This window comes from Bombus impatiens, unplaced genomic scaffold (assembly GCF_000188095.3).
Source record: "Bombus impatiens unplaced genomic scaffold, BIMP_2.2 scf_0017, whole genome shotgun sequence".
Taxonomy (NCBI): domain Eukaryota; kingdom Metazoa; phylum Arthropoda; class Insecta; order Hymenoptera; family Apidae; genus Bombus; species Bombus impatiens.
The window spans coordinates 428,967-501,055 of record NT_176436.1 but is presented as its reverse complement, the minus strand read 5'-3'; the positions used below and the strand labels follow the sequence as shown (position 1 = coordinate 501,055).

Genomic DNA, 72,089 nt, shown 5'->3' with positions numbered 1-72,089 from the left:
TGAACTTAGTGGTTGGATACTGAACGTAATGGCGGGTTCCATAGAGATTCCACTTCGTGATACAGATGAGGTAAATATTTTTGCTTTAACATTGAATTTTATCATTTGCAAAGTATTGAAAGTAAGCTAAACCATCCCTGTTATACATTATTGACATGTAATTCAAAATTCTTTAAAGACCCGTGATATGTAGACGCGTTTGTGTAGTTAATCTCTGCAAGCGTTGTTTGCGGAATATATACATCGTACAAACAATGGCTCTTAAATATCTTGAAATTTGTCCTCGATATGAAATATAAATTACTATTGTTTCATATTTGTTTTGATCGCATAATTTTGGACTAATTTTTTGATCTTATTTTGTTCATATTGTTTCCAATATGTTTCCCATTTGTGTCATGTACAGTAAAATGTTAAACATTAGACATTTGTTAATTGAAATTGAATCTTTTATCCACTTTTTGTCTACTTAAATCGCTCACCATATCTCTCTGATTAATTTTTTTAATATATTAAATTACATTCTATAGGTAATTGAGCTGTACCTAGATCAATTACCAGAAGGAGACGAGGTTCTTGGTATTTTACGTCAAGAACATGCGCAACTTAATATTTGGGTCAATTTGGCCGTAAGACAACTTATAATTACTTACTTACTTATAATTAAAACTCTGTATAATAGATATAATAGAAAAGCTACAAGACACTAAACATATTGTATTACATTGTAGCTTGAGTATTACAAACAACATAAAATCGAGGATTTCATTAAAATACTGGAATCTTCTCGGATTGATGCTAATATTGATTACCGTGACTATGAAAAAGATCAAATGCGTGCGTTGGATATGTTGGCTGCATATTATGTGCAGGAAGCCAACAGAGAAAAGAATAAAGACAAAAAGAGAGATTTATTTACAAAAGCTACCTTATTATATACAACTGCAGATAAGATTATTATGTATGACCAGGTATATATCATTTCTAGTATTTAATTTCATGCTTGGAAATATTCATGTCTTCTTTGTGTTACAGAATCATTTACTTGGCAGAGCTTATTTCTGCCTCCTGGAAGGGGATAAGATGGATCAGGCTGATGCCCAATTTAATTTTGTACTAAATCAGTCTCCAAATAATATTCCTTCCCTACTAGGAAAGGCATGCATAGCATTTAACAAAAAAGATTATAGAGGTGCGCTTGCCTTTTATAAAAAGGCATTGAGAACAAATCCAAATTGTCCAGCTGCTGTGAGATTGGGAATGGGGCATTGTTTTATGAAATTAAATAACCAGGAAAAAGCACGTTTAGCATTTGAAAGAGCTTTACAGTTAAATGGCCAATGTGTTGGAGCATTAGTTGGACTTTCAGTACTGAAACTGAATCAACAACAGCCTGATAGTATCAGAACTGGTGTTCAAATGTTATCTAAAGCTTATACCATTGATTCGACTAATCCCATGGTGTTGAATCATTTGGCAAATCATTTTTTCTTTAAAAAGGACTATAACAAAGTACAGCACTTAGCCCTCCATGCATTTCACAATACAGAGAACGAGGCTATGCGTGCAGAGAGTTGCTATCAATTAGCCAGAGCATTTCATGTTCAAGTAAGTGTACGATATAAGTAAGTCTACATATATATATACTCAAAATTTTGGAAAATAATTAATAACTATTTCAGGGTGACTATGACCAAGCGTTCCAATATTACTATCAGGCAACACAATTTGCACCTCCAGTTTTTGTATTACCACACTTTGGCTTAGGTCAAATGTATGTTTATCGTGGTGATGCAGAAAATGTAAGCATAACATATTATATATATTATTATATACTATATATGATAGGGTAAAACTAATAAATTTTACATACACTGTTTTTAAATCACAGGCAGCACAATGTTTCGAAAAAGTGTTGAAAGCTCAGCCAGGAAATTATGAAACAATGAAAATTCTTGGATCTCTGTACGCAAACTCAAGTTCTCAATCGAAACGCGATATTGCTAAAAACCATCTTCGTAAAGTAACTGAACAATTTCCGGATGATGTTGAAGCATGGATTGAATTGGCTCAAATATTGGAGCAAAGTGACCTTAATGCAGCCTTAAATGCATATGGTACAGCAACCAGAATTTTAAAAGAGAAAGTCCAGGCAGATATACCACCAGAAATTCTAAATAATGTTGGTGCTCTACATTATAGGTATGTTTCATATTTCCTTATTTTAATTTATTTTATCTGCTATTAAGACTAAAACTTATTCCTTTATCATAGACTTGGAAACTTGGAAGAAGCTAGGAAAAATTTGGAGGAATCTTTAGCGCGTTCTAAAGCTGATGCCTTACACGATTCTGTATACTATAACTCAATTGCAGTTACGACAACATATAATTTGGCTCGCTTGAACGAAGCTTTATGTATATTTGATAAAGCGGAAAAATTATACAAAGCCATTTTAAAGAAACATCCAAACTATGTAGATTGTTATTTACGACTTGGCTGTATGGCTCGAGATAAAGGACAAATTTATGAAGCGTCTGATTGGTTTAAGGATGCTTTAAGCATAAATAACGAGCACCCAGATGCATGGTCTCTTTTGGGTAACTTACATTTGGTTAAAATGCAATGGGGTCCTGGCCAGAAGAAATTCGAAAGAATTTTAAAAAATCCAGCCACAAGTACCGATGCCTATTCTTTGATTGCTTTGGGTAACATTTGGTTGCAAACATTGCATCAAAGTGGAAAAGATAAAGATCGAGAGAAACGACATCAAGACAGAGCATTGGCTATGTATAAACAGGTATGATACTAAAAAATAATAAATCTTATTCGTATATACATATATACATATACATATATACATATTGAAATTCATAGGTTTTGCGAAACGATCCTAAAAATATTTGGGCTGCAAATGGAATAGGAGCTGTACTAGCGCATAAAGGTTGTGTAAATGAAGCTAAAGATATTTTTTCTCAAGTTCGAGAAGCAACAGCAGAATTTTGCGATGTATGGTTGAATATTGCGCACATTTATGTAGAGCAAAAACAATTCGTTAGCGCTATCCAAATGGTAACTTTCCGTTTTGTATGTAATACGATATGATAATGTTTCGGCAACTATTTTATAAAATATATCATTTTACAGTATGAAAACTGCCTTCGAAAGTTCTATAAATATCATCATGTCGAAGTTTTGCAATATCTTGGAAGAGCTTACTTTAAAGCTGGTAAATTAAGAGAAGCAAAATTGACATTATTAAAGGTGAGCCAGAAACATTGTGTTATGCTCTGATATCGTTAATATTGATTAAAGAAGAATAACTAATCAATTTCATTATATCAATTTAGGCAAGAAGAGTAGCTCCACAGGACACTGTTTTGTTATACAATATTGCACTTGTCCTTCAACGTCTAGCGACACAAATTTTGAAGGATGAGAAGTCCACCTTAACGACAGTACTCCAGGCAGTTCACGAATTGGGACTCTCACATAAATACTTCCAATATCTATCAACGCATGGAGATAAAATGGGGCAACTTGCAGAAGCAGAAACAAGGAGGTGTCAAGATCTTTTATCGCAAGCACAATATCATGTTGCCAGAGCTAGACGATTGGACGAAGAAGAAAAAATGCTTAGAAGAAAACAAGAAGAAGAAAGGTAATTATATGAACATAATTGGCATATGGAATACATCAAACACCATAATAATGATCTTGTATTAATGTATAGACAAGCATTTAAAATGCGACAAACGGAAGAACAACGGAAACTTGAAGAAATGCGACGACAAAAAGAAGAGGAAATGTTACAGAAACGTCAAGAGTACGTTGAAAAGACAAAGAACGCTTTGGTATTCGGCGAAATGCCTTCAGAAAAACCTGGAAGGAAAGGAAAAAGAGTACGCACTGATCAATACGTTAGTGACAGTGGTGGTTCTGGAGGAGAGGAAGGTCGGGAGGAAGCACCTAGAGAAAGGAAACGCAGAAAAAAAACAAGTGGTGAACGTAAAGAAAAAAGGGGCAAGGGTAGAGGAAAGCGCAAGAGAGAAATGCGGAGTGGAGAAAGTGGTAAGATAATATTTCATGATCTTCGATTATACGTGTCATTAATCTGCGTTTTTCAAAAAATATATATTTTATTTCGCAATATTCAGGTTCAGAAAGTGATCGACTCAAGCGTGGAAAACGTCGAAGAAAAGGGATTATTAAGAAAGACAGAGCATTTCGGAAAAGTACAGCTGAGACTGCAAAAGGAAAGATGCCTTTATCAAAGGAAACTATATCGACGAGCGAATCTGATAGCGATTCAGGAGGTCTTAAAATTGCAAGCGGGTAAGGATCATTCATTTTATGAGAATGAGGTGGTTTATTATACGTGTTGGTTGGTTTATTATGTGAGTGATAAAATTGTAATAGTTAGTGTATATTAAAATCACCTTAAGTACAAGTACAGAGATAGTGTATGCCGGTCGTTATCGTCGCTCACTCAATGCTACTGTTCAACTCGACGCTCGTTATTCGACTCTGTATGACTCGCTATAATAATTCGCTATACTGATTCGCTATACTGGTTCGTTATACTAACCGTCCTAGAGAGCATGTTCGTCTATTTGTATCGATCGGTAATATTACAAAAAGTTTAAATGTAACTCTGGTTAACGATTACAAATAACGACGATAATATTTTGTCCGGAGTTCATTTACCTTTGAACCTAGCCAATCAAAACAACGTTGACTCATGTGCCGCTACAAAAATATAATATACTGAGGTGTGTAATAAATAAATAAATTAATGGCGTCGTTAATTTGTTTTTCAGGGGTGAAAGCGGCAACGAAGGTCGCGGACGCGGAAATAGACGAATTATGTCTGACTCAGGAGGATCCCGTGCATCGAGTTCTAGGTCTCATTCCACATCGAAATCTAAAAGCCGTTCTAGAAGTAGTTCACGATCGCGATCACGATCACAATCAGGATTTCAATCTCGATCCGTATCTCGTTCACAGTCTAGATCTCGTTCAGGTTCTAAGTCGAGAAGTCAATCGCGGTCGAAAAGTCCGTCGAGATCCGTTTCGGCAAAAAGTGGTTCACGCTCGAGATCAAGATCAGGGTCGCGGAAAAGTCAATCGCGATCAAGATCGCGTAGTGGTTCGAGGAAAAGTGGATCGCAGCCAAGATCAAGGTCGGGTTCTGCAGCTAGTGCACGATCAAGATCGGGTTCTGCAGCTAGCGCACGATCGAGATCAGGCTCTGCACGTAGTGCACGTTCGAGATCGGGATCTGCAGCTAGTGCACGATCGAGATCAAGGTCCCCTAGTGGTTCCAGAAAAGCAGCTTCGCGATCAAGGTCAAGATCAAGATCAGAATCAAGGAGTGGTTCACAGTCGGAGGGACGTGTATCAAGAAGCAGAAGCCGATCAAAATCTAAATCTGTGTCAAGATCTAGATCGCGTTCCGGCTCACGGTCGAAGAGTGGCTCTCGAAGTCGCAGCCCTAGTGGATCGGCAAGGTAAATAAAAAAAACATCAAAATGCACTTACCGAAACGAAATACAGCTTCCATGATACCGTAATGGCCACATATTGCGATTATTTTATTCCAGATCTGCTACTCCAGAGTCGAGAAAATCAGTTTCGGGCAGCGACGTTGGTTCCCGCCATTCGAGTACAGATCGAGGAGGTGGCAGCGAAAGCGAATAAACTCAACACGCATATAATAACATCACTAGCGCGCAGAAAATCCAACCTTGGATTATGTACTTTTTGTAAGAGCCAAATTTATATAAATGAAATATATATAACTTTCGCGATATATTTGTTAACACGCGTTTGAAAGAACCGTTCGAATTGAAACAGAATTGTTACGCTAAGATGGAGCGCGGCAACTGGCAATCGTTCGAGCTTACGAGTAACTTCGATTTATCGTTTATCGAAGCACAGTTTCGAGATAACTAAACGATCTCTAGATGGAGCGACTTCAGTGTTTCGGACGTAATATTTCGGACAATTGAATATTTGTTTTATGTTAGCGGGTTATAAAAACACTCCGTAGTTTCAGTCGAAACCGTGTGTTTATGTTCTTCACATTATATTAACGAAGTATTACTTTACGATGCAAGGTAATTTTATGTAAAATTATTACGATTTCGTATTTCATCTAGTTCAATGTATAAACCGTTTTGCTTTCTGATTAGTTATTTGTTGATACTTTTTATGATAAACAAATAGTTTTAATTGTTATTGTACACTCACATTGTCTAACATAAAAGAAGGTATGTTAGGGTTATGTTAAGAACCAACATATTGTTTTATATAAAAAATTATAAATAAAATATAAAAACAAAGTGACGTTTTCATTATGTTTCTCTGAAATGTATTACACGATTAAAGTATTTTATATATGAACGATTAAAGTTTTGTAGAGGTTAATAACATTGGTGCCACTTCATATGTCATTACGTTGTCATTACATATTATGTTCAACAGTTAATCAACTTAACAACGTATTTATAATGCTTTTTAATTCAATTTTTTCTATTAGACGTTCATTTAGATCGTCTGATAGAGCATTATATGTAATATTTTTTATTCTTAAATGTTTTAGAAAAGAATTTTCTTTCTTTACGAAGTCGCACTTTTTTTTATTCTTTTACACTCTTGGCGCCCTTTTCGTGAAGGTCAATTTTTTCCACTGTAATACAATTTTTCCATCGATTCTTTTCAACTATTTTCATCAAGTATGTATATTGCAACGTTATTGCTTTTTTTCAAACTATATTAAGAGTATGTCATTACACGAGGATGCACACAAATGTTTATCACTCCCACACGAGCGTTATCGATTTGTAATCTATAGCTACAGAACAAGCAAAAAATTACGACAAGGTATAAGTAAACCTTCGGGTGAGAGGATAAGAATAACGTTTAAACATAGATATTACCGCAATGGTTTAAAATTGTTTAGGATTAATACCATTCGCATTCAACGGCGAGATCAAGAAATAAACAAACACCGATCGAATCAATCATCGCAGGTTTGATGCGAATATTCGTACGATTAGTCATCGATCGATTCGTATCACTTTAATGATAAAGTACCATTGAATTGCTCTGTTCTACTGTTTAATTCTTCGAACACTGCCGTACAAGAAACGTTCCGAGAAAACTATCATACTTGAAAAATTGGTATGTTATGAAATACCACCTTCAATATAGTTAGAGCGTATCGTACTAGTATATTTAGTATGCTACTACTATATTTAAGCCTTTAAGTATACATAAATCATAAAATACAGGTTGTACACATATATTATATAAATAAGAAAAATCCTGAGCCAGTTTGCGTAAAAAGCAAAAGAGTAAATAGCAAAGGAAACTACGCTGATAGAAGGATAGAGATATCGGTTTTATCCGAGTTACGAAGATTCTGAGTGCTGGAAGCGTTTACTTTTTCGATTCAACTCCTTAGAGTGTGCATATATCTAACTGCTCTTCCTGTTTGATTATCAAATCCTTCTCTATCGTCGCATTTCTCGATCCACATTTTCATATAAAAGCATAGAAAAGAAGTCCACGTGTAATTTTTATTCTTCGTGAAGTTGTTTCTAATACATTGCAATAAACGTAAGTTTTAATTAGCCTTCGTGAATTTTCACACAGCTACTTAGAAGGTATAGCGGATATTCGAGAATTACTTGCCTCCTTGGCGAGTTGCGAACTTCCGAAATTATTTACAATCCCCCGAGTTCCTCGAAGCTGGTTTAATAGAATAGTTTCGCGACTGAGTTTTGATTAACCTCCTATTTGCATATTCGTCGTTCTACTTGTTAATAGCGTTTTTATGTAAAACTCCTACAAACGCAATATGTTCTCTGACCGACTATTTTCGGCTTAAAATAAATTCCGTTTCTCGAGTTATAAATTGAGCGATCTTTCTAATTTTTATTTATACGAAATAGGACCAAACAATAAAGATAACTATTTTCTGCAACGAGTGCATGGTTTATATATATAACAACAAATTAACCTGACTCTACAGCATCAAATTTTTTCTTCCTCCTTGACGTTTCGAAAGTATACTACCAATTGAACAACAGACGCAAAAAGATAGGGGTTCGTCATCCATCAACAAACAGTATAATATTGTCTGGAAATCAAGAACTAGGTATAATTTTAAAATTAACGATACTAGTTTCTTTTATCCATCAGATACACATGATGGCATCAATGCAAATTTTTCATCGATGGCTAGGTTTAGTCTCGCAACAAATTACCTCCAATCTGGATTGCATAAATCTTTTCCATCAATCACATCCCGACAATTTATCAAATACTTGGGCAGAGATTATCGGTAATTCTTGCCACGTTGTCGCTGCGTCCTTTTAATCCTTTTTTCTCCTTCCGAAAATGTAATTAAATTTTTTTATTTTAAATCTTTCACAGGATAGGAAAAATAACTGAAACATTTTTGTCAGTGCAATTAGTTTCGTCCATTATTCACGAATCACCTCATTATATCCTTATGATAACAATGAATTCACAAAATCTAAGGAACCTTCCGCATGTTTCAAGTCGGCTTTCTCGTCTTAAAAAGATGCAGAGTGCAATATTTCTTCAGTCCGAGAAAAATTGAGTGCTATGGCGGTACCAGTGACCCATTTATAAATCAAAAAATCTTGAAATATGTGCATCTTCCTCGATGATCCACCGTATCAGTATTGCTTCTCGTGTCAGAATAAATCAACATGCACTTTATAACCTTCCCATTCTTTTTTCTTTTTCGCGATAAAATACCTGCAAAAGGATTCGTGGACTAAATATGAACACTCTTGAAAATTTTATGGTGACGTTTATAAGAGCCAAGCGTAGAGGTTTCCAATGCCGTGAGTTTAATTAGTTCCATAAACTAAATCCGTGAGACTAAACACATGCATAGGCGGCTTGAAAGCCTCGTTTGTGTGTCATTGTCTCGAAAGTTGAATAGCCATTTTTTATGTTTGTATCCTGTATTAGCGGTTTCTGGCCTTGAGACAGGAATTAATACGCACAACCATTATTAAATCGTTCTTTGCTATAAATCATAAAGGTTCCGAGAACGCGATTGATGTTTCACGTTACGTACGAATAGAATATGAAAACCCCACTGTGGCAAAATGTATATAATTCTTAGATCGAATTGTGGCAACGTACAGAGGAAACATACGAAGGTCATGGAGCAAACTGATATTCAGCATGTTTCTGTTGAAAAGGAAGATTTCGAAGACTGAGAAGAATTTCTTTCCAGAAGTGGCTGTAGAAAAGTTTGAGATCAAAAGCGGTCGGTGATTTCCTTTCCGCTTGAGAGCCAGGTCGAAGTTGCGCGCAATATGAATTTAATTCAACAAGAATCAAACGTACGTAGAATTGAAAATGAAATCGTGAAAATAATAAGACTTAAATTGCAGCTCCAAGTACACGAACAATTGAGATTCTGTTTATCCGGAAGGCCATAGAACACGTTTTATTGCGACGTTCTCCAACTTTCAGAGACGGACCGAGACACAAGATTCTTTCCTCGCTTCCGACTGTGACAATTCGAAATTAATTATAACGTTATTCTCTCATCGTACTAACTTTGCTAGCTTCTATGCTAACCTTGAATTCATTTTTCGTCGTCGTTCTTCGGTAAACGTCTAATTACTGATATCTACTTATTCCATAACTTTGCTCACTTCGAACCTTGAACTACCGCTCGCCTGATGTTACTTAACGAACTGCGATAAGCGAAACATTTAATTGCCATCTAAGCGAACATCTTATTTGCCATCCTCCACTTCAATTTGTCAAATGAATCCCTCTGTTCAGTTTATATCGCTAAAATGTTTCCTAGAAATTTACACGACTTAAAGCTCACTCTCGTAATCTACCTCTAATAATGTCGAGCTAATTTCCAACTTTTTAAAAACGATCAAATTAACCTGATGAGAGGTATTAACGAATTTCATCAGCTTAAAACGATATAAAAATAATTGTGCCAAATCAAAGGACTGGGTTTATTTCGTAGACGTGTATCCTTGCACTATGTAACGATCACATATTTCGTTCATAAAAGATATAATATTATCCATAAGAGGAATGGATGAATTTGCCAGCTATGTGTCAACCACAAGAATGCTGCTATACTCATCGCATCGTACAAGGCTGCAATTACAAGTTCGTATACAAACCAGTTGGCTGTCTTGTTCGCATAATCCATGCTGTCGAGCGTGTATTCAATGGAGACATATACAGAAATCCCGATGGCGAAACAGTAAGCTTTACGTAATTGGTACCATTTACTTGAAAATGATTCCGATTATAATACATAGCTGTTCATTTACTGGAAATTTGCCTGCTTCTTCCACGAATAAGGTTTCGAATAAGACTTGGAAAGGACAAGATATTTCGAAGTATTTGGAAAATAAAGATTTCCTTTAAAAGATTATAGTTTCCAAAGATGTGAAATAAAAAGCATTATAAGCAGCGAACACATGGTTCTAGGCGTCGCTCACAGTAGCACAGCCCATTATTGATCAGACGGCGTTGAAGAGAAGCTGTAGGACCGCTTAATTCAATTTTAATATTTTACACGAATTGTTTTTTAGCCAATTCGAACCGAGCCAATAACAAACTTAATTTAAATTATTCTGTAGAATAACTGAACATAACATTTTTTAGAATAACTGAAGCACAGCAGTTATGACATTACATGCCCAACATTCTTCCTTTATTATTTCAATTTTTCATTCCTGAACATCGGTGTAAGGTTCCTGGAAAGATTTTCATTGTATTAGCGGAATTCACATTGCTTCCAAGAATATTCTCTTTGAATCCTCGTAATATCAAATACTATTGTAGAACAGCAGCAGCTGCTACGTTATGTCAAACACGATGCATTTGGCTCTGGATAAAAGTTGCAATAAAATGACGTACGAACCGCTATTTTCATTCGTCGATGGCGACATAGGCGTTCACATTGCCACCAGGCTGGTATCAGAGCAAGTGTATTAGAACATAGAATAGCGTTATCGTTCGTAATGATAAAGGCCATTATTCGTCGGACAAAGTGAAACGTTCTATTACATGTCCTACATGGGATACTCGATTGTCGGTGAAATATTATTGGGTCGCTAGATCAATCGTAAGCTATTGACGTTTCTGTATTAATACACGCAAAATACCTTACAGTTCCAGTTGAATACAGGGCAACGTGCAACTATGAATACTAATCTTAATTACTGTTGAATTGTGTCTGGGATCAAACATTGACACGTGTCGTTATTTCAATAGACGAAATTTGGCATTCGACCAATTCTCTTAACTGTTAAGTACATACTGTTTTACATTCTCGTGCATGCAATGCAATTGACAGGTTTCGATCGTTTCCAACGTTAAAAAGTATAACCGTTTCATGTTCGGAAAATTTTTATTTTATTTCGTATAAAATTTTCAACTTCCTTCGAATTCTGCCAAACTCTAATTTTAAGTCATTTGAAATTAATTGCCGCTCCAAATGCAGTGATCCATAAAATACAAGGATCGTCGACAGAAATTCACCACCCGTAAAAACAAGAAAGGTCATAGACCGGAAGTTCTAACCTAATGATCGATGGAGTCGGAGCGGCGATTTCATCTGAAGCTCTTAAGGGTCAGTGACCCTTGTATGTACTCATCGAAAGGTTTAAGGTTACCGCAAATATTCGTTCGATTTAGAAACGAGCGAGAGAAGGAACTGCCTAAATTTCTTCTTCTGCCTCACAACAGCGAACGTATCTGACTATCATTCTGACCCAATTTGATCTTACCATTTTACTGACGGATAGGTAAAAAAGTCATTACTCCAGTTACAATATCGTTGTTAGGTGGATCGAGAAAATAACTGCAGGCATAAGACTTGATGAAAGGACTCAACGGGAATCGCGTTCACTGTTCGATGAATCGTTTTCTCATAAAATACTTCGGTTAAGGCCATACCATATAATGAAGAAATTTTCCTGAAATTCTTTCTACCAACCATTTCAACATTCGTGGTGGTTATTTTAACGAAAGGGAAAGAATATCGACGGTTAAACGGGCTTGATTAAAATTTCGAGTAATACGGTGCCTTCAAGCGCGGAAGGAAGGATTATCCTATCCGGCGCCTAAGTTGCTTTATGAAAGTTTTTCCTTCGGTTAACTAAATTTGTGAAGCTGAAAGACGTATCCAAACTTTCCCTGAAAAAATTACCGCGTAGTAAATTTTCGTAAATCATCTGCTATTTACTTATTGCAGATTTTTTCGTACTTTAAGTATAATAAAGTTGACGTATGAAAAATCAGTATGCTCAGATGTATACCTGCTAGAGTCGATGTAATTTCATCGAACAGAAAATCTATTGGTAGAGCTGTTCCCTCCGAGAAGTAATTGTTCAATTTGAAATAACCCGATTTTGAATTTATATAGCGTTAGTCGTTGAATATTTTGCTTATAACGAAGGTGAAAAATTATCATTAAGTCGCTCGTTTATTTATAAGAATAATGTATGTCGGAGATGAAAGGACACCGGAGCCTTCCCTCTGGAACTTCGGAAAAATCCGTAAAATTGTAATTAAAGCTTACAGTCGTAATTAAACAATTTGCCGTCATCCTGCCCAATTGTATTTGTTTGCGATTTGTGATAATAAACTTAAACTCAAGGCGACCATCAGTCGCCGAACGTAGCCGCGGTCAACGGGGCGGGCGCTTCGCCTAACAAAGGTGTGGAATGACCCTCAAAATAGTATGACCCTCATTAAAAGAAATACCAATAGAGGTATTTGACAGTAAAACATTCCAGCGGTTCCTTCGGACAATGAATACCTGATGTTGAGGCACGTGCACAGCACAAGTCCAGTTAGCCCGAGGACCTGCTATAAAACCTGGGTTCTTCCGGCAATTAAGATTTTCCAAACGGACAGACAGTCTTTGTCCTAAACTGACCAATTGACAGCGACGTCAATTTTCCTTACTTTCGGAACGAGGGCTATACTCGACGGATCCGATGATCTCGTGTCCTTAGATATACCCCATCATAGTTTTCCTCTGTGGCATCATTGGGACGAAAATTCGTTCTTTCTTGAGATTCCACCGACGAAGGGAGCAGCGCCTGACGATCAGTGAGTTTGAGTTAGAGCAAATATATTTTTCATCCCGTTGACCGTGGATTCGTCATCGAACCTAAGACCAACGTCACTAACATCGCAAGTGCCCAACCACCGCTGTTTATTGTCGAATCGATAGTGTCCATACTCGTAGCATCAGGCCGTATCTTCGTTATTACATAACGATGGCCAACTCCAAGGGAGGTCTATCAAACGCCCACAACCCTGTTCCTGACTCTTCTCCGACGTGTATTTTTGAGAGTTAAATTTGACGCAGAAAGTTTAACATCTCGTGGTCCTATTACGAATAAAGTCCTTTCAGGTGGAAAACGTTATCAAGGAATTAACGTTATTCGATCGATGTTTGCAGTTGCCAGTACGTGCGTTTCCAACGCGACGCGCGACGTTTCGAAAGAAATGCTCATTCGCGTTGCAAACAAATAGAACTCGTCGATTTTTATATTTTCGTTTACGGCTAACTGCTGTTACGGATGAACAACGATTAAACGAAAAAGAGAGAGAGAGAGAAATCAACAAGGGAATTGCACATTAATTAACAACCAATACATATCCAGGAAATTGGTATTGCGCAGCTTTAAATTAAGCAAGCCTGTTTAATTTTTTAACTATTTCGGAACGTCTGTTCGTCATTAAACTAACTTCGAGAGTGTACGCTGCACTTTTTCCATTCGATTTGGAACTTAATTCATCCTAAAGTAATACGTTTTTAAGGAGTAAGATAGATAAAATGCTTCTACAGATTCGAAGTGGCGGCTAATCTCTTCTTGGAGCAGTAGAGCGAGGAATAAAGAAACGAATTAAAAGATAGTGCCTACGTCGTCGACTCTGTACGATCGATCAGAATTCTGTCCTTTCGCTTTGGACTGAGAACGGAAGCTGACCGCAGACAGATTGCTGGCTGTACCAAAAGAATAAAAGAAAAAAAATCTGGCTGTCAGTACACGAGAATTCCATTTTCCACTTTATTCTTTTCACTGTTCCTGGTATTAATGAATAATTTAAACACTGCGGTAACACTGATTTTTACGGCCCAATCTTACGACTATCCGGAATCTTGTAACTTTATTTCCGCAGTCGCTCAGCGATTTCATATCACTGCTAAAAATGAAAAATCTTCTCCCTCGGCTTATCTCCGTGTTCTCCAGGATACATATGTATTTATCAGAGCGACGTCGAGGAAACGCGAGCGATATTATGGAAATATTACTTTATACGCTTTATGCGTTTCTGTACCCATCTACAAAGTAAGTATATTCATAAGGTATGCACGTGCAGAGTCAAGGTAGTCATCAAGTTTGAAAACAATTGAAGGGGCAAATTCATTCTGCCTGAAACTATGCTCTCCCCTTTAAATCCAATACACTCGCGTTCTCGTTCTTATCTTCTATACACCATACGATGGTATATGTAAGAATGGGATGTCCCGAAGGTGAGAGCGCTCCTCTATCTCGAAACAGATATTTCTACAATTTTCGTAGCATACATTCCCTACGTGCGAGGGTAATTCGAGCGTATAACGTCGCCTGAATTTCCTGCTCCGACAAACAGCTTAAATGGGATCATGTCCGACATATCCGTCGGAGAACGATCATGTACCGGAAGACAGAAAGAAACTGCATATTTCACATTTCGGTTAAATTAATTCGTGAATCCAGGAACGTGCAAGTAAAAGGTTCTTCTTGGAAAACGAAGTAACGGCGGAAAATTATTCATATAATCGTCGTTAACATTTTTTCGATCAAAATGTTCGAAATAAAGGCACGACGGGTCTGCATAGAATTTTCCATCGATTCCCAAGGGATGACAGCTTGGAATTTTTGAATAAACTTTCCAAATAACATTTGCATCGAAAAGCGAAGTGGAAGCGATCTGCGCGATGTCAGCAGAATCGGTTTCACGACCGACCGAAAGAATGCGTGGAAAATAGGTCGGAGGAATATCTTTTATTCTCTAAGGGGCGTCAAGTGTGTTGGCCCCATGATAAGATGGTCGTCACAGTAGTTCGCGAGTCACCTTCTTTCAAATATTCACGACATTTCGAGATCGGTCCGCTCGTTCTTGACATCTCGTTTCTTAGAAACAATCGTGTTTCCTTGTTGGTTACTCGTGACGGGGTAACGGTCGAAATTTATCAGGTGAATAATTCCGAATCCTTTGTATATTTTTTCGATAATTGCTCAGTTTATTATATCTATCAGTGAGCAAAAATAAATTGAAAAATTATCACGCGACGTATTCGCGCGCGATATTATTCATTTACACGGAATTAGCTTGCTATTGTACGCATTTGCAAGGCAAATAACCGGAACAAATATATTCAAATCTTCATTTTCATAGGTGCTTTTTCAAAAACGTCATCCTTTAATCCTATTGCAGTGTACCGAGACTTAATCAAAGTGAAACAGAAAAGAGTAGATTCGAAGATGGTGACAGACGAATGGACAGCCTTTGCATCAAGGTTGAATGGAAGGTATAACAAAGTGACCGCTAATGGAAGAAGCATTTTAAGAGAATGGAAAAAAACGATACTAATAGTATCCTCGATTCGACATCTATGGAGAAGCGCATACCTTTCAAGGGGTAATAATACAAAGAATGTAGTGTACCACCGAGGAAGTGACTTTTTTTTTATAAAGATAAGCACGGAGCTATTAAAAGGGTTAATGAAGGGCGCAGGAAATTTGATTTATCTGCCGTTAATAGGCTAGATGATATTTATTCTTTAAAAAGGGGAACGATTGACGATAAAAATAACGACAACGACAACTTGTCGAACGGGATCGAATCGATTCTTCTAAGAAGTTCATTAATACAGTTTGTAAGTTGATTGTCTGTCCGTGTTGGGTGGAATTTAATTCCAAAGCTCATTTTCATGGCAAATATCTTGCCGGCAGGCAGTACTGTTTTGATTGAAATCGAAATTCGATTCCGAAGAGAATGAAACTTGTTTAGTGGCGTAATAAACGATTCATTCTTTTACGTCATCCTTCGCACATCCCATTCCATTAACTGCAATATAGTAATTTAAATCTAAAGAGACTTTGACAAACGTGATTGTCAGTCGATCCAAGGGAATATATTTGCAATCTTCGGTAACGGGAAATATTTACAAAAAGGATTCCGATCAAACTCCGTTCGACGTGGTAAATCGTTCAATCACTGATTCCAAACTTCTCACCATCGTTTTACGAATTCTGGAGCGATGATGATAACCTTGAAAAAATTTGAATTTCGTTCCATACATAAAAGAATCATGCGCTATTTATCTAACAATAAAATTATACTTATACGTCTGTTCAAGTATCTTGGGACAGTCTCAAGGTATTTTGTGATTTACACGATAAAGAAAGTACGCGCTACTAACGTCTTAATGATTTCGTTGAAAAATGAATGTATTAGGTTTAGACGAAAAGTGTCTTTCTTTCGCAGACGTGTTTTTTACAACTGTGCACCTTCGTACAAACATAAAACCAAGTCCGTGAAATGTCGCGGTGTTTATCTCAACAGAACAAAATGGATCGTACGTAATTCGATAAAGTAATATAAAACAAAAAACGGTATGCGTCTATTATTTCCTCATAAAACGAAAGAAACTCTTCGGACAACCTAATAATTTAAAATCCACAATCTACGACAAATACCAAAGTATTTATTTAAAAAAACAGCAAATATTCTAAGACTTTCTAGCATAAGTGGATAATCAAAGCAAATTTCCTGCTAATTCGATATTCTCCCAATATGTGCTAGTAAAAGTTTCCTTTAATTTTATGGACACTTGACGACAGAATTTCCCAAGATAAAATTTTAAGTAGACTTTCTTATAAATTCTCGAATTTTATGCGGCAAGTATTATACCTAGTGGGCCAGTAACAGTGCAGCCACTGTTACTTTCTCGTTGAATCCTTAAGAAGTGTTTACAATTATCTCGAACCTAATCTCTATCTCAAACAACGATCGTGTGTTTACAAACGAAGTGGGGGGCGTGCCAAAAGCTAACTGGCGATCCTGCAAACAGCATTATGATACTACAAACAATGTTTCAACCTGCTGGAGCATTTACGATAGTTGGGTCAGCTGGCTTTGTTTCAAAGCCAAACTCCAAAGCTTACATGACAAAGAGAAGAATTAAATTATCAACGAAACGGATATCGGCTCTTACACTTGCAATCCTAAGTCGTAAGTTTAAGCTGACAACTGTACGCGTAGTTTAATTAATTTTACTCTGACGAATTGCACGGTCGTGCTCACCGCGGAAGAGTTTCATCGCGTTCCACGTACTCGGCGCTCGGAAGACGTTCCAAGAACGTACAATAACAATCTCGAGAAAATTACTCCTTGTTTCAACTTCAGGTACATACTCATAGCTATTGGATACGATCCTTGGCGATCGTGCAATTCTGATAGAACTATACATAAGCAGCGTAGTTGAGAAATAAAATCATCTGCTAGCTGTTCCAATATGATTTCCAACGAGTTCATAAATTGGAAGACATACATACGATTCGGTATTATCGTCCAGTTTCCTTTTCTTCGGTGAACAATTCCAGTCTTGTCTATCATTTATTTGCGGGATAGATTTTAACTTAAAGATCAATACAAAATAATGGAATGGAAAGGGAAGACGATAAATTTATGAAATTAGACTATTGAGTTAGTTTGCATGATCTTCAAGGCAGGAGCAAGCTTTAAACGATATTATATAGTCTTAAGGATATCTTAAAATGATCTTGGAATTTTGTGATTTTGCATGTCTTTTAAATGACCTTATATGATCTTGATTGAAACATTCCAATGATATCGAATAATTTTCGAATAATATTCGAAAGCACAATGACAGTCAGTGGGATGTACTTTTGCTACGGGATCTGCAAAGAGAAATTTAGTTTCTCGTTAGCTGGTTATAACCGGATTAACTCATCGCTTTTCAACTCTTCCAGCGCATCTTAACGCTGCTTTTAATTAGCGTAGAGCGAAGCAATCGTTAAATTCTCTACGAAAATAATAAAGGTCGACAAGGTTTTGATTATTTGGACAAGCCGTATGATAAAGTTAAAGTTAGCCGTATGGTCAAGTTAGGATGACGTGTAACATGCTACAGGTATCTACGAAGAGGAATATTCAACGAGTCGTGTTGTGACGCCCCAGTAAAATGTCGCGGATAAGTAAAAAATGTTGCACGACAATGCACGCAACACGACACACGGTGCGTGTACCGCTATCTTGAAATAAATTACTTAATTTAAACATCGCGTTAAGGCGGAATTAAATATTTCAAAAGGGAAATTGATCTAATCTCTAAGCAATTAGACGCACTACTAGATATCTCCATCTGTGCGACTGTACGTTGCACTAAACTTGGCACTTTGAACACGGGCACCATCGACCTTTTTAACAGCATCAAATTACAACTGTCAGGGACAGAATTGATCTAGCTAAAAGCGCGCTTTATTAAGCTGTTCATTATCGGAAATTGTCGAGTCACGCTTGCAAAATTATAGAAGCACGCTCTTTTCTCTGGTTCGTTAATCCTTTGGTCGAAGTTATTGGTGTCAAAAATTACACATAGCCAGCCGCTTTTTATTCCATTTAACGCATCGCTGAAAATCGTTATTTTTATTTCAATCTCAACCCGATGCACCTCGCTGGAAACACTATAAACACTGTAAACGATTCCAACTATTTCGCTCTGTTTCGATTAACAAATCGAAAAATCATTAAGATTACCGTCGAGCAGGAATTGCTACGCCTTTCCTACAAGTGGAATTGGTTTCGTGAAATCCAATGCCGACGACAGAGAGTTGACAACGAACCTTTGCAAACGACAAGTCTAACTTCAAATTAACTTCATGTTTGGAATTGTGCAAGTGCCCTTGTTCGAAATTCGAATAAGGTCAGATAATTTCCACCTTCTATAGCGTGAATAACGATTTAATTGGGCAACGTCGATACTAGACAGATTTTAAAAATAGGCGACCATCGTATGAGATTGCAGGTGTTCCTCGTATTTTAAATCATTTAGTATTCGCGATGAAATCTACTTTCTTGTCGACAACGTCCTTGCTTGTACATCGCAGAGGGAAATAATTGAGGATGCCATACAGGTTACAGGAGATTGACTAGCATCGAAGGAAATAATGCTGAAAGAAATTTGATACGAAACTTTTTTTATCCTATTACCGTCCTATCGCTCCTTCGTTTAAGGTTGAAGTTCATATTACGCGGCTGAAAAATGCTTTCGCAGCACGTAACCAATGATAAACCAAAACATCAGTTTCGAGATGAATTCCTCTGTCAAAAAGTTTGACATTTAGCGGTATTCTTCCTTTATCCTTTTTTCTCGAGAATTCTGTGCAGACGAGTTGAAAAGGTTCACGTTTGTAATGAGAACTGATGGGAAACTGGTGGTGGGGAAGTGCGAAGAGTCAGAAACCAACACGACGCTATAACGATGAAAAACCTGAAAAAATGGCTACGTTTAAATTATAAAATTTCCTCAAGATCGTCTCCTATGAACGATTGCAACAGGCAGATGGATATTTAATCAATTCAATGAAAATGAATTGTAAACAACGTACAGTGAATATTTATGTATGTTTCGCGATACGAAAGAAAGAATTTAAATTTCCAATGTCTGCGAAGTTCAGAGTAACCACGTGTATCCGATTGTTGCCTTCAGGCGGTAAAAATACCGATAGAAATATCTCAGTAAATAAACTCTGTTTATGCCGCATCAACGAAATAAACATTTCTTCTTCGTCTTTGGTATTAAATGAGCCACGCGTGCGTTATGCGTACTTTTTACGATGGGAGAGGATTCGAATGTCACACGAATATCACAATATCCGTGTTAAAGGTATCCTGAAAAATTCGTTGCATTTTAATATTAAACGCTATGGTACACGGAATTTTCTTCCTTTTCTTTTTATTCTGTCTGTCGGAGAATAAACTAAACGTTTCATCTAATTATACGCAATTATACGTAATTATAAGAAGGAAATAAGTACACGAAACAGAAATGTGACAATAATAACCAACGGCATGTACACAAAGTGTACACGGTCGACAACATGTAGAAAGACAAAGAAGAACGCGTTTTTTGTTCGAACCGTTTGATCAGGCTGTAGTCGCGACGTACAAAGAACGTCTGTTCAACTATTTAGTCGTTAAAAGTCCCGCGGGCATCGAGGATTTTCCACCGATAAAATCACGAAACGTGAGAATAATTATATGAAAAATGTACAACAAAAGGACGATTTGATCGCATTATCGAGAAAAAATAGACGATTAACCCTTGCTCCTACGGGATTTCCTGTTTGTCGTGTCGTGTTTTCGTAACATAACGGTATAGCCAGGGTAAAAAAATAACCACGCGTCTAATTTTATCGAAGCATGAAGCGTTCGCCAATAAAAATGCAGCGGGTGTACATACGTTAAAATTTCAACGAGAATTTAGATCCTACTTATTAAGATCGTAACGATCGCTCGATTTCGTTGCTTCCGTTTTTCATGCATAACCGATGCCACGGTAATTTTCTTTCATATATTACAAAAGTCCATCGATCATGCTGGTCAAACTGTATTCCTTTCGAAGCAGAGAAATCGACCTTTGGGTCGCATAAAAATAATCCCTTTATTGCAATACCTACATTAAAATGCTACTTCCCTTCCTGGTTTCCGTTTCTTTGTAACGTGCTGCGATGTATTTTTAACGAAAGATTCGATTCTCTCGTAGGTCCATGCAGACTGAAAATCAATTAGCTAGGGAAAAGATGAGATAAACAAACAACGATCATGTATTTATTTTCGTACGCAATCATTTCGTAAAAATTCAGAGTGCTTACCAGAGAAATTAAAAACTGTGCCAAGTTACGGTGTAGAAGATTCATAATAGATGATAAATTCATGCAGTACGAAAAAATCTGCTCCCTTAAAGACAAAAGAGCTATTAAACATTCCAAAACTCTTTAGGACAGGCGAAGTTTCATTCCGCTGGTGCCTGGAAACTCTAGCGCGGATAAAGCGATCGTCAACCGAGAAGATGCAAAATGAGGATAAATCAATTAACCTACCATCAACTTTGTTTAAGGTGTGAGTCGTGCTGCTGTAACGCTATCGCATTGCTTAAACAAAACGGAAGGAAATTCGCCGCTAGATAACATAACTTTTCAAGACAAATAATTCATCTGGTATGTTTATAATATACATCTGATTAATATCAATACTGTGCTAATATCGTGAATGTTTTGTGATTTTTCAAGATCTTCGTACGACGTTGTTTCGGGAATGCAAAACTCCAAAAACAAAATAAATTATGCACATGGAATGTTCTTAAACAACGTCTGCCGGATATTCCACTCTATACAAATAATACCAATTATATTCCTTTCCTTCGGTAAGTTAGTTCCTTCCACAAATTTAAATAAAACTCACAAGTTCTCATCTTACGGCATAATCAATAGCCACTTCATCCACGATTTTTCTAAAACTTCTACCATACTTCCAAACGATTTTAATAAATTAAGATCAATCACGAAAGGATCGATGAGACGTACAATCGTCGTAGAATCGCGTCTAAGGTTGAGCCCACAATCACGGGGCGTATCAGTGAGAGCGTCTCCGTTCTGCGCGTCATGCTATTCGCTGGACTGAGCTGCGGGGCGCGTTCAGTCTGCTCCAAGCCGCGACTGCGATAACCTGCGCTGCGACCGGCTGCCGCGACGAAAACAAACCTACCCCCGGGATACCTTGTCGTCAGAATCGAATAGAAAGTCAAAATTGTATCTTCTATCAACATCGAGTAACTAGATTTGTTTGTCGGGCAACCTTTCGACAAGAATCGAGTACGCCTCCGTTTGCAATCTTTTGCCAATCCGCGAGCTAAAACTATTTTAACATATGATACCAACGGGAGAACGTGATACCTCGCGATCGTACTCCTTGGTGGACATGAACACGTTACCACCGTTTTCGTACACGGAGGTAAGTCGACTTGGAAAGTTTCGTCTTCGAGCTGCTTGTCATAGAGTGCATGCCTCTCGGTGTAATTGATTTTACAACAGAAGAGTCGTTCAAATAATAATCGCCTCGAACTCTTTTCGTGCTCATTATTTTTTAATTTTTCCGGAATTTTAGTCTCTCGGTGTTCTCTAAAGGAAACTACGTTTGATTCTTTCAATTACGTATAACTGTTGTATTGCTACGAACATCAGCTGACCTCATAGAACGTTACTCCGTTTCGCAAGGGCAAAACACAGAATTTGGTTCGAGGTGAAACAGCTTTTCAAATGGCCTAACTACGTTTCACGTCGAATGGATGGCTTAGTGACATAGAACGGAAGATCGATTGTGACAATAGCGACACTTAGTGTTGACTTTTCGCGGGGATGTTATTGACACGAGAACGGAAACGGAAAGGAGTAAATAACTCAAACGAGCTGGTTGAGCAACCTCTAAAGCACAGCGACTCTCACCGACGTGATTAAACCGCTCGTTTTTTTGATGGTCCATGAAAGAATTCGGGGAAGAGCCGTGCGCTATAGTTGTTCAATGGAAAAAGCCAAATGCCTGACATATAATTATGCCTCGTGCAGCAGGCCTCTCTTTTAAAGGCGTTTGTAAACAGAGGGAATATGTTTGGGCGTTGACCCTGTTCTTGATGCGCTTAAAGTCTTGTCCTAATTATGTTAATTTCCTTTCATCGCGAATTTTCGCTGCTTAAGTTTCACTGGTAAAACGGAAAATTTTTTGCAATAAAAGATTCAACGTACAAGTGGGTCAAGAACGTAGATATCTCGTGGCTTTAGGGTGGTCAGAGTGTAGAGCGAGTAAGGACACGGAAGCCAGGCGAGAATTTCATCGCAATGTAAAGGGAGAAATAGCAGAAAATAATGTTTAAAGAAATTAGTACAGACTAATTCGAGCTTAATTCATCGAACTGCAGCATTGATTCTGCGAAATTCTTCGTTCGCGATAGTGAATTGAAATTACAGGGACATTCGCATTCCTTCTAATTTTACCGCTACAACGATTGATTGGATTTAATTGCTAAGCGTACGCGGGGAATGGAGCGTCAAATAAAATTGTGTTTCTAGAACATATCCCTGTAACGATATCTTCATGGAAGAAATTTCAATGGATTTTTAAGAGTAATCATGCCATATTCTTAATTAACATTTATCCGTATACTTACTTCTTTTTGACAATGAAGAGCGGTACTTAGAAAATTCGGTCCTATATGCAAAATACATTGCATGCTTCTATTGAGAGAGAATCGCTATATCGTATTAATTTTCCTCTTCTTTTTCACGAAAATTTTTCTCTCACATCGCAATCCTTTGATCGAGCTCTACGCAGATGGTTCAACATGAATTCGTTTTGGAAAGATAACAGAATATTTTTTTCTGCTCGTGGCCTTTATAGCATTATGCGTTTCTCGTTCAAAATCCGATCAAGATTCTCTTAATGAATTCCGGCACAAAAATTTCTTCTCTGACTAAATTTTCTAGATAAAATTAAACGTCTGGCCTCGTTCGTTATTTCAAGCGACATCGTTAATAGTGATGTAAAGTTATTTTCATCAATGGTATTAACAAATATTCCTTTACAAAAATATAAACTATATACCGTGTACATCGTGCATATAGTTTAACTCGAGATCAAACAAATTGATCTCTCGAAAAGATTTAATATTTTCATGGATATATCAAGGGAATCAAATTTTTAATCCTATCTCTTCAACATTTTTTACGCTACTTAATAAAAATTCATTAAAATAAATCACGACGAAGAAGACACGGTCAAAGGGATCCAGTCCTTTTCTTCGTTTAATCACAAGCTTTTTAGAGAAAGCCTATTAATATCATTTTTTGTTTTTCATCTCGTCTTGAGAACGAAACGCGAAGCAGAAGACCTTCGCTATTAACATTCTACATCCGTGAATACGTAATACCGTGAAATGTGTGCCTATGCCCCGGCAACAAATTACACTAAAAGATTCTCGCGATTTCCTAAGATTTTCCATAGCAAGCTTTGCAACGTTGCACCGTCTCTTGCTTTCTGAAGCGTATTTCGAGATCACCCTCTCTGTATGCAATCGTTTCTTCAAAGTATTCATCCTCGACTCTTCGGTTCGTGGAATCGCAAACGCGGATCGTGAAACTAATCGACTAATTTCAGAAATACACGGTGTACTTAACTCTCAAAGTTCTAGTTCCGCGTATGTTCAATTAATATCGAAACTTACGGCCCCTTTATCACTGGAATCGTATTTTTTACTATTTAGCTTCTCTGCAAACGCGCTCGAACTTAAATGTTATCTCGTTCGATCGCATAGATTCTCGACACGTTGCCAAAAAAAAAAAAAAAAAAGGTGAGAAAATAGCAATACGAGTTCGGTACGAAGAATATACTTCATATGCGAACACGCTTGACTATTCATTAAGATTCTCGTATAATAAACGTTAATTATCCATTCCACGATCTCAGCATACGATCTGCTGTTTTATGGATGAGCGGTCGTGATGCGGGACACCCGCGTTGCGACGCGAAATTTTTCATTTATATACCGAGAACTTTTCACTCGGTCGTCCGTTTAAAGAAAGCATATGTTCTTATAGCAAGTGGCAGGTGCGTGTATATCTGTGACTAAAGTGGCCGTAAGGTAGACAGCAGGTCTATTCACACGAACTCATCTAAATCTAAAATGTTAGTCACCAACTCGTTGGTTCGCGCTGGATACGCCTTCCACAATATACCGGCTGACACGTGAAAGACCGATACTACTGTACCGACAACACGATTTTTTGGGACGCTCTATCGCGTCCGACCACGACCAATCGGCTTGATAGAAAATAAGTGCATTACGTTCTATTTTTGTTTGCACAATATCGATCGCGAATCGTCAGTACGCCAAGTCGTATAGAGTCAGTTACGTGTTACATTTACAGGGAGGAAACGTAAACGCGCAATCAGTTCATCAATGCTTTACAAATCTACTCGTTTTCCAGTTAAATAGCTTAAAATTTAATCCACGCGTAACATTGTACAATGTTTCGTATCACTAATGGAATTGAAACGTTTAATGCTCTCGATTGACAATTTCCCAATTCACATACCACGAACAAGTACGACGTTCCGTATTTTTCCTTTCTTGTGAAATGATAGCGTTTGGAAGTAATAGAGAGACTAAATTGGGTAAAGTATTGCGTCAATATAATCGTGTTCGTGAATTTGAATAATTTGAGTAACCGAATTAATTACCATCGTTAACAGGTATTGGAATATTCCACGTCAAAGAGGAAATGTGCCCCTGAGCGACGTAATCTTGCGTATAAGAGCAAACTTGACTCGCATTCTCCGCGCAATTAGAGGCAGACAAATGATTGTTGCAGACGCATCAGCTTTTATTCAGCATCTCAGAAACTTTGACACACGAGCAAGCAATACAACCTTCAGAAGTGCTCGTGTTCTTACACGCCTTATCGTTTTTATACGACAAGGTGAAACAGTAGGCGAAATATTTTCGCTTTGTTCTTAATCGTGACTGTAGTTCCACCTGGCTCGGGTTCCTTTCTTTGACCGAAAACAAATTCAGAAATGCTGCTCATAGATAAAAACAGAGCTAATTGAAGGCGTAGGTAGCAAGAACTTCTTGCTCGACAAACCCGACGAATCCGATTCAAGCCGCGAGAGCTCTTCAGTATTCACCGTAATTATGCGACCGATTATACACTTTGGTGCAGCATTGCATGATTCTAAATATACTCGGTTTATCGTTCCTTGGTGAAAAGTGAGTCATACATGAAAGCACGGTGTATTATACTTCTCTCTAAATATAAATATTGCCTCTAATATATTCAGTGTCACGTCGTGATCGCCATACGCTGAACGCGTTGATATTTTAATGTCATTTTGAGTAATCCAGAAGTGGAGATTTCCAATAGGAATAAACTACACATTTTGATTCATTTTGACGCTTACGTCCTTTTTCACTAGGACGGTATCGATTGTTTCAGCGTTTGCCATAACTTTACAGATTCAGAGATACGATACAAAATTTATTTTCCATCACGATATTGGTTCCATTTTAATTACCACAGCCCTTATAATCTCTTCGTCCTATCCCATGTACAACTTATATTATCATAAACAAATCGATTTCTGTTTTCCTTTTTTTCTTTTTTGACACTTACGACTTTTATCATTTCAATGCTTTGCTTATATTTACAAAAAATGGGATAATCTGGTATAGCAAAGCGTGGGATACGTTATCTATCGTATTTTACGAAAGTCAATGCTGTATTGTTAATGCGAACAAAGAATCAGCGAATTAACGGTAGTGAATTCATTAACTTCCATTGTAATTTTAATACCAGTTTACTTTCCGGTAGATTGAACGTTGTTTGTCGGTGACTCGCTGGAATCCAGGTTCATCTAGCGGCCGTCGCGAAACCGTATTCCGGTGCGCATCTTCGGATTACTCAAACGCCGAGGAACTCACGATCCTATGTACACCACGTTTGCATTATGCAAACTTCCTGGGATATGATCGAATTTCAGCTCATATAATTACGTTATCCATTCAATTCCGTTCAGACATTATTAAAATAGTTGCGTGTCGATGCATTATCGGAATCCTTATCTGTTGTTATTCGGCACGTTCTTTCTACGAAATACTTTAAATAATCCGTTTAAATCACAATTTTTAACGGAAGATTACATCTTCAACGGCACATTGTTTCCCGCTGTTTCACAAACGGCCACCATTTTCGTAACGTTTAGTATGTCCGCGCCATACAACGCATTAGATTAAACAGCCATCGTTGGAATTATTTGTAAACCTACGTTAAAAGCGGAAAGTACGCCACGTGGATTAACGCAACTCAGCTCAGGTCATTCGTATAAATTCCCAGCGCTACTCGAGGTTGAATAGCTAATGGCCCGAGTTACATTTGTTGTAGTACTTGACTTTCGACTCGGCGGGACTAATGCGATTCGAACGCAGTTTCTACGCTGTTCCGCCAACTTTTCATTCCAACGGCAACGTCAAAGAACGCGAAATAAAAGAGAGACTAAAGAAAATGGGGATTAAGATTCTCGTTTCGGGAACGGAGATTCCGTCTCGCTCCATTTACTGATTACGTGCAGGAAGATCCGATCCATTGAAATCCTTCATCTATCATACGAAATGTTCGATTTACAGAGATGAAAATCTTAAATAGATAAAGACGTGAATTTCCTTAACGCGTTCACCTGCGAAACGATTCGAATCGGCGTCCAATAATTTTTCAAGCGCTGGCTAGTACTTTAGCTATCCAGCGATACTCAGCTTCCTAGAACGGATAAGAAGAAATAAATGGAGCTTACGTCGTGATAAGCATCTTTCATCTTTTCGACCGGATTAAAATTGCTCGCGTAAAACTAAATGAATGCGTTCCGGTGACTTTTTCTAAATGAAAACCTCCGCCAGCCGGCCAACCGTTTAAAGAGAGAGAGTGGCATTTAGACGTTTAACAGATGAAGCGCTCGAAGTTTCGGTCGATTGCCTGTGGCCTTCGCTCGCGCGTGCAACTTTACCCGATTGTCACTATTCCCCTTTTCCCAGATAAATATCCGACAACACGGATATGCCAGAACGTTATTCTACTCTTTTTCATCCCCTTTTTTCTGCCTTTAACAATGCTGTTCTTCCCTTATCTTCGAAATGCATGAAGTTCGGAAACGATGTTCTGTATGAAAAATACGCTGGTAGGATAAACATTAGACAATGAGAGTCTATCTTTATGGTATTTCTTTTATTCTTCTATTCTATACAAGTTTATCGAAAGCAGCTTATTTCTAGGAAAAAGGACTGTATTAAAATATTATCGATTCCGTTTGTTTATTTCATTATTTCACGTCTGAAATCTCGTTTTTACTATACCGAGAACGTAATATCTAGCCGATCGATCGTTACATCGCTCGTTAAGACAATTAGCGTTAAAATATCGCTCGATATCATTGGTACTTCTTTTTCTTTTTGTCTGGCCGTTGGAAATTTCGCTGCAAAGAATAGACGTCGATAATTTCAATTACCTCCCATTCTTCGAAAAGAAAATAGTTTCCGAACTCCGCACGAGGACTTCGTTACCATTAATAACGTCGTACTAGCGGGGAAACACGGCTGATTTCAATATAAATTTTTAATCGTTGCACCAGAACGAGTATTCGATTGAACCTATCTCGCCGAGAATTTAAAATCACCGCCACGTCGAAGACGTTCATTTCCACCATGCCATTGAAATAAATTTCCTACTAGATAGAAGTAGTCAGCCTTCACACATCCACCTTGTTCGACTTCCATTTCTCAAGCAATTTCCTCGTAGCGGATGACCAGACCGTCCTCAACAGCCGCCAAAGTCCCTAACAGTGTTCTAATATTCCGCCAAGCAACATTTCTGAAATTACGAAGAATATGAAGAGTAAAAGGGTATATTTGCCTTCAAAACCAAATAGGAAGAATTTTAGAACTGGATTTTAAATCCTCGTCCCTGTGAAGAGTGGAAAATATGGCTCGTAATATGCTCTCTCCTCACATTCTTCATTTTCTCAAACTCCAGCGTATTGTAGTTTATATTATTACGTTACCGTATTCGTTGCTCGGGAAAAGTCCTCGTCCGAAAGGATTAAATTACCAACTTTTGCGATAATGGAACACATCGATCTTCCCGCAAATTCGTCGTCTTCTCCAGCTTTGCTTCTAACGAAGATCGAACGATCGCTTCACGCGTTCGTCACGCTGAATTTTTCATTTCCGTTCGTCTGAAACGCACTTATCTTCGCCTTCGTGACGGTCGAAACCAGTTGGAAAAATCCGTCTTCAGAGTAATCCAGTCGCAATAGAAATTGAGCCGAACCGTGGCACCATGCACGCGCAGCCAGAGCTCGCTGAAATTGGCCCCGATTCCGTGCCGTTAAACTCATCGGCCCGTTTCCCTCGTCAGCCCCCCGCCACCGGTGGAGACAAATGGATTTCGGGGAAACGATGGAAGAAATTCCGTGGGATGAGCGTAGGATAGACGAGAAGACGAAGGATGATTGTGCTTCCTCTCGTCGAGTAATTGTAATGGGCATTTCTGGAAAAATTCAAAATATTTTTTTGTACGATAATATATGAAGATTGCAGGATGAAAAGCCGATAGGTAGAGTCCTGTTAATATATTTTCATCTTAATATCCCTTCATGAGTAAAAAGGGGTGTTCTGATACGACGTAATAAAGCTATAAATTCTTCTAAAGAAATCCAGCGAATTCTCGGCCTGCCGATTTCAACGTAATAAAAAGGCAAAGTAATCAATCGGCGGATTACATATCGCCTTCTAAATCCCAAATCACTGCCGAGATACGAGATGTTTTTCAAGATATCGTATTACTTTCGATCCGTTAAAGGGAACTATCGCTAATTAAATTGAAATGGAACAAAAAGTCATTGAAATTTTAAGATTTCCACAGGCTAAGACACGATCGCGCGATTCGATTATCATTGGGCGTGGGACGCGTTGGAAAACTCATTATGATGATATATCGAGATAATCGATGTGGTTCGGTATAATAACGAGTTATCGGAACGATTAACAATTGGAATACACTGGTGGCGTTTGGTTAATTCATTTCCGACTAGGGAACGGCTTGCGCAAAAATGTAATTGTATCGACCACGAGCGGCATGAATTTCATTCCTGCCCCGGCTGCAATTAACAGGTAACAGTTCACGTCATTCAACCGTAATACTTTCTGTGTACAATATTCCTACATTGTTTCATTTAGTAGTTGAATTATTATTGCCGGCAATATTTCATTCTTTGTATACTTTATTCCTCGGTAGTACTTCAAGCGTCCATTTTACGATTAATATCGCAGAATGTTCTTAATAATCTCAACGTTGAACACGAAAAGCAGCAAAAGTGCATTATTTCCTCTTATCGTGATCATCGTTACCTTTGTAAAACTATTACCTGTGGACACAGTATTTCGTTAACGAAGTAGGACGGTAAAGCGAACGAATGTAAAAATATGGAAAACGTACATGTGTGTATATAGTGATAAAGTAATCGATCGTGTTTAATCGATTAATATATTTCCAAGTCTGGCGTATATCATTTGCAGCGTAACGAAACGACGTTGCCGACGTGATTTCGTATTAACCTCAGCCATTTATCTTCGATCCAAGCTTATTAATTTTACATCGAAAAGTTTGATCAAAATCTAACAGAACTCAAAGTTTCATGTTTTCGTAGAAACATTTCAAGGTACCGAGTTTAGCAGCGGACACGGACGCGTTCAGTAGAGTTTTCTTTCTATTTACCCCAGGTAAACAGTTTCACCATCGCAAAATGCTAATTGATCGAAGAAGTCGCTTAATTCTATACCTCATTCTTAGTTAACAGGCTCAAAAAATTGCTCGAGAACTTGTTCCGCTTGCAGCAGCCAATAAAACAAACGATGTTCTAACGATTCGGTGAATCCAGTCACGTTCATGTGTTAACGACGATGGTCAGTATGAAACGAAGTGAAAAACACGTTGCTTTAGTCCATACAGAAACGTAATATTTTTCTCCCTTGTTTGTCGCCCCTTGAGAAATTATTGATCAACTCGTAATATTACAGAGTTTGTAAGTTACGAATCGGTGCTTATAGACTTCCTTTGTACAACTTTACAGTTTTACAATTTTACGCCAAATAAGATGATCAACTAACTTGTAATTTGCAAAATTTCGATACTCTTGAAATATTTTGTCAAGGTCAGCATTCTGAATAACTTTTTCCAATACGAAAAATAAGAAAAAGTTCATCGGAATGGTGATCTTGACACCGTATTTCAAGGCTATCGAAATCAGCCAAGAGATAACTATTCAACATCTGGACCCGAAACGATTATAATATTTTATGTGTAGATACAGTACTTAAATTAAATTTTACAGTTTGAAAGATTACTTCAGATTTTTTTTAAAGAATTTCAAATCACTTGAAAGTAGGTTCAATCCTTCCACTTAAAAATCGGAAAATATTGTAATAACATTTAGGTCTTTTAATTGTCTTCAATCCACAAGCTTTCTATGTATTTCGACTCGCGTTCAAGCAGTTCTACGGTAAATCACGTGCTGTCGGATGGATTGCTGTTCCACATTTCTTTTCTCATATTCGCGATACGATGCCATTTCGATTATATTTAAGAAAAGTTAGACGATTACGCAATGGCCGCACGCAATATTCATTCGATTTACATAAATTATTGCCGTTTCCCCTTCAAAAAAAAAGCGTCGAGAACATTAATTACCAATGACCACGTATCCTCTGTCGAGCTTAATGCTAGCAGCGGCGGATTATTAAATATCCGATGACTGGCACGGAATGCAATTTTCTCGGATAAAAAGCTTCGCTCTCGGGTGTATCGCTTTATTACGACTTCGTAAGATCTGTCGAAGTGAACAAGTATACCAATCTGAAGAAGCAAAACGAATAAAAAGCGCTTTATGTTTATATCTTTGTAACTTTGAGTAGATTTAATCCCAAGAAATACATTTATAAGATCCGACGTGTTTACGAGTCCACGAAGAACTTTTAAAATATATTATTTTCGATAGTTAGAACACGTAATTATAATTCACATAATATTATAGGGACCAGGGATTTATTAATTAAGGGGTCGAAAAGATAAACAAGGGAAGATTTTCAATAGAAACGAAAATCGTGTTTTTATTAATTTTGATATTTATCGGTTGAAAGAGCTTTTAGCGTTTGCCACCTTTAAAAATTGCATCGAAATAGTTCAATTTATCTGATCAGATTTAACCACCAATGTTGTCAAAATAATTAATTCACGATCTTTTATGGAAATTTTATGGATTTACAATGATACGCTTTGTATAGGGTGGACGCTGTTCTAGCGTTTCATCGTATACATCAAATTTACATACTTTTCTACAGGAAGATTATTTTTTTATTTTCCCACCGTCTGTTTCATTTATCGTTTCAATATCTCGATTCTCGATTGTGTTAAATTTCCAATTACAAACCGTACATTATCGTATCATTGACTACGTTTGGTAAAACGGAAGTGATTCAACGAACTCAATAACGTGAAAATTCAATTACAGTTCGTTTGATGGTTGAAGGATAGCTTTTATTAGATAAAGGACCTATTTCCTCCTGTTGATCGGTCACGTTTATGATTAATCGTTCGAATGGATCACTGCTCGCTTACCTATTGCTCGCGCTATTTCATGGAAATATTCGTCGCGATCACGAGCCAGCGAATCGAAACCGATGAGCGATGCAACGCGACGCGTACGTATCTGGGTCATCTTTATAAAAGCCGGTTTATTACGTACCTGGCGTGTTCTGTAGCTTGCGGGAAATTGATTCCATACTGTTGATTATCTTTTCCAGGCTAAGCGTATACCGAGGATCGTACGTTTCGTGTTCGTGGACACTTCGCATGCTGACCGAGTAAAAATATTCGATAAAAGAAGTAAAGTACGTTGATTAGCTTTCCGTTTTTCGACATTTCGTCAAATGGTCTCGTTTACCAGTACATTATGGGTCTTTACTATGCCTATCAGTCGAAAAAGACACGAAGTTCTCTGTTTACATGAAACTTCTTCGTAAAGTTTAATCAAAAAATTTAACAAAGCGAACGTGACTCGGCGAATAAGCAATACAGAAAATATTTATTAAGATCGATGTGAAGAAGTAAAAGAAATATATTTGACTCGATATGCGTTACAGCGTGCTACGTAAACCGTCGTTTCTCCTAAGTTTAAATTTCGCACGTCAATATCATCATATTAAATTTTGTTACATCGTCAATTATCGATCGCATTAAAGTTGAAAAAGTTTGTTGAAAAATATTCGGAGAAATTGTAAACGAAGAAATTATAACGACTCTTTTCTGCGAACATTTTAATTCCAACACAGATAATTCCTGCAAATCTGGAATAATGAAATTCTAATCAGTCGCTGGAAAAACAATCAGTAAAAATTGAATCAGTAGAAACTACTTTAATTAAATGTCATCTAATTAAAAAGATTTTTTTACCTTCGTTTTTCAGGGATGAGAAAATGCCTCTGTGATGTTGCATCGAAGCACATCATCGCGACGCTCTAGAGCATCGCGCAATATGACGAATTTTGGTCATACGTCGCCGATCGCCGGACCAAGAGGACGACGCGCTAGCGTGGCAACCGATAAACCTGTCGATTTGCCACCGACGAGTCTACGAGGAACTATGGAACGTCAACGCTCTCCACGGGGCAGTATCGTGCCCGATATTGCTTTATCAATGGGAAACGACATCGAGGTTGTTCATAATTGACAATTCTATCTATTTAGATTTATCCCCTCGCATCCTGTGAATTTGCATGAACAATTAGACTCGTACGAGTCGTACGAGCGTGCTAATGATAAGACAAGCTGATGTATCGCACAATACGGAAGCTTCAAACACGAAGTGATCTGTAAATATTTCACGTGAATTGGAGACGAGAAAGTAGAAAATCTAAATCGATACCGGCACACGACGAGTAACGCGTATCGACACTTAAATGTGACGGAGCATGGCTTCGAAACTTTCGAGAAATCCGCAAAACTTGTTGTGGAAAAAATTTATTCTTAGCGAGCTCGACGTGTGCCAATACTCGAACCATCTTTGGAAATAATTGTCAAACGACGTATCTTGTTCTACGTCATACTTGTCCCCCGCCTTGCAATAATTAATTGGTTAAAAACGTGGTTGAGGTGAACGAAATTGAGGTGAAAAATAGAGCATGGTTATATCGTAGTGTGTGTTCCACTCGAATTTCTTAGAACTTCCTGGCATCAGCGAAATTCCCCCATAGAGATTCACCACGCTGATTATATTCTTACAATTTCCTTTTGCTTTCATCAATTTCGAGGATATACCCTTGACCTTTCAGCCCATCCACCACAAGCCTCTGCTGGAGCGGGATCAATATGGCGACACGCGGAACATGTTCACTCAGAAGATCAGTCGCAGCCCGCGAAATTCCCTGGTTCCGGATGATTATTACAGAAGTTCCCGTAACGGAGTTCGAAGTCCTCGGAACAGTTTGGTTCCAGATACCAACTTGGCACCTGACATGTTATACAGTTCGCGACATTCTTTGGTTCCGGAAGCTCCTTTGAGTCCCAGAAATTCCTTGGTACCGGACGTTACTCACAATAGAAGCCCGAGGAACAGTCTGATTCCTCTGAACGCTTCAAGGACGTCCCTGATGTCTGAAAATGGAAATCCTCCTTCTCGCAGTCCTCGACACTCTTTGATACCCAATTCTTCGAGAAGCCCCCGTGGAAGCATGACCAACATGGAACTGGTCGATCGTAGCCCGCAGAGAAGCCCGCGAGGTTCCATAGCGTCGGAGTGCTTGAATCAGAGTCCAAGAAACTCGATCATTCCATATGAGGTGAACAGATCCTCGCGAGGGAGCATTGGCATGAACGACGCGCCCAGAGGATCGATCGGTGCTAATGAGGAAGAGACGAGAAGCACACGGCGAGGTATCGATTCTGACACGATCGACAGAACTCCGAGGGGTAGCCTCAGTGGTTTGCAGGACAGAAGAGCCGCAAAGGCGAACATGGTGGCGCACGATCCGAGAAGGGCCTCTGCCGATCAAGGTAAGAGTTTGTTTGTTCTAAGAGAATGCTAGAATGCTAATGCTAAAAGAGAATGCTGATCCGATTGGCGATGGGATACCGAAAATCGGACACGAAATTTTCTCTGTCTCTCTTAAAATAGGAAGTGAAAACTAATTATTTATAACTAGGTTTCTCTATCCAATGATAATTTCTACGTAATTTTGAAGTTGATGGTATTAGATCAGTGACGGAAGTCTTCGTATAGTTTATAGTAAAACTATTTTTATTGAAATAAAATTTTATCACGAAGTTAGTATATTTTGTGTCAAGACTAATTGAGAGTTACTTTAGAGGTACAATAAAACAGGCTTCTCACAAAATAACGATATGTACGGTTTGAAATAATAAGCCTATAGAAATTGTATTTTCTCTCTTCTTGTCTCAGTTTGAATATTTTTGCGAAGCAACATAGTTTCCTACAAAATAGCTATTGTAGCGTATGTTGATAAAGATATAATTTATTTCAACGGATATAGAGCTTCTATAGAATGTGCAAATACTTCCGCGAATAAATGTGAACAAACAAAGTCCAATAAAATTTAATAGCATATAAAAGCGACGAGATTTTGTAATCTTCTAAATGCTCAACCATAATATCGTTAGCATCGCAGCTGCGTTTTTAATGTACGCGAATACGGCCATACTAAAGCTATACGGCATGTGCTTTGCTTGTATTTACGAACAAGAACAAGTGTTATAGGATTCAGTTTCATCCACGATATTTACCACTCCATGGAAACGAAAACCGTTATAACGCTTCAACGGCGTCATCGATATGGCGTTACATTCGATGAAATAATTAATCACGTTAATCCTCTCGATGCCGAGTTCTCTCGCTGTAGATCGACGTATGACGCTTTCCAGCAAACGTGATTGAATTACGTTCTCGCCGTATCCGGAGTCTTATGGCAATTCGATGCTCGTTACCCACTAATTTGACGCGACATCTCAAGAGGGCCGTAAATTTTATTCGTTTTGCCGAGCAGTTTCATAGATCGTTGATTCCGCCGCGTCGTAATCGAAGTACAGACAAGCGAATCTGATCACACGTTGATTAACAGGGATTGATATCAAATTTTCAAGTATATAAACTGATGCAAGTGATATTACAAATTTAACATCGAGGATCAAGACGAGGATGAGCGACACTCAGGACGATCATTCCTCCAAAAATAGGATCTCTCGATAAGCTAATAATCCTATCTGATCGTCGGAGTTATTATAGACGAGTGTAGTATGGATAATGATAGGAGCGGGTTAACATCGTGACACTTCGTCGCTTTTCACGCAACCGCATTAATCTAGCTGAGTAAATCTTGTAAATGTGTACGTAACACACCAGGACAACGGAACACGGTTTAGAACGGAATAGGCATCGTGTGAAACTGAAGACAAAGTCATCGTTGAGATGGTTGGTCTATGAATACTATGATACGATTTGTGTAGTTTGATATGAGCACTGAAAATAGTTACACGGAATAATAATACGAAATAACGTAGTGACCTAATTTTTGTTGATCATGTGGCATTATGAATCGGTGCTGTTAAAAAGTTTACGATCGCGTATTATTTTCGGTAAACATACGTATACTGTCGGTTAAAAGAACAAACTAATTAAAGAAAATAAATTTTTTCATTATTTAGCAACGATACATTTCTTTCTTTTATAGTCTTGGTTTTCAGGCTCCTTGGCAAAATATGTATCGTTCATGCGTATTGCTCGTTATTAAAAAAGAAATGGAACTCTTACGTTGAATCGTTCTATCGTCCTTGCTAAAGAGAAAAACTTTATAAGAAAAAGCTATGGCACTTGCCGACGACGCAATAAATAATGTATCGAACAAAAGTAATTTGCTTTGAAATAACCTTAGGAAACAGCGAATTATCGATGCGTTAAAGATTACGCGCTATTATTGATTATCTCTGAGACACTACGTGGAACTCTACTTCCATAAATTCTGGCCAATCGTAAAATAAAAACGTGTACGATTTATTGGCATGGAAAGAACAAGCTCACAAAGAAAATTAATAACTGGATTCTGTCGTGCGACCAATGTCGAGGATAAAAGGAGTTGAACCGTTTAAAACGAAATTGTTCGTGTTTTTTTAACTGTTCTGTCTGAACCCGATTTATACCGATTACTCCGTAGTTTCTGTAAATACACTATTTACAATAAAGAACATAAGATTTATCGTTAGTTTGTTTATCTAAGGAATAACTATTCATTGGTTTTAAAAATGCAATGATCTTCGAGTTTACGTTTAACTGACAATTGCAAAGATTAAAAGCTAGTTCTAATTATTTCTCTTTTAACTTTCAAGTTTAACTTAACAATTGTCAAGACTGGTAGTTAGTTCACTAAAAATCTACATGATCACAAATTACTATTGATGTAAAATGTTGGATGCTTAAACTTTATAAATAATCTTTGAGAAAACTAACTATCTTTTCACTAATTCTTTGCGGTAAAAACGTGAAAAAAACATTGGTTTTTTTCAAATAAAAAGTTTTAAACACAGTTAATTATACGAGACTTTTATTGAAATCTCGGTTCCCTGCAGATAATTATTTTAAAAATGCCAGTAAAATCTCATACATGTTTTATTTGTTACTTATTTGTCTGATAACTTTTGTAGCAACACCAGTATGTGCTCTGCCATACCGGAAACTTGTTACAATTCGCAGAGGAAATGAAAAAGTATGTGGACGAAATTATTACCAAATAATTCCCACTTCTGTAGAATCAACCATATCATTCTATGGCCCATAAATTCATTCGCGTTTCACTTCGTATTGAACGTAAATTATAATATTTGCCTATCTCCTATGTATCATGGATCGTACAATAGCTCTCGACTTTCTGGTTGCATATAAAAATGTTCTTGTTGTTAATATAAAATATAAAGATTTATTGGACAACAGACATTATTTCATCGCAATAACGCCAAAGGTCACGCCGTAAATTTAACAAAAATGGCTCTCCCAGATCCTGGATGGAAAGCTCTGTTGTAGTATCCGCCTTACTCATCGGACTTTACTTCGATGAATTACCATCTTCCCCGTTCTCCTCGAAATGCTTTAGCTGGAGTTTCCTCTCACAACATTGTAAAATTGCGAAATCTACTCAAAAATTCATTTGCGTTAAAACCAACGGAATCGCTGAAGCAAAGAATACAGAAATCTTCACAATGTTAGGGGAAAAGGTTGCAAATAATGATAGAAAATACATGGTTCGTTAAATCGTATCAAACGATTGTGAAAAAACTGAAAATCTTGCATTCGTGAAAGCCATAAATTTATGGACTAGCCTAATATCAATACGCTAGATATTAAGACAATATTTTGAAAGTATATGTACATATCAATGACGCTTCTTTGACCGTTACTTAATTCTTATCTAAAAGAAACTTGTGGTATCAGTGACAAAAATTTTGTTTTTTACGTTTCTGCAGGTGTATACGAGAATCGAAATTCATCTCCATCTCGGCAAAAGGAGGCAAACTCGGGCAGCGCCAAATCTCGCGGAAGTACGGTTCAGATCTCTCTAGGATATGGCCCAAATACCTTCGAAGACTCTAGACGAGCCAGCAGCTCTGTATCGCAGGTACGATATTTTTCATTCACCTTTGACACAGAGGCAGAGTTCAACATTTATTATACGGGATATTCGATAACAAAAACAAAAGGGAACGCCACCAAAAAGCGTTTTCCCCTTGTATACTATAAGCCAGTACCCTCGTTCTTGAAAGCCTTAAAACCTCTTGTATCCTCTTAAGAAAATTTCGTTAGGCAAAGTACAAGCCAACACTACAATTCCTTGAAAGCATCCTACGGATTCATTTCCGAAGGGTATTTTTATTCGTATCTCATATCCCAACAAAACAAACTTTTTCAGCGAAATTTTACATTTTTTCATCCAGGTTTTACCATGGTGAAACATCGTTACGCGAACGCAGAATTTTTCACACGCTCTAGGATTATTTCCCTCTATTTTTTCGAGGTGTATTCGTCGAACAAAGTATCGACCGAGCCTGTATACTCGAATAAAATACTCCACGCGATGATTAGTTCACAATTGTCTAAAACTTTTTTTTTTCGACGCGTCGTCAACGCTGTTATCGAATTTTGTTAGCGAGGACGATGTATATGGTCAGAGTTTGACGCCCAGCGATGACACGTTTGATACGTTTGACAATTTCATCATGAAATACGGTCGCGTGTTTTTCATCTTGTCGCGTAGTCTGCGACCTTGCATCCACCATCGTGTCGGCTTAAAATCTTTATGATATAACGAACTGCCCTGTGGTCATGTGTAGAAACAATCCCCCTCCCGGGAGGATCAAAGAAATGGCTGGATCGTAAAAAGCAGCCAAGTTCCAGACGGTCTATCCGGTTGGGTCGAAACGACCGCTTTACAGCTACGAATTCGCGCGATCATCCTAAGATTCAGACTCATTCGAGTAAACTGAAACGAGAAGGTGACCCTACAGATATTTTCTGACCTCTGGATATTTGAAACCACGAGCCATACCTTGGTGTCTCTGTTTATTTTTCAAAGCGTACGAGAACGACATACTAGAGTTGAAATGGTCGGTGTTCATATTTTAAAATCACCTTTCCACTTGGCCTTTTCGACGGCGATGGCGATTATCATTTATATCTTCTTTCCAAACAAAAATGCATCGATAGTCTCGGTTCAGCTCGTATAATCACGAAGACGAGGCACATGAATTTTGATTATTCGTCGGAAGAGTCACATTTACAAATTGTATCATTTACAATTGTAAATGTGTAATTGTTTAACCGAGAAGAAAGGCAACAGGATATACATGGAATAATTATGTATCGAACAGGATATATATAGTGGTCGATATTTACCATTCACACGCAATTACTACTACACAAAGCTGTCGAACGTAGACCGCGTCCAATAGAAACATTACCTCAATGTTTCGTCAACATTGTAGCTATATTTTTCACAGATTAATTATTCAAACGACACGCTGAAACTGCCGTATAGAAAATATTCTATACATGTATATCATTCATCATGGAACAATGACTATTAATTAGAATCAGTCTAATAACTGCGTAAACTAGAGAGCCTCTAGATATTCGCTACATATACATATGTGTATCAATTCTACTATAATTCGACGATCACAGACATTGACTTCCTCCAGCTTCAAGTTAGAAGCTTGTGGCTTATCTATCGTCCTACGCTCGAGTTTGCGTTTTGCGACCTGAAATCATCGCAAATCATTTCGATTCTTTTCCATTTGACGAGCTTCGAAACTTAATAACTCGCCAAACTTCGATATTCATGTTAAATAGCTTCTCGTAGAGTAGCTCTTAATATAATTAGTTAACGACGTATACGATAACTAGTACGGTAATTAGAAGGCAATTAACGTGAATGTTTCTGTTGATGTTCAGTTTTCAGGCGATGAGTCGCGACGGCTTTTCACCAGCAGCGCCAAAGTGCCGGAGAACACAATGGAGAACAGGAACCTCACCTACGGTTCCGTGGTGTTTCAATTGAAGGACGCGAATCTCGAAGCGAACAACATCTGCGACTTTGTGTTTCGAGGGCTGAAGGTTGTCTGCAGAACCAGGGTGGTTACTGTTTGCCTGATGTGCTTGTCCCCTGTCCCGGTTCTTATGTTTATTTACGGTAAGTGAAGGGAATTAAATGGTCGCTTTTACCGCATTCGCAATCGGACTTCTACTTCGTATGTATGTATTTTGCAAGTAAAGACCACAGGAGAAAATATAATAAAATTTTTGTTGATTTTCTGACTTATATGTCGCTCGGTGGTTAAATTGGAATATTTCAGCGTGAAATGGTTGAAAAAGCAATTAACCTGAGAGATTCGAAAATGTTCACCTTTTAAGAACAGGTAATAGATCCATTGTGTTTCGTAGGAAACAAATCACATTAGTTCAGTTATTGGGTTAGTGTAAGTTTATTCATATTAATTTGCTAATGTTGATAATTATTTACGACGCGGACGATGTCACTAATTTCAATGATCTTGAAATATATTCAAAGAGCTTCAGTTCGATTTTTGTTACGATTAGCCCTCATTCTGGCTACATCTCACGGCACCCGTACTTTTATATAATCCAATCTAATCCATTTACGATAATCATTTTCAACTCATACAGGAAAGAAAAATCAATTTGTTAGGTTTGCTATAGATAATTATTTTCTGCTGTGAAATAAGCTAAGGAATTAAATAATAAGACAGATGCAATTTGTATTAAGCTTTATATTGTGTTGTTGTTATTCGAAATTGAAAGCACTTCAGCCTTCATTTCTAAGATATTGGAAAAAGCGATTATTCGATCATCAAAATCATGCTATCGTCGAAATGGAAACTTTTACGAATATCACGGAAACTAACGCCAGGACGACGGAAATCGATGATGTTGTCCGCTTTGTAAATAATTACCGTAATATTATTAATATTCTGTCAGAAATACATATTTAGTCTCAAACGCAAAGTTAATTTTAATGTACAATTGGCTGACAACCTATCGAATTAAAAAATTCTGTTTTGTAAAATACAGGAAATCTGATTTATCACGTTTTTCATCCGTGGTCTGTAATTGCAATATACTTTTAACCGAGGGAAACTTTAATTCGATTTCCAGATATTAGAGTGCTTCAGATATTTTAAAACGTCATCGTTCATTTAATTTCCGAATGACATTAATTTCTCGTCGAAATATTCACATGATTAGATGTGTTTTAATAGAAGTAAATCCACTTGACGGTAATAGCATAGCATGGATACTCTTCTGTACCGTGTCAATAGCAGCGTGAACGTTTTACTAATCAGATGACGATCGAATAGCGTTTGTATGTGCCTCGTATATTGATAACGAGGCATTTATCACTGGTAACGCGTCGATAACGATATACACGATGGACAACTGGTTGATAAAGTTACTTTGAAAATATTGATTTTTGTTCAGCGTTAGTGTCACCATAATGCTCGTCATAATATATGAAATTTACATTCGTGTTTTCTTAACGTATTCGTTGCCACAGTAAATTGGAACAAAACGTCTACCTTAAATCGTATTTTATTTATACATAGTTAGGAACACGAGTATTGTCGCGCTCTTTAAAACAGGATAGTCTTTTTAAAGTTAGCCCAAGCGACTCGAACTTCTTTTAGAAATCTAAGGGATATTAATTTATTAGATGACGTGCAATAAAAAATGTTTAATAAAATAAAAAATAAATAAAAAATAACAGTTGGTCGGAATCGCGAAAAAAGTAGCAAAGGTCACTTTCAACTTTTTTATCCGAACCTATAATGAAAATTTAAATAGTACGCTTTGTAGACGTTAATTCTATGTTGGTATTAATTATATACGTGAAAATTTTCATCGAAATCGATTGATAAAAAAACAAGTTACAGGTATCGAAGAACGAGTTATAGGTCGAAAGTCATAGAAAATTGAGATTTTCATCAGTGTTAACTGTTTGCAGCTGATAACAAGGTTAATCGTTTTCGATGAAATTCTCGGCATGCTTATGACTGGCATATCCAGGAAACGTGTTGTTTATGAATTTTCATTACAGGATCAGATGAAAAGGTTGTAAAAAGTGACCTTTACTATCTTTTTCGCGATACCGGTCAACTGCAATTTTCCCAAAATTTTTGTTACGCGTTATCTAATAAATTAAATCCTTCTAACTTCTCAAAAATATTCAACTCGTTTGATCCAATTTTTAAAAAGTTATTCTGTTTTAAAAAGTGTGTCAATGTTTATTCTAAACAATGAATGTTCGAGAATTATCTTTTTCCTCCTCTTTAGTTATTTCCTCACTTCAAAATTACATCTAAATTAACATCGTGTACATGTACGATGCTGGTGATGAACGTGTTAATTATTAAGTACACAATAAATAACATCGATGCGTGGACAACTGAACGAACGTTATTGTTTTGGTGTCGCGTTATCAAATGGCCGGTAGTTATGAATATGTCAATGTTGATCTAGTACTATACATATATTTATACTGTTAGTTGGATGACAAAATAATATTTCGAACTGTATAATATTTGCATTACTTTTCTTATGAATTGTCAACAAATAGTTTGCTACGAAGTTGTAAGAAATAGCACGAGATAGTAGTACCATGTACAAAGCATCAATCTACGAACACCTAACAGACCGCTTCGTGTTCACGTCGAATCAATACTCGGCTTATCAATAAATTAGTTGCGAAACTCGGAGAGCTGTCGTTACTTGTAACGTTATCACCAATCCTGGTTTCCACATCCATTAGTTTGAAAAGAGTTAACTTGACAACTAACTTGTCCATAGTACGGTAAAAATCCCACGAGATTATCTTTGTTGTTCGTATCGAGGTGAAGCTTCCTAATTAACAAATAGTAGCAACTTCATTTTACGACAGCCGCGATATAAATTAAGAAAAACGATTTAGTCTGTCAGTAATATCCCTGCGAAGTTTTATTTAAGTTTAGTACTTTCAGTTTTCATATCGAAAGTATATCTCACGTTACGATCCGTTGACATGCACAAAGGGTTTTCCTCTTTTCTAAAAGCCTCTCGATTCCTAAACCGATCATATCAAAATATATGCAACAATGCGTAAAACACACGTTTCAATTTGCATACTATTGGACGTTAATACGATGCAGGAAATGTACCGGTGATGTCGAAGCAGCTCGTTAATCTTATTTCTCTGATAGGTCGCGATTATCGTATTAACGCGATTCCATATAATTTACCGGTATAGCACGACCCAATCTACTCCAAACGATGCGACACGATAAAGAACGAGACTCGACAAATCTTAGAAAGCATCGAAACATTTCAGTTCGTCGATCGTTAACTATCTCGTTAAACTATCTTCTAACATTTACATTTACCTACCTACAAGTCATTACAACTTACTATTATATCCACAGTTCAGACATTAAAATTAATTAACAGGCCGTTGAAAAAGTCCTGGCTTCTCAAGTAAGAGGAACGCGAATATCAGATATATCAGCCTCGAAGGTGAATAATAGAAACTCGGCCGGTTAGATTCAAATCTGCAGCGAAACGTGGGTAAAGATGCAGATACTGACGGCTCTTGCCGCGCCGCCGCGCCGCATCGTCACGAAACAGCATTTTACGGATCGAAGCACGTTCTCGAGGTCCTGAGCCGAGACTCGATGAAACGCGGGCATCGGTTCCAAGCTAATTGACCCTGCCTGGTTTACGACACGCAAGCTCGCGCGCTACTTATGACATGCGAAAAAACACCGCCAGCGAGTTTCCCTCGCGGACTATGAATTCGCGCGAGTCGCCCGGGACAGCGCGTTCACCTCTTCTTCGAGTTATAGAACGTTCTTCGAATCGATAAAGAGTACGCGGTCGGAGAAACGGGAATTACCAACATCGATGAACCTTCCAACCGCGTGAATTCCAGAAAATTTAACAGCGCAGCGGGATAAATGAAATCTACGGTGTTTATTTATTTCACGTGTATCTATGAATAACACTCGTCGCTAATCAATTAGTATTAGACTCTGCAGTAGTGTAACTGTTACTGAATAACTAAGGAAATTTTACTGTGCGGATATTACACAAGGTTGAGAAAAGAGCTGTTTCTTCGTCCAGTTGACGCGTTGAATACAAGGCAATTTTAGCGTGTTTTGCCCACTGCATCAGGGTACTTATCTCAGTATGACGTATTGTTAAATACAGTTACAGTGCAGGAACAATATTGTTTAATGCCAGAGCTACCAAACCAAAATAAACGGATCAGAGTGTTTGTTTTTGTAATTACTAAAAACATGCATGTGCTTCGGGAAAAACTAATGACTCTTATCGTGAACTTAATTAGGACTTAAAATATGATTATATACACTTGTTTGTTTTTATCATATCACTTTGATTCTAAACATTTATGCGTGGTATAGCGAAGTATATTTTTTGTTGTTCTAAAATTAGCCTCATGATGCGTGTAATATTTTATTGTAATATTCAAAACATTACAAATTTTACGAATATGATCGTTTCATTAATTTATATATTTTTTTACCATTATATTATTTACTATTTATATTACTATTGACCATCAACGAAATCATTGTCCGATCTAGTGTCAGTCGCCGAGAATCTTCGCAATATTCGACATTGACGTGTTAATAATATCAAATGATCGATTTGTCTGACTCGATGCAGAGAATCCAAATTCAGGCAAGAATACAAGAAAAAATTGATCGGTTCTATCAGGTTTCCAAAAAATTCAAAAAATCCTAAACCTCGATCTTCTTCTGATGTATTCTGATATTAAAATTACGAGGCTTTCGGAAAACGTAGAATTTGCCTTGTAAATGGTTGACACGTTGTTCGGAGGTTCTTTGAAGATTAGTGATAAATAATCGTAGGTCGCGAAGGGGCAAGGGAGTAAGAATCAGGCGTGTAAGAGTCGCATGCCAAGTTATCCTTAGTTAAGTATCGAAATAGGACGCGACACAGTGAGCAGAAGTCAGGCAACGTCATTACCATTACATTATTCAACGCAGTCAGCGCGAAAACTTTTTGATATCGATCCAAGCGATATATTTGCTCGTTCGACTGTAAATGAACACGAAAACAAAAACGATTATACTGGAGCGTGCGTGCCGCTAGAAAGGAAACGTCGGAAATTCGTTCCTCTTTCGTACAACTCGTCCTGATTTTGTTTCAGGTTTGAGTTTCTCGAAAGAATGTCCCAGAGAGCGAAGGATACCCATATACATGGTGATTGGTGGAACATTCGGAAGCATGCTTATGCCGTTGCTTATCTACTCGCAGATACGTTCAAGGAGACCAGAAATGCTCTCGGTTCCGTCGACCAGATCGCAAATTTCTTTCAGGAAATTGATCATCATCGTCTTATCATGCTTCTTACTGGGGTGGTTCGTGATGGGTAAGTCGAAGGAAAATTCGAGATTCTATAATGCAAGAGCGAGAAAGTTCTTTATTACTGCCATCCAGGTAACATTTATCCCGTGAGAGTTTGTTTCTTGCGAGAAATACATCGTTCACGTGACTCGGTTTAATTCTTCTCGTATGTTAATGCTTTTGTCACGAGCGTCGAGTTGCAAGCTTTAATCCTCCAAATGCCACAGTTCTGGATACAATATGAGCATAATCTCTGTCATTCTGGATACATAACAACAGGTTTCACGAATTTTTGTTAGAATACATGTAAAATATTTGTTTTCTTATTTTTCTTGAGGATTACAGGATTTTTATTATATCTCGTTATTTTAGTCGGTAACGGAAAAATGTAACGTTACAATAAGAGAATGAACGAGATAATACGAATAATGGTATGGCAGTACAAATAACATTCAAATATTACTACTGTATCAGTGCTCACGTAATATTCAACGGGAGACGATGCTATTAGGTTTCGAATGCATATGAAGCTTTGAATGGACGAAAATGCAGGAATATGTTACGTTTAATTGCGTTTAATTACGAATTAACGTATTGAAATAGATATTTTAGTAAACTACGCGTTCGAAACCTATGATTCGTGTTCGAAATAAAATTTCCATCGTTCGTGGGCGACTTAATTTTGAATAACGAAAAAGAACGCTGTAAGTTATAAAGAATTTAAGTGTCGAGGTACTCGATCCCCGAATACTCGCGTCGCACAGAACGTGTTTTTGAACGGCTCGAAACAATGCGAACAAAAGCGATCGATTGCGTTCTGCCGCCGGGTAATTGCTAGACGTCGGTGGTAAACTGCACCGATGCAACCTAATTTTCGTTTCGTGATCGCGTTATAAAGCATGCTGTACGTTTACGGACGCAATTGCGTCCGTTTAAAAACAGTAACGAGTTCAAAGTTTTACACCCCTTCTGTTCTCTCGTGTTCGCGACCAGGTCGTTGCTGTTGCTTCAAGTGTAACACGAGCTCGCTCGTTACCGCTTACACGAAACTTTTTACCGTTGTGAAAGTTTTCGCAAATCGTGGTTCGAACCTTACTTCCACGAACAAACTTGCAGTTTAATTTTGTAAAAACTTGCTCGCCATGAAGCAGATTTTGAAATTCTATTTATGATCCAGTTAGACATTTTCTAACATGCATTTTCAAACGACTCTTCCCCCTACGAGCTTCTTGATCTTCTTTGTGTTACAGGAAATTACTGGATACTTCACATCATGTGGCCACCGTACACGTACATTATACACACTCCGAATGATCACTGTCACAGAACTCTTTATCTGTTTTCCTTGGCACATCTGGGCGTGATATATATCACTTTCGGAATCATACTGCTCGTGATAACCGTACTGGCGTCTTTCAGAATCCTAGCGTGTCCGTTGCTAGAAAGGTAAGCCTTGGTCAATCGTAAATCGCCAAATCGATCGAATCGAAGCGTTCGATACGCCGCCCGCTAATTCCTCCTCAATCGCGACCCGATCTGCCGTACACGCTGGTCTGAACGTGGAATTACCACATTGTAGAATTCGGTCGATGAGACTGCTATTTGATCATGCGTTAAATCACCATGTTGTACATTCCTTGCTGCGAATTTGCGTATACGAAGCGAAAAAAAGAAAGGAGATCTATTCGAAGGTGGCGAGATAGATAGTAATACCGGTTCCTCCCTCTGTTTTCCTTATGGTTCGTTTGGTTCCAACTATTCCCTGGAACGAAAGTTCAAGGGTTATAAAGTAGTATCGCTTCACCGATATCGATACTTCAGCACGCTCTTTGTCATAGAAAGTGATCGTTTCTTACAAGCACGGCCCATTGAAATGTATAATCGAATTAAGCGTAAACAGAGACCGATACCACAGTCCCTATCGATTTACCTTCTGGTTAACCGAAAGTTTTATTCAAATTAGACAGAACCAGAACGTATCTACATCCACGCGATTCTCCTATCCCTTCTCCATTATCCCAGAGCACGGAGCTCTTGAGCCAAACTTTAGACAGCACCGTTCGAATAATCTGGATCGTTGCAGACAGCCTGGCAAGACGTCGACGAACTTCTTGCCCCTCATGTAGCGCAAGGTATTCTAGGGTATCGGGTCAGCGTGAGTCGAGCGCGGGTGTTCCGCATGCGACGCGAAAGTCAAATATTCTATACCCGGAAAGCAATCAGCCTCTGTACGTATACGTACACTTACACGCTAACTAGATGTACGTGCAAAATAGTAGGTCAACGAATTTGGTCGCGTGTCAGCGCGGCAACCTCATAAATACCCGAGGAGGCCGCGAAACCAGAAACGAACGGTGTCGTTGCAACGCGTCGATGAACCAACCGTTTCCCGTTTTGCGTGCAGCGGAAAACCGCCGGTTTTTTGCTCTTCTTGTTTCCTCCTGTCTTAGTGTTAAACGGAGGTTCGCGTGACCACAGACATCGACAGAGAAAGAATTGCACGACACGCATACCGAGCATTGTGCGCTAGTTGACCGGGTCGCCGCGTTTCCTCCCGGATCGATCTCGACGCGCGACGATATATTCAGATTGTTCAGGCAATGTTATGCTTCAGTTTTCCAGCCTGAGCACCAGGAAAACTCGCTGGTGATTCAAGGTTACAGTAGAACTCCATCTATTCGAATCCGTCGGCAGACAGATATCCAGTTCCACGAAAAGTTAGTATTTTTGTCAGTAGATTTATTTTACTCGGTTATAATCGTGATATAACCGGTTCTTTTTTTTGGGTTAATACATATTTTAGAGGTTGGTAATTTTATTGGATTTTCGAAGTACGAAACTAGAAATTTCTGAAATTGAGGAAGATACAGGAGACGCGTAGTTTCATATATGATGCGTTGTACTACTTATTATTATTAAGTGGGATAAATACAAGAAATTCTACCTTCAAATTTTTCTCAAAATTCGCTACAAATTAATCGATGATTTACATTATATACGACTCTAGTGGAGTTCATACGTATAACAGAATTATGATTTCTTTCATATAATAGAAATTCACAGTCGCATAGATTCGCATTCACGTAGATAAACAAATTCAATCAGCTCGATTTAATTTGATATTAGTTAAAATTTCGTTCCAGTAAATGGAATTTCTCGCAGACGTAACGAATCTTAACACTTCGGTAGATGGAGAAATATTTATGTAGAAATTTTCTAGAATATAAGCGGAAGTGGGAACAATGGAACATTTGTGACAATAGTAGACGATAGTAGGATCGTTCGATCGAGACTGCTTGAAGTAATCCGTCTTATAGATGCCGGATAGTGTTCTAAAAGGTCGACGTCGCGTGATCTACAGCACGGATACTTACGACACAAACCTACTGTAACAAGACCATCCATCGAGAAATGAATCTTGGAAATTGTACGAAATATTACACATCGACTTTTACGAAACATCGTTCTTTATGCCACCATTGCTAAACAAATGGCAGTAAAATAGTATATTGGTAATATTTGACTAATATTGTATTATTTTACTACTTTTATTTTATTTTAGTAATATTTCAAAATTCAAATATTTTCCATTTCTCTAAACGTTCGCGATATTTCGCGAATATAAACTGCCGAGTTAACACTATGACAGAAGATATTATATTAAACACATGGTGCCAACATTTCGACTGTGCATTTGGTACCTACGAGAAGGAATTTTTCATTGAAATCGATGCGTAACATTTTCTACAAAATTTCAAGTTCCAAAAGCCATCCGTCATTCGTCGAAATATTTCGAATAATTTTTTACTCGTGTTTTCATGGCTTCGCGTTTATTACTAAGCTAAAGTAAATACTTCGCGATTTACATCGATTCGTATTGACTTCTTTCTTCCAGATACAGATAACAACAACGATTTAATTACGTAAATGAAGCGGTATCACAGAAACGACGAGTGCAAGTAGAATATGGCCAGAACATCGTCCAAGGGCAAATTTTGAAATCTGTCGTAAAGCGGAATGACGATTGCGCCAAGCATGACAGCGTTTCCAATGATCAAACCTGCAACCGAACCTACAACCACTATCACTATTACAAACTATTACCGACGGCTCAGAAACTTGGACCCTCGAGTTGCGACGGAAAGAAGAAATTGCATTTACAGTTTAACATCGGCTGCGACGTCGAATCGAAAGTAAATTATGGAAATCGACAATTCGTAACCTAACAAACTCCAGGAGAATTGGAATTATGCGAAGATAGCTGAAAGCATGATCGTGTCGATCGAACACCGTAGAATCTGGCAAATTACCATCAAACCCCAAGGAAACAAACGACTTTCAAAGAAGATTCTTATCTACCGACTATATTCACGCACTAAGCAGTAACTTTGACGAGGAAGAATCGATTTCGCGAAGATTAAACTTCCTTTGCCAAAACGAAAACATCTCTTCCAAGAAAGAAGGAAAATAATCAGAATACACGTACAGCTACGGAAATTGTATGTAGGTGGTAAACTTACGTTACCGGAATCTATTCAAGAGAAGTTTATCGCTTGGGATTTTGTGAGAAACCCTGCCTGCATCGTAAAATTCGAATAATCTGGATGAGAAGAGGCGAAGAGGAAAATACCAGAAGATTCTTTCCAAGTAAAAAATCATGGAAGATAAAGAAACCGTTGGAACAATTCACGAGAAGAAACAGACGATAAAGAATACTGGATGTTTATTGTCACGAGACACGCGTAGGCGTATATACGTAATAAGCTGTTATTCGATTTAAAGCTGGGATCTAATCAGCAAATCAAATTCAACGACGCAGCTCTCTCCGACGAGCAGCGTTTCCGGAACGTAAAGAAAAGGAGGGCCACAAACCGTACACAAAGCGAACAGCAAAGAAAGATACATCAGAAAATTCCCGACAATTTCTGCCTATATTTTAAGAATTATGAAAAATATCCGGCTCATCGAAGAAGATCTTAAATCTTTCACGAGGATTTCACTAAAATCAGAAAAACAGCGACGAAGAAAAAAGCTTTGTAATCGTTCATCGATTCCTGACGGTAATGTTTATTAAGAAAACCGAAGGTAAGCGACGCTTTTATTGTTCCTTTTCTTTGGATACTTTCGACGATCTCGAAAGTTCGCGCTTGATGGAGCTTGTATCAAATAGGTGTAAATCTTGTCAATCAATAACAATTACGTCGTGACGTGTAATATTTACGAAGGTGGATGTACTTTTTGTCGATACTTTTATCCAGGTCCATTCGAAGAGCTTTCCGCATATATATCGACTGGCTAACACGTTTTATTGTCACGTGAAAATCCGTACAAAGGAGTTTTGTTGTACATAATACTTTTTATAAGTGTTTTTATCGGCGGTTATGGGGTTCCATTCATGTTGCATGTTATTCGAACTACGAGGTCGGTACAAACGTATCTGTGTAGCTAACACTGAAATCCATTTAACTGTTAACTGGTCTGTCACACTAACCAATGTTTCTCTTTACCTTCATTCGTTTCTCGGTTTTTTTCTTATTTAATCGTAATCGTTTATTTTAACTACTATATTCTTTCGTTTATACACCGCGTTCAATGTTATAACAAAACATACGCATTCTGTTGAAACAAACCCTCGTAGATCTTCTTTCTCGCGAACAACGTGGGTCTGCGGTTAACAGTTAAAATCCAATTAATACGATGTCACAAGGTTACCAGAATACAACAGAAAATCGCGATGTTTAATGTTTCATCGATTTATGTCCATCATCTTCAACTCGAGGTGACGGAAATCGTCGTCACGATGTTGAACAGTGTCAAGAAAAAAAAAAAAAAAAATTATGTGTATTTCGTTCGTGTCTGTTATTAATCGCGAAGGCTCGAATATATCACTAATCTGATACAATGATAAAGCCTAACAAAGGATATGTTGTCTGTAAACTATTTTAAGGATGATGTATCGTTCGATGTATTTTCGTTGCTTTTCACGAGGTAACGCGATCAGGACGACCCGCGTGACTTCCGCTGAAAATTCTCTTAGCTCGGTGTGTGGCAAGTACATACCAATGACTGTCGACTATGGAAATAAAAAAGAAGCGAAATCTGATTGAAAAGAGGACAAAATGAATAAGTGTCAATTAAATCAGCGCATCGGAAATTTCATTCCATCGCCGTGAAACACTAACGGTCGATGACACTTTGATGTATACATACACGTATATATATATATATATATTCTGTCTATATATCTACATATATACAATAAATACCTATACACGTACGCTCTTACGCTATTAAATAGTCGTTATTGAAGAATCGACCAAAACAAGATGAAGAAGAGCTCTATAGGTATTTTTAGGGACACGACACGAACGAGACACGTTCATTGAAAACGTGTGTTTCTCGTTCGGCACGCGTGTCATCTAAATGAGAGTATAAACGTATAGAGAAAGGCTCATCTTCAATTCTACGTACGACGTCCATGATTGCGTGGCGATTCGAAAACGGGTCCATACTTATAGTTGTCCGTACGAGTAAATGTTACTAATCTGTAATCGTGTACACTTTGTCGATGTAAAAAAAAAAAAAAAAAAATGTATGTGAACCATCTTAGTTAAACAACTGTATTCGTTAATCGCGTTCGCGATCGTTCTTCTGAGTTTCAGCCAAGATGGCGAATGTATCGTTTCAACGTACAATTCAACGTACAAAATCAACGTACAATTTTCAGTCGAACAAAGAACAAAAGAAAACAGTAGACGAATAATGCGAAGATGTTTACTTGCTCTATTAAATTGATATATGTTTGCCAGTGACTGTGTCGACGAGTTTATGACACTTCGTTGAGAACGCAGATCGTCTATTAAATTGCCGACGGGAAAATCAGCGGAATCGTTGCCCGATTTTCGCGAAAACCGTGCCTGGCGAACTGAAATCAACTGAAAATTTCATTTCCGAGCTGTCAAACGTGTACGTGTACCGTGTTGTGATTTATGAGATGCAAAATTCTTTACCATCGTCTACTGACAATTTGGCTCGACAGGAAAACGCACTACGACTGAATCAAACGAAAAAAAAGATATTATTTGGAGAATCCAGAATCATTAACAAAATCAACAGATCATCCTATATGCTCGCATAACGATAAGATCGAAACGGGTAAGCACATAGAGGCTGCAGGCGCCAGGCACGAACCTCGTCCATGTGCACAACGAAGTACAAAGAAAAAGAAGGAATCAGCCAAAAAATTTAGCAGAAATTCACACGCATCGCGTACATGATAGAATTCAACTCGGAGGCGTATAAAATTAGAGGCACACGAAGTGAAAAAAGGACTTGAATATGTAGTTACGTATGAAATTTAACGCGTAACACGCGCCAACGTTTCGAGGGATTTTCTAACGAGTTTCGTTGAATCTACTCGAAACGATGTTTTACAGGAGTCTCGTGGGATCTACGACACTACGAACGAATAGGATTACCGAGAAACGAGAACGCTCAACTTCCATCTGCACTGCTTGCCGGAAACAAATATGTACTTATCTTCGATCATTCCATTCGCTTAAAACATTGACTATCGCGTCATAGCAAAAATCACAGACGTAAGTGCGTTCACCATCGAATCTTTCGCAGTCACTATTTACGCGGTAGCTCGTATCGATAAAACTTGGTTCACAATCGTATTAAGGAATCAACGAAACGAAGTATTCCCATGACGTGGTTACATTGATTAGCTGAATAGCAGCGAAACTGTTTGCTCATTAGTTGTTTCACGACAATTTATCGCATACTATTAATCATTGCAGATTTTCATTAGCGCCGTTCACGGCCGTACGAGTAAGTGTGAACGAGTGAATGACACGAGTGAATGCGTTGTAACGCTTGCTACAATTTTACAATGAAGATTATCGGGAAATCGTGAAAACGTAAATCTGTATTTGCCTCGCGTCCCTCTTTCTGTGGAAAAAGTTACATAGTTTGATTTTCGAATTGGCGAAATAAAAGTGAAGTGGAACAAACGGTTCGACCGAATGCGACGACGATTTTAATCGGGGCCGGTAACTCGCCATTTCGATAGTCAACTGAAATCGACAGGCGCAAATAAACCCATCGTTTCGATATTCTTCCGAGGGTGACAATATTCGCGGAAATATTTTTTCGCAGACGCGAAACCAGTGATACTGGCCTAAGGTACTCTGAAATTTCAATTAAAACGCTGCGCGACGACAAATATGAAATTAATCAACAAAATGATTTCGCGATTTGATTTAACATTTCCACGAATCCCGATGCCCTGTAAAGTGGATGTAATATAGATCTATACATATATAGTATATACATGTATATCTGTCTCTGTACGCGAGTCGTGAAAGAGAAATCCTGTTACTCTGTACGGAACCGAGCTACAATAGGACACAAGGTTCCTCTTTGGCGATCTCCTCTAATCCGTAGCACGTAAGAATTAACAATTGTGTTGATATATTTAATATAAACGTGTCGTTGGATTTATATAGAATAGAGAGCTTATTTATTTTTATACTGGATGGTTTGATAGCGTCCTATATATTTAATTAAACAACGTGCAAGCGGCGAAGAGATGCTATTTATTATTATCGCGAGATTTCTTCGTTTATTCAGATTTCGCTATACGCGTGACTCGCGTCGGTTGATTTTGTCGTTGATTAACAGATCGTCGTATTAATTAAAATAAATATCATACATGTACGTAATAATACATAAACGTAATACATATCTTGTAATTATGTGACAAATATAACGTTTTTCAGTGAGAACATTTTAGAAATGCGTGAGGTGCGTTTAGTCGTGTCGTAAACTATTTAAGTAGTGGTTAGAATTATTTGCACGCACTAACATCGCGAATGTGGTCCAGGCTTTAACGTAGAATTCACGTCGTTAACACGTTCCAGTGTTTCCTTCCTTGGTACCCGAAAATAGCGATGGAAACCATCCAAATGTTACCAGATCAATCGAACTTTCATTTTGCGACCTTGAACAATATCCCAGTACCATTGTAACTTCTATATCTATATCCGTATCGCGCGGTCACCCTTTCCAGCGATGCTACAAACTAATTTCCTGTCCCGTGCTTCATCATCGATATTATTACGCCTTCGTTCAAGAAACAGAAAAGTTGCCAGCGCTATTTACGGGGCCGAACCAACTATGTATCGCATATACATCGATTACATTTTTCTACACCATTTGCACTATACCAACGAGCATGCTACGACTCGTGTTCTTTCGATATAAATATACCTCATTAATCGTCCGTGCGTAGAGAATACGAGTTGGGAGATCGCATCGTGCGCGAAATTAACATCGAAAGCAGTACCTCTGAGGGCGAGGCGCCATAACTGGGCGCCAGCTCGTACACGCGTATTCTTGTTCGACCATTAGTTTCGACGCGGCCGTTAATTAGGTCGACCGATTAATACGAGCGTGAAATAACGTTTAAAAAAAAAAAAAAAAGGAACAACGGCAGAAATGAAACGATATAGATGCTAATAAACAGTGCACGTTGCAACATGTCCACCAAAGTACTCCGCGATTACTAGATAGCGCCGTGCTGCTATTGATTTTCCACGGTTTATAGAGGATGGCAAGAAGAACGCTACGTCTTTTTCCTTTTTTGCTATCGTTACGATCGCGATTAAAATATGAACTGCTATGTGTAACGAATGGCTTCTTTCAGAATCGAATATCAAGCATACGAACAGGAAAGTGAGAAGTGAATGAAAATAGGATTCGTATTGAATAAATAAAACGTCCCTATTTTGTCGCGAGAGTCGGCAACCCCTTGTACTCGCGTCGAGGCCGAAGTAGTTTCGTCTTGATATTCTTTCGCGAAGCCATTCGAACGAGTACGGCGCGAACGTTTGTTTGTCTAGTCTCTCCCGTTAATATGGCCATTTAACGTGTTCTCATTTGCCCGAGAAATTAACGCCTCAGCTCGATTCATAAAAGCGTGTAACATCTACACACCTCCGCTTCTACCGAAGGCAGCTCGTTTCGTCGAACAACCACACGAAGCGGAATTGCACGTCAAGCAGTCATAGCTGTCGAATTACCATCGATCGCGTCACTGGTGACATTTTTCCTTACCTGGCGCGAACACACCGTTTCCCAAGGCCCACGCTCAAGCCAACAAGCAAGAGATCGTATTCACGCGAACCTGGCAGCGAAATATCGGCCAATCATCGGGTATCGTCGATTCGAATACGAAATAGACCTTGTCGCAGGACTGGCAGAACGTCCGAAAGGGAGCACATCGAAAATTATTTTTTTAAAAGCGCCATGTTTCGAGTGACTTTACACCGCGACCAATCGTGAACCTGTACCTTATTGTTAGAGCAATGTCTTCGAAACGACGATACGTACTCGTACTTTCGGTCGACAGAGAATGTCTGTACTGGTAATTATTCGTTGTTTTATCAATTCCGCTGATTTATCGTGTTGCCAGGTGAACAATAGCTGGTATAACGTTTACACCTCGTTTCGACGATAGATACACGTCGATTACGCTTCCGTGCGTATTATACTTAATCGTTGTAACGTCCTTACACAAAGCGGTAGCGTGACGATATGACACGATTCGAGCGTGTATAACGATCTCTTGGAACGTGTCCCAGGAAGTTGTACATCTTTTGTGAACGCACAGTTGCACGGCTCATATATGGGATGCGCGTCGCTTTTTGTTCTTATATCCCTGTCAGTCTGTTTATGACTACTTCGTGTTATAACTATAAGTTACGAGGCTATATTTCATTGCCGCGACCAAGGAACAGCGAATAAATTCACAGAGAATACTTAATAACGACATGATCGGCAGTAAATGTAACTTTCAGAGGAGGCGTTCCGTCAATAAACGTTGCGGCTATTTAAAGTAAATTGAACCTCGAATTGCGACGTATTATCTGCATGTAGCAGGCGACGAAACTCGGCTCGACACCATACAGTACCGGAGCTTATCGCCTCGACATGTTTCGTTAAATTAAATTACCCTCGAAACCGGCGAATTTGCCTCTTCCTCTCCATAGCTTACAACGCCGACACCCATTGCGCAGTTGCTGCTAATCAAGCACGCCTATGATACAATCTATCGCGCGTATCCCAATTACGTGATACGAGCAATATTTCCGTGCTCGCGATAATAACATTCAAATAAGGAAGGGTCAAAGGGAAAAGAAAAAAGGAAATGAAAAAGGCGAGAAGAGGGAAAGAGATCGAGAAGAATGTCGGAACGCGTTCCCTCTACTGTCGAGGGAAAAACGTGCAATCAAACGATGGAGCAGTGCCAGTGCACGCATATCCTTGGATCCGCGAGCAAACATACGCGTGCACGTTATCTATCTATCGTATCTATCGCTGTAGAATCAAGAATGAATCGAGTATGTAAGAAGAAATTCGTTTAATTCTGTACGTGTACACTTGCGATATTAACATTCAATTTGCGAGTAAAACAATTGTAAACGATGTGGTGGACTCATATTGTGACCCATTTGTAACGTAACCGCCGAGTACTGTGAATAAAAAGTGTCTACGTGGTACGCATGATGTCTACATTGAACGTGAAACGACCTCTTTGACCTAAATCATTGTCCATCTTCGGGCTTCACGTTCCCTTTTCTTGTCACATCATATACTCTGACCATTTCGTTATTACCATCAAACACCGTGATATGAAACGCAACGAAGACGAAGGGCGGAGCTAGTGGAAAATCTTCAAAGGTATACGCGTTGGCCTCTTTCGATCAGAAAATATTTTTCTTTGATGCTTCTCGTGAAAGTACAAAATTGAATTAAAAAGAAGATAAAACGATGCCGCTGGAATGTTTTAGAGTAAGTGCTTTTTGATAGCGCGAGAGAAAGAGTAACGAAGCGGAATGTTCGCGTAGATTCGTGGACACGTAGCTGATAAAATTCGAAGTTTCCAACGTCGTCATAAATATAAAGATCATTGATTTAACAAAGAGGCGAAGGGAATAATCGTGTTCGACTAACAAAAAAAATGATCTAATAAATGCAACAGGAACATTAGAGCACACGATTCAAGACAGTGGTGAAGTTAGAATTAGCATAATCACGCTGTTCTTTAATTTCTCGAATAATTTTTCGATCAATTTTTCTATTCTCTCGCTTCTTTTTTTCATGCTTGTTGCAGTTTAGTAAATTTATGCGTGGAAAATTTAAAAAATTGCTATAATCACGGTACGTTCTTTTAAATTCGTTCACGTAGATATAAGCAAGATAAAAAAGGATAATAGGATAAAAGTAAGTAGCAGCGCCTTTATCGTTGAGCTGCAAATCAGCGTAGTCCAGCGCTGCGTAGTTGCTCCAGGCAAATACGGAATTCAATCTAAATGTAAATATAGGTCGAGCCGTATTCCGAAAGGACGAGTTCGGCCGCGAAAAGGAGGATACGGAAACAACGGAGGATGAACTCCGTCGAGTGTGCCGTTTCCGAAAGTTGCCGTAAACTTTTATTCCGACAGCCCTTCCACATGCTATTCTTCCTAACCTTCAACGAAGGAATCATACAGGCATTATTACATCTCTAGAAAAACATAATCGACGAAATCATATCGAAAAATTGTCGAAGTAAATATTGACTGTTTTACGAGTTTTGTCAATTTTTATCATAAAATTCCGAGAAAACATTTTCTACGATCTCTTCTGAATTCGAAACTAGAGTTTCCATCCCGAACTTCTTCAGTGATTTGGGATTTGGTTAAAATTTGTTGACGAAACTCTCTCTCTCCTGGATCCTTGAAAAATTATTGGTACGTCTGTACAGTTAAAGATTGCGAATAACTTATGGAAGAGATTCTCGGCTATCACTGCTGTTTTACTTGTTTCTCACGAAATTCAGATTCCTGTGTTGTCATTCTTTTATCATTCTGCCGAAAGATCAAATACCAATTAAGGGAGTAAACGATGAAAAAGTAAATGTGATTTTTACATTGTTAAGAAACGATCGAATTGACGATAAGAGAAAGACGTAATTATTTATCGCGATCACTGGTTTTCGTTTCCCTGATGTATCATCAGAAATTAGAAAACAGAGTTGATAGATCTCACGTAAGGCGCTTAAATTCCATTGGCGAAGGATCGTCGCAGCGTTTTACCCGGAAAATGTAAGAGGATTACCGGTGTGGATGCCGATAGTTTGCAGAAAATAGCGCTAGAAACCTGCTCTCTGTGACATCGACGCTTCCTTATCACGAATAAAATGACTTGACGACGAACGAATGAATGCTTCGAGTACAAGCAAAAATCATTTTACTTCTTCCCAGAACTTTGAAGATCAGCCATCAAAGTTATCGTATTTTTGCGTAATTTTTACGCGACGAGCTCTCGATTTGCTCGTCGATTTTCGTCCATATTCTCGTCGCCCAATTTTACTGTATAATTTGAATTTTTATTCGTTCGGATTGTGGCAAAAATCACTGAATTTTCCCGTGTTCCCTGGGGACTGTGCAAACTGCTGTGAAAATCGAAACTGCATAGTGAAATATACACACACATACACCAGGCAACTTCTAAAAATTCTGACGAATTAATCACGCATTTGTCGCGTGAAATCTTTGTCGGCCAGAGCAGTATTAGATTAGAATATTTGAATATCCAGTTAAATCAGAGACAGTCGTACGAATTTTTCTCCGTCGGAGAAACCAATGTTAACTGTGTAACCGACAGAAATCCCAGAGTCGGGCTTAGAGTCGCAGACTAAAAGTCTGGACTCGTGTTTCCCTTCCGAGTAACTCGAGTGGCTGCTTTTGGGGTTGACATTTGACGACGCGACGATTTTATTCGAACCATACGCACGTACACGCGGCAATTCTACTCGTGTCACGTAACACATGACCTACGAAAAAAGGATCGCACAAAGGAAACCGCTAGGAGAATGCCTGAAAGAGGTGACATTAATTCTACGTAGACGTATGTATAGGTATATGTGTAAATGGTCGCGTTCGTCCTGACAGCCATTTAATCGTCGTGCATAAAGCTGTTGCGGTCAACCAATTAAAATTGTGGGAACCACTCAGATCGAATAATTTTACTACGCAGTTGTTTATCATGTGATGTCATTATGTCGTGGAAATCGTGCGACGGACCACGGGTTTATCGATTATTATAACGATTTATTATCGCAAGGACTTCCCCTCTCTGCAACGTAGTTCATGGTTTTCTAATAACGATAAAATGGTCTTTGGAATTTCTGTTGTTATGAATCTCGATCGACAGTATTTATAATCGATAGTAGACGTACAATTGTCTGCTCGATGTAGAGCGGAGCGAGTTTTGACGCGCCAGCGTTTTACACATATTTTAACGGTACGTTGCGTTATATGGAAAAATACATAAATACAAGTGGGTGCTGTGCTCGTGACGAATAGAAATTGCGAGCGTATATTTACATACACGTATATGTGTGTACACAATTGACGCTCTTTTATTTCTATATACCGATGCGACGCGCGAGGGAAGAACACACATCTGCATCGACCATTAAAACTCGAATATTCATCGAAAATAGGGTGCCATAGCAGTTTCAAGTTGTAAAGTAGTTCGTTTACTTTGTGTTCGTTTGGTCGTTTATTTTCACAACGACAACGCGTTGGTGGCGCCAGTCAGGAGGGCGAAACGATGCCACCTTAATGTCCTTTGGAAGGGGCGAATCAACTCGATGGAACAGATTATGGAAATTTATTGCGCAGTGTTTCGAATAGGGTCAAGGTTGGTCAAAGTCGAGCACTGTTTTATATAATTCGAGCGTAAGGCCGCTTGGACCGCCAGTTACCCCGATTCCTTCTTTCCCCATGTTCGACTTCCGCAAGTAATGTCGCTGTATTGCAAGATCGATTCATGATGATTCGAAACTTTTCGTTTAGTTAATAAAAGATCGCCAAACTTCGAGGTACCTAACCAGGAAGGTTTCCAAGCGCAGCAGGAATTCATGAAATTCGTAGTCGTTGTAGACCTATTTACGTCGAAGCGGAACATTGATAGTCAGAAAGCTAAAAGCGAAGCAAGTTTCATCATATCATATATGTACCTACAGAGTGAGCAGTTCATCGGAAATTACAACTTCGAATAACTTTTGCTACTCGGATAGCCTCTGGCAACATGATAACGACTTCCATGCCTCTGGGTGCGTTCAGTGACCGTCACATCCGCCACAAATAATCTCACGAAGATCTCACGATAAATCGTGAAACGAGACTGTTCCGAGTTTTATGAGTGTCTCTTACGACATTTCCAGAGAAACAGACACGAGCAAACGCGATAGAAGAGTCAAAGTACGCGCCATTCAAGGTGGATACGAGAAATGTGTGGAGGGTTATAGAGAATGGTTGATCGTGAGATTTATAAAACGAGATTGCTCGTTGTTGAAATCGTCAAGTATATTTAAAATGATGAATAAATCAATACAGGCGATAATCGCTCGTACTAACAAATTAGCTAAGACAGTGTATAATCGCTAAAATATTCGCTGATAACTCGTTGGTAATTGATAGATACTTCTTCGCGCGACTAACTGTTAACTGATTGATGACTGAACTCCTTACGATCCTTGTATTTATACTGGTTGATGGAGTACCGAGAAATTCAAATTCGTCTTCGTTTGACGATTGCACATAGCGGCGACATTGTTTAGCCCGGAATTTATTTATTACTAAGTAAACTCCAAAGTAAAACAACAACATGATTCGAATTGTCCTTTAGTTTATGTACCGCTGCAAATGTAATCAAAATCAAATGATCACCCATATCTCCCAATCCAATAATGGACAAAACTTATGGCTGGCAGCCGGTTGGATCTTATCGCGAAAAGTTAATATCCTGTTGAGCACGTCGAATACGTATGTTCGAGCTTATGATTAAAGAGGTAACGCAATCCGGTGTCGCGTTACCAGCCATACTGGCTTGGACGCAACAATCGTGGTGCTAAACTCTACATGAAGCGGCATTGTACAAAAAGTTTTTCTATTACAGGTCACTTAGTGGACCATTAACTGGCTGTAATGGATGCTTTATACCAGGTAGAAACTCCAGCACCGTACTTTCTACCGAGTGAAACTGCTTCCTCTCGTTTAATGTATTATACTTGTTCTACGAGATCGATACCCTGGACAATGAATGTCGTCATGAGTCGATTTACGCGAGATAAAGTTAACCGTTTAGCAACTTAGCATGATCTGCATATTATTAACGAGTCGTTCGAACAATCTGTCGTTGAGACGAAATTGTATAAAAGAAATCGCGTTGGATCTTTGATTCTTCGTTAATTTCGCCGACGATCGTTTCGAATCTCTTATCGTTTAACCGCAAAGCTGTGCAAATTGGAAACGCAAACTCACCGTCGGCAAATTGAAATTTTCCGCGATTCTTTCTCTCTCAGGAGTCACGTACAGGCCGTCGCTCGCGCTCGCGTGTGTTATACCCGGAAACGAAGAAAAAAGAAAGAAGAAAAAAAAAGGAGCGGCGACAGTAAGCTTCGAACACCGACTCTCTGAGAATCGTAAACTAAATTAAGTCGAGTTATCGTAGCAAATTGTTTCATCGGTTCTCTGTGGAACAGAACGAGAACCGGTCCGCGCTGGTTCGAGTTTATCGCGAAATCTGACATCTGCCGAAATGCACAACGATCAGCTCGGATCTAATTCAGTTAGGAAATAACAGAGACGCGGAACAGATCGACGCAATAGGGAGGGTTAAACGGCGTTGTCAAAACGAATTAAGCCTCTCAGATGAATCTTAGACGTGAATGTTGGACAACGACGCTTTCATCCGAAACTTCGAACCCGAGCTTTCCGCAGATGGGGCGGCGCGATTGCATTCCCCGATCCCGTCGTTTAACCTCTTCGATACATCGATAAAGGAAGGGTGGCATCTATGCTGTTTCAAAGAAACCTTCGATCGATCCTATATGAAAGGACACATTGTAAGGAACAGGTAAATGCCCCGCAGACATCGACAATGTGTACAACGTTTGGATATTGCGGCCGATGATGGTTGTTCCTGCCTGAATTTCTCATTGTCCCCATTGATGAGACTTACTCGTTGATAAATCGACTCATCCTCGACAACGACGACCTCGAATCGAGATCAATTGGCCTCCATAGTTTATCCGACAGATAGTTTGCCTAAATCTCGCTCGAAAGTTCCATTAGTTGACCGTTAGCTAACGGGCGTATTCACGCTTGTTAGCGAATAATTTAATCGAGACGTATACTTCTCTTTTTCTATTTTTTTCCAGTAGATAGTAAACGCACACACTGAACCGTACGTTGAGAATCAAACGTATCGATCGAACGAAATTCGTTAAAAATTCGTTTCATTCGTAACTGGCTCGGCTGGAAATGGATCGTTTACGAAAAGGGAGAAAGAGATTAACAGGGATTTCTGGCGGAGCAGAAGTTAGCTTAACTTTTCGAGGTGTTCCTTAGGATGATCACGGTCGCGTAATTAAGAAGTTTAAAGTTCAAGGGAAAAGTACGTTCAAGGTACGAGAGGGGACTGGTTGCCAGTGACACTCGTGTAAACACGTGGCTGATGGCTATGTCGCGTCGCCTCTCGCCTCGAATATTTGCTGCTACAAGTTTTTCGCTCGACTGAATATCGCACTTCTCTCTGTACACAGTTGTCAAAGGCGCGAGCAGGGACGCCAACAAACTCGGTAATTAATCTCAGCATCGAGGTTTCACGTTTCCAACTTTCCAGCACTTCGATGTCGGATCCTGCGCGATTCGAAAAAAAACAGTGGATTCTTAAAGGCTTACTGGGATTATCGCTTTAACGAACAGATTTAACTTACAAATTTCAAATAAACAATTTAAATCGACTAAGATGTAAAAGAATTATCTAAATCCAACGCGATATTAAGAGAAGTACAATAGCCGAAATGAGTTGTACGTTTCTTTATACTACGTATATTTCCACTCACGACTAAATTATCACATTTCCAGCCCACATTTTAACCCGAACCGGGTCCATCTTTCCACACCAACCCCTCTCTTTCGACGAAACCTGTCGCAAAGGCGAGGCAACTGCCAACAGGGTGGCGCGATACCCAACGTACGGTCGTTCAAGAAAAAACTATATTTATGGTTGCAACCCCTTGTTTCCTAGGCGCTCTCTTGCCCCAGCTTTATTTCTCCTATTCGAAATCGCTCAAGCATACATCGAAAGACGATTTGTCGGGCGCGGCACGCCCACCGTGAACAACACACGCATTCGTATGATTCGCGATGCGACCGGAAAACCGGATCCCCAGTCAACCGGAACTTTTCACGCGGCCTTTGCCTTCAGACCGCAACAATCCCTTCGCTATCGTTACATCTCGTACGATACATACAATAGCGACGATATCTAGGATTATATTATTCGCTTACAAAGAGGTTAGTAGGAAGTTAATTCCGATACGAATATCTTTGCAAATAATTTTCGACACAATGTAGTTTTCTCTGGATTCATATGTTCGTGTTTGTGCACCTTTGTGTTAGTGGACTTGTGTTAGTGATTTGAAAACTGGTTTTCAAACAATAGGCATCTATCTAGGGTAAAATATTGTATCATAAAATGTAATAAAATTATCTATCCAAATTATCATTGAAGAAAAATAATATATATTACAAATCTAAGTTAAATAATATATGGACGATGTTACAGTGTTTGACGCTCCCTTTTCTACGAGAAAGTAACGTAATAAATTAAAAAAACATTAAACTTTTGGGTATTCATAGCATTGTAGGATAGCAACTGTGTGATGTACTTTTCATATGCTTCCCCGCATTACGAACGAGGCGTTAGATTTAATCTATCAATTCCACTGCAACGCCAGTCACTGCAGTTTCAAATAGCATTGGATAGCATGTGTGACTACATGCACATAGCGCACCGTTTCCGATGCAATTTTGTTGTCTATCACGCTCAACGAGCGTGCATGCTCACGGGAAACGCGATTCACATTCGCGTAAACCATTTTGCGTGGATTTATGGTCGCACGAGCAAAGATTCACTTTAACGTTTCATTTAATACGATGCACGTTGCGATCGCAAACGTTCTTCTCATTTCCTCACCTTCTTTTACTGCTTCTTGCCATAGATTGTGAAATACACGATTTAATTTCTAAATTGTAACATTATTTCCGTCAAACCTATAATCTTAATAGGTGTGGTTATGACTCTATCATTCTTGATGATTTTTTACATCTATATCACTCTTCCAGAAAATTGACGATATTATTCGCACTAAAAATACCACAGTGATCAAAGTATACAATTTATAGCTTTTCCTTTCTTTTTGTTATTTTATAACCGCCGGTAGTTCTGATAGTAGGCAAAATATAAATATCGCGTTACAGTATATAACTTCTGTTTTCTCCTATACATACTTGCGAAGCACGTACGCTTGGAAAACGCACGCTCCGTCGGCCATGGAAAAACAGCCGCCTCACCCGAGAATAATTCAATCTATGCTTGATATTTCGTGATGCCTTATGATGTCGAATGGCTCCGAAACATGCATGCGATCGCGTTCTAGCCATCGCTGCGATAGCAACATTTTCACACGGCTCTTATCCTTTTATTTATCAAATTCACATGTCCGATTCAGGAGCGACAGTGAAAAAATTCACTTCCAACTAAAGGTCACTTCTGTATGATCAGTCCGTTTATATGTTAAATAACGCAGTTTCTAGATTAACACACAAAGTCCGTGGTAAAATCAATTTTTACCCTAAAAGCCTGTGTTTTTTTTTTCTTTATAAACACGCAAGAATTCTGCGACTAGGAAGTACAAGTATAAGGGAGACCGGAGAAAAAAAATTTAATATACCATGCATGAAGGAAGCGAGCGAACGCAGCGAAGCAAGTAGAAGATATGAGAAGCCTGAGGAAGATACGACGAGGATAATGCAAAGACACGCAAAAGAGCGAGAGGCGAACTAGTAAACAAAAGGAAGAAGCGAGAGAAGGAGAGCTGGTAAAACTTGCCCTGGCTTTATTGATTTCGTTCTCTCGCAGTCGGAGGGTGGCTATCATTGAGCATTTGCTCTCTTGCTTCTTCACCGGTAGCTCGTATCGGCGGGAATCGCCGGACAATGGGCTGAAACGAAGCGAAGTGACGGGGGATGATCGTTAAGAGAACAAGAAGACTTGATATCTCAGCTTCGATAGCCGAATTATGATTTCTTACGCGTGGAAGCCATTCGAAACTCGTCCCACTTCCAAGAGAAAATCACCATTGCCTTTCTTGAACTCGCACGGATATTTGCGTGCTCATTTCCTACCAACAGTCACGCAGAGTCTTTGAAGACGGGACCAATGTAAACCGTATACAGAGTTCACAGGAAATTACCGCTTTCCACGGGGAAAATTATAAAATACGGTCCTTCCTAGAAATCGTGATCCGTGGGAGTTTCATGGAAGCGGGAGCTTTTTGTACTCTCTAAGCGTAAACTTTTCAAAGAACACCCCTTATTACTATATATATAATGAGTGACCGAATATGAAATATTTATACTCTGACGCATTAAAGGTAGAATCGCTGCAGAAAACATGGCGCTTTTGTTGGAAAATATAATAAAATCTAATAAAGGGAAGATGAGCTGGCGAATTTACTTTTACCGCGTATCGTCGCACAGACGATAGCGAAGACGCCACGAGACCCTTTCTCTCCCCTTCGTGGCACCTAATATTTGCATATTTTTCACCTTCCTCGTTGGAAAATGGCACGTTTTATTTCTGCGATATTCGCTGCTTTTCTTCCGCGGTAAAAGAGCTTTTGAACTCGTTCATGCCGTGACAGAGAAATAAATTTTCTATCGGTTGTTTGGCCGTCGAAGCCGCAAAAGGTTCTTTCCATCGATTTCCACTGTTGGAAGTGTTCTTCAACGGAATAAGATTTTCAATTTTTAATTTGCATAACCCGGCACAAAGTTCCAACTTCTTTCGATCGCAAATAGAATATTCGTTTATCCGTGTAATTCCGTCATTTGTGCGTTCCTACTATCGGTTTTTAAGACAAGATGCAACTATTTCAACGTCGAGGATCATTGTCTGTTTCGTTGGATGGAATAAAGCCGATTCACAGCGAGAGCTGTCGAGAATACGGTGCGATGTACCTAATCGAATTCGTACGCCAACCTTAACTCCCTGACTAACAAGCTATTTCGCACGCGTTACTCTTGTTTCTGCGAACAGAATGCCGCTACGCAAATTCTACGCGATACAAGAATTTTACAAATCCTCTGCATTCTCTTCGACCATTTTCCGTTCCGGGTTAGAAATCTCGTGTCTACGTTTCCCAATAAAGATAGAACGTTTTGATGAATGTTATCGTTAAATGCATATGTATAATTCGTACGCGAACCTCGAATAAGCGATGCATGTAGCAGCCAAATTTGCGTACAGACTATCGCGTATCTTCGCATAAAATTAAACGTTGCGTCCTTCCGTTAAGTCTCTGTCACCGTTGTAGGGATATTGGATGTCACGCAGCATTTTGTTCATTAAACGTAATATCGCGCAAATGAAAATTCATTAACGGTAATATAGGAATCAAACACGATCCAATTCTACGAATTCTAAAATTATCGTCTTTCGACTCCTTAACGATTCACGTGCAAGCAAATCTCTGTATGGTGTCACGCATAGCGATCCTTACGTGCATTTCAAATATTCCGATATTGTTTACTCGCAAACAGTATGTTAAACTAAACGTTGAATCAGTTCTCTATATCACTCGTCACCCACTCGAACTTACTCGTATATATTATTCGTCGAAACACAAAGTCTATCATTTTGTCCTTGTTCATAAACGTGGAACAAGAGCGATGACGCACATGTCGTCAAGAACGCAATTTTACCTAAAACAAAGTAGATTAGCCGCATGAGCAAACTGCGACAAGCAAAGCAGATGTACCCCAGAGAATGCACAGGTCTCTAATCCTTTGGGAAGAAACGTACGGTCCGTCTAATACGAGCCGAGGTTATTTGTCCAATTAACGTTGCTCGTCGCGCAGGAAGCCCCGGTCACACGTGGCTGCAGAATTTCCTGGTGTCCTGCATTTGCTAGTCTTCCGTCATTTGCCAGCACAATCATGGAAACCGTACCTGGACAGAGAATTTACCGCGTAGGCTTACGCGAGATCATGGTTTTTGCCCCTATGTGAAAAACTGATTGCTTTAATTGCGATTACCTACGTATCAAAGCAAACTTTCAAGCGGCCGACGAATTAACTTCGGCCAACGTAACAGCCGGAGAAATCCAGGGGTATACTGTTTAATCAAAAGTTAATTAGTTTTTATAGCGAATACACGTTCCAGACATAGTGCATTACAGTCGGTAATTGAAACAGAACTGAGATAGCGTGGGGTTCGATCGGTTGAAACTTTTGAATGAAAAAGAACGAAGCGATGCCGGGTAATTTGCGATCTCATCCACCCGATTATTCGCCGTCCTTATCATCGTAAATATTAATTTCGTCGCTTTCTGGAATACGGTAAATTAAATTGGTGAATTAAATCGGCGAATTAAGCAATCTGTAGGTTCACGTACGTTCGATGTTAATGCAATCCCAACTATGTCGTCACTCTTTCTACTCGCGAAAGTTTTTTTAACTTTACCAGGAAGCGGGAATTAATTTGATTTACAGCTACGAACTCGGAAGATTACATTTCCCAATGTTATTCGATTACAGAGGCACCAAACGAATCTTTAAGAACGAAAAAACACTCCAATCCTACCGCCATCTTAAAAACGTCCTTCTCAAGAATGGCTCGTAGGAAAATTCATGTCACGAAGTACTCAAAGGAGGACACGAACAAATGTTCAACCGTGTAACGTGGCACTTTTAGAGGAAAAGAGAAAATTGCAAACAATTGGCTCCTCGTCGGATATTATTTCAATGACACTGAAGCGTCGGGCTCGAGTCAAATAATGGAAACAGGAAACCAGAAGCGAACAGAGAACTATAACAGAGAACTAACATAGAACAACGTACCTTAGAGATAATTTTTGCTTTGAATTCACGCGATTCATACGAACGCGTATTGGAAAAGGCAGACGGATAAAAATTCAAAGAAAAGTATCAGGAAAAACGATACGTCTTCTTTCGCAACCGTTAACATTCCCTTTATCGAAAGACAGTTTTTCTCTCTGACAATTATAATAAATTGCCAAGTGTATAAGGTGTCTGCCATCTCTTTTATTCCATCGATAGATTTTTAAACTCCGAAGAATCGCTACAACAGCGTAATTTGATCTTATTGTAATTCCGCAGGGACTCGTAATTTCAGTAAGACAATAATTGAAAGAATCGATGAAACCGCAAACGTCACACAGACACAACATTACCACTGTCTTACCTTTCACAGACGTTTAACGAAGATATATGGACACGAAAGGTTTCCATCCTCCTGTGCACGTACCTTTGCGCAACAGAGCAGAAAACGTTAAACTACCATCTTTCCACGAGAAAGGGAGGGAAAAAAAGAAGTTTGGCACGGGCGTGGGTCATTAACGAGATCGACCACGCGCCAATGGCTCCGGTCGAATGGCGCGTAGAGGGTGTCCCGGGTATTGACACGAAAAAACTCGGGGCCGCAACGAAAGGAAAAATCTTCGGGATCTCGCACAAAAGATCGACATATGTTCTTGGAGCGTGCTGACGGCAAAGGGTCGTGACCGCTCCAAGGCTTCACGAAAAATTTTCAGTGTCAGTGAAAGATGGACCGGTCGTCCGAGTATTCTCGGGCCGTTCTCGCAAATAGGTGTTAAACTAACCCAACTTCCTGTGACTTCTGCAAAGTTAGCGTTGTAGAGAACCAATGTCCCAGAAAATTGCCAGATTACTTATATTACCAACCAAGCTCGCTCCGGATGTGCATCTTCGCTTGGCTTTCCTCCTCTAAATTCTCGTCTCGCTTTGAACTCCTTAAAGTGTTTTGTTCTCCACCCGTCGTTAAACTCTTGGCTATACGTCGGACTATTTAGTCGCTAGACACGCGATCTTCAGCTTTTTGCAATGCCCATACGTACACACTTGTATGCGGTCTGCAGTTCGTGGTTGCTTTACGATCATAGTTACACGTGAAACTGTTACGTTTGTTCGCGGCAATAGCGAGGTCTGTCCACAATGGCGCATTCGTTGCTGGAAAACGTTGAACGGCAACGAAACCAACGTTTCTTTGATCCGCGTTTGATAAATTAAATTAACCGTAATGAATCACACAGAAGATGTTAAACAGTACGCGAGCACTGCTTACGTTTCATCGACGCGGAGCTTTTATCGTGAACGGTGATTTTGTTGTAGTTATATCTTTTAAATTAATGACAATGTAACGATATATCAGAGAAACTTTAATTATTATTGCCGCGTTATTCGTTTATTATTCAAATTACATATTATTCGAAATATTTATATTTTGTATTTACATATTACAATGCAATTATGTTACACAGGATAACAAATTATGTGACCTATCGTGCCATTAATGCGACCAATACCCATCAATGAATATTTAAAATAAACCATAGAAACAGGAATGCCGTTATCAAACGTAGACTAGTGAAACAGCTGGTTAATTATACCTGTCCCGAATTAACCGGTTCCACTGACATAATCACCGTTACATACGTGTCCTGAAATTATGCAACTTGCTACCATGTATACGTATACGTACATGCGTTCGTTCACTGTCGAGGAGTTTAATGAATCGCGGTCGATTCACGCGCTCACTTAAATCAGAAAGTACGAATACATATGAACACGGGCTTCGCTGTTTCCCACCGATAAGCAGATATAATGGGGCAACGGTGTCGGGCGAATCGATTCCCCGGTTGCTTGTATCCCGACGAAACATTAAATCATACAGCTGAGCGAACGGCCATCGGCAATATGCTACTTGTTTACTAAATCACTTCTCATTGACTACTTCGCCAGGCAAATAACCGCGGACAATGACGAGGGACACTTGATTGTGCAGCAAAGCCGAAGACGCGTGCACCGACTGTGTTCTTCCGTTCCTGCTTTCGATCGTACGCGTGTACATGTGCCGAACCGAGAGCGTGTTTAATGCGTGTGTCTGCGTACATATACGTGTTTGGATATCATCCCACGGGAAGCAAACACGATGAGCAAAAATCGTGCGTATTTGATGAGGCCCGCGATCTCAGGCCTGTGTCGTGGAATATTATAAACTCGCGAGATAACGAGTAGCAAACAGAAGTGGTAGTTAGGGCAGTTCCAAGGGGATAATGGATCGAGGGAATATTGGGTCTAGTTTGCGGATGAGTATATCGTTTCGTCGCTCTTCATATTTCATTTCTGTAGGTTATCTTTTAGCAGAAAGCAACCAAAAACGTTAAAAAAACGAAAACAGTTACTTTTTATATCATCCGCATTCGATGTTTGTATTACGAAGCTGCGATGCACCTGAATCCATAATGTTCTCAAATACGACATTTGACTCTATCTATGCCCGATTTCAATGACGCTCAACGATTCCCTATATATGATTAGCACTCTTGGTTGTAGATAAAAGTAATTATTTGAGGGTAAATACCATTCACCGACGTTATTTATTTTATCAACACGAGAGAAGAATGTAAATTTGCAGTCCCTTCTCATCCCGATGACGCTACAATCAATAATCCCACTGGTAAATTAATTATACCGAGCCGGACTCTCGCGTAGAATCAACCGTCACCACTGGCTATAATCGAGATCTGCATGACAGAATGTCGAACAACGCCTTCTCCCGCCGGTTTTCTTCTTTCGACATATGATCGCGGAGCAATTCGAAATCGACAATAGAAGAAACTCACGATCGAATCTATCCGCTACCAACTGTTACGTCGCATATTGCGCCGGCGATGAGTATGCAAAAACCGATGGAAAGAAAAGTTGCCAGGTCATTAATACGAATTTGTCGTAACATCGGCCACTGTGGATCGATGACGATTCCATTTCCATCACGACTTTTCGACCAATTTGGCCAGTCGGTTATCGACGAACGACTACGAGGATCATTAATTTTTTTTCTTGTATCCTATACTCTGTATATCAGCCTACGTAAACACATTTTTTTGAGAACGTTTTTTGGATCCGCAAATGATCTGGAATCGTTCGAATATCGTAGCGCTTTTCTTCTTTTTTCTTTGGCTTTTGCTGCATTCGATGACCCATTTCCATTTGCTCTCGAGCGCAATATTCACGCAATATACGCAACAAAAATTAAGCAACGACCAAACGATCCTGCTCGTAATACCTTCTAAGCGGTGTGCAATA

General features: G+C 38.7%; 2 protein-coding genes across 2 annotated transcripts in view; both read left to right on the top strand.

Moving 5' to 3' along the window:
* Positions 1-6,290, top strand: part of LOC100749429 (RNA polymerase-associated protein CTR9 homolog) — a 6,362-nt gene extending 72 nt beyond the window's left edge. Inside the window, exons 2-15 of the mRNA XM_012394814.3 lie at positions 17-70; positions 531-629; positions 732-971; positions 1,036-1,608; positions 1,683-1,802; positions 1,892-2,202; positions 2,275-2,800; positions 2,878-3,072; positions 3,148-3,264; positions 3,351-3,661; positions 3,734-4,071; positions 4,158-4,335; positions 4,821-5,510; positions 5,604-6,290. Coding sequence (XP_012250237.1) covers positions 29-70; positions 531-629; positions 732-971; positions 1,036-1,608; positions 1,683-1,802; positions 1,892-2,202; positions 2,275-2,800; positions 2,878-3,072; positions 3,148-3,264; positions 3,351-3,661; positions 3,734-4,071; positions 4,158-4,335; positions 4,821-5,510; positions 5,604-5,700 — 3,837 coding nt within the window. The 5' untranslated portion in view covers positions 17-28 and the 3' untranslated portion in view covers positions 5,701-6,290. The remainder of the gene's footprint in view (positions 1-16; positions 71-530; positions 630-731; positions 972-1,035; positions 1,609-1,682; positions 1,803-1,891; positions 2,203-2,274; positions 2,801-2,877; positions 3,073-3,147; positions 3,265-3,350; positions 3,662-3,733; positions 4,072-4,157; positions 4,336-4,820; positions 5,511-5,603) is intronic.
* A 15,527-nt stretch (positions 6,291-21,817) lies between these two features.
* LOC100749311 lies at positions 21,818-56,482 on the top strand. The gene is made up of 8 exons (XM_003484501.4): positions 21,818-22,137; positions 33,244-33,492; positions 34,109-34,829; positions 38,304-38,455; positions 40,288-40,525; positions 45,578-45,799; positions 47,025-47,220; positions 49,670-56,482. The coding sequence occupies exons 2-8, from the start codon at positions 33,265-33,267 to the stop codon at positions 49,677-49,679; spliced, it is 1,767 nt and encodes a 588-aa protein (XP_003484549.1). The 5' UTR covers positions 21,818-22,137; positions 33,244-33,264; the 3' UTR covers positions 49,680-56,482.
* Positions 56,483-72,089: the final 15,607 nt, after the last annotated feature.

What these genes read in the sequence shown, in the direction of transcription:
- LOC100749311 (XM_003484501.4), top strand. Translation starts at nt 33,265, where the DNA reads ATGTTGCATCGAAGCACATCATCGCGACGCTCTAGAGCATCGCGCAAT. An exon ending in CAATGGGAAACGACATCGAG is followed by an intron (nt 33,493 to 34,108) that starts GTTGTTCATAAT and finishes TTGACCTTTCAG; the next exon opens with CCCATCCACCACAAGCCTCT. An exon ending in GGTTCTTATGTTTATTTACG is followed by an intron (nt 40,526 to 45,577) that starts GTAAGTGAAGGG and finishes ATTTTGTTTCAG; the next exon opens with GTTTGAGTTTCTCGAAAGAA.